This window comes from Phodopus roborovskii, unplaced genomic scaffold (genome assembly GCF_943737965.1).
Source record: "Phodopus roborovskii unplaced genomic scaffold, PHOROB, whole genome shotgun sequence".
Taxonomy (NCBI): Eukaryota; Metazoa; Chordata; class Mammalia; order Rodentia; family Cricetidae; genus Phodopus; species Phodopus roborovskii.
This window is the reverse complement of record NW_026126482.1, coordinates 8,968,595-9,039,992: the sequence shown is the minus strand read 5'-3', so window position 1 is coordinate 9,039,992 and position 71,398 is coordinate 8,968,595. Positions and strand designations below refer to the sequence as shown.

At 46.1% G+C, this 71,398-nt stretch overlaps 2 protein-coding genes across 3 annotated transcripts; one reads left to right on the top strand and one right to left on the bottom strand.

Annotated features, from left to right (window-relative positions):
• Nucleotides 1–17,492: 17,492 nt before the first annotated feature.
• Sfxn1 (sideroflexin 1) lies at nt 17,493–58,795 on the top strand. Of its 2 annotated transcripts, none has more exons than XM_051194267.1 (11): nt 17,493–17,665; nt 34,011–34,185; nt 37,764–37,934; nt 39,847–39,945; nt 41,876–41,951; nt 42,459–42,544; nt 43,371–43,498; nt 45,301–45,350; nt 55,553–55,602; nt 56,047–56,094; nt 56,767–58,795. In XM_051194267.1, the coding sequence occupies exons 2-11, from the start codon at nt 34,022–34,024 to the stop codon at nt 56,861–56,863; spliced, it is 969 nt and encodes a 322-aa protein (XP_051050224.1). In that variant the 5' UTR covers nt 17,493–17,665; nt 34,011–34,021; the 3' UTR covers nt 56,864–58,795. The 2 variants fall into 2 exon arrangements, with proteins under 2 accessions (XP_051050224.1, XP_051050225.1); XM_051194268.1 differs by lacking the exon at nt 17,493–17,665 and adding an exon at nt 25,540–25,561.
• Nucleotides 40,699–41,503, bottom strand: LOC127229223 (40S ribosomal protein S3-like). Its single transcript, XM_051194269.1, has one exon. The coding sequence runs from the start codon at nt 41,501–41,503 to the stop codon at nt 40,766–40,768; it is 738 nt and encodes a 245-aa protein (XP_051050226.1). The 3' UTR covers nt 40,699–40,765.
• Nucleotides 58,796–71,398: the final 12,603 nt, after the last annotated feature.

The window sequence follows — 71,398 nt, the reverse complement described above, 5'->3', positions numbered from 1 at the left end:
ACCAGATACGGACCCTGTCAGCCCCCTCCATAGGCAAAAATCACTGAGAGATTTATTTTTTTAAAGTAGTCTTTTTCTCCATGAGAACCATACACCACAGTGAAAGCCAAGGTTTTCTCTAAATAACCTAAATAGCAATCCTGATTAGCCAGAAGAAATCTGATCTTGGTTTTGGGTGCAATACTCATACGATGGACACAGATGCTCCTCCACTCAGACTCATAGCTCTGTCCTCCCACCGATAACCTTACTGTCACACACCAGATCCCGCAGACTAGTGACCAGACATATGCCCCAAGATCTGCACGCCTTTAGAGCAGCAGTTCTCAGCCTGTAGACACCACAGGGGCAGGTTTGGCACTTCTGGAGATGAGAGTGAGGAGTGAGGATAATTTCAGGGTAAACTCCCTCGAATGCAGCCTTTCAGAGGTGTCCTCAAGCCAACAACCCTGGAAATGACCACTGCTCTTTAAATCAAAAGTAGGTGACAACCATACCAAGTCTATCTCAGGCAGCATAGCATTGCCTGCAATGCCTGTCCTGGCAAAAGGATCCATGTGGACTGGGGGAAAGGTTGACTACGGGGCACTGGACAACCTTGCTTCCTTTCAACACTGACAGCTACTCTGAGAGATCTCTGATTAAAATGTCTCTAACTTATTAAAACCCGAGTCAGGTGTCACTTTGCTCATAATATTTCCTTACCACAAGAAAATGTCAGCCGTTTTTGGTGTCAAAGCATAAAGTTGTCTTCTTTCCCCTATCAAAGCCAGCGAATAGAAGATGCTCCAGAAGAGCCAAGAAGGCAGAAAAGAAGCAATGTGCTCCTGACGGGTTAATGTGTTTCTCATCTGCAGGAAACAAGACTGTTAGATTATTTCTCTATAGATCTGTGATTCAGAAGCTTTCCTGCCAGCGTAGCTCACTGGCATGTGGATGTAGCCACTAGGAGAACAGGGAAGAATAAAGGATAGCTTGAATCTCAGGATTTCACCGTGCACGTGTGAAGGCCAGAGGATCCCAAAGTTTGGCTAGAGATTTGGGGTTTGGCTTTGTTTTGTTTTGTTTTATTCCTCCCTCTCCTTTTGGAGTCAGGGTGATGCAAAACCTTCCATTTTGTTCTTTAAAAATCTCCCCACAAACAGTAAGAACATGAATATAAATGTGCATAGATATTAGCATTCGATCTTGCTGGGAATGCAGACACAAACACAAAAGCATCTTTGTTTCCCAAATCAGCATGTCTTTGAAGCTATACAGTGATTTATGCATGGTGAGGAGGTAGAGGTTAAAAAGACATTTGCAGTAACTTTTATTTGGGGGTTGTAAAAGTCAATGACTATAGAAGGCACTGTCAGGCAACCACACTGTCAAATATTCTCAAATGATGTATACACGCAGCTTCGGAGTTATTAAAGTGACTTTATACCTAAAATGATTGCTTACAATATTAGTGAGGGGAGTAGATAGCTTGGTCTTCCACAAGTAACTCGAATGCTTGCTAAATGCAATTACATCGAAATCCCTGACCCCATGTCCTGGTTTCCTCTTCCATGACCATCACACAATTTTAAATGTCCCTTTGGGTAGGTCTTGACAGCTGGAGTGTGTACTGTGTTTTGCATGGTACTCTGTTCTTTTTTTCTCTTTTAGAGGTTTAGCTCATGTTTGGTTTGAGTTTTTAGTGTGCTAGGGACTGAACCTAAGACTTCTCACACACTAGGCAAACACACTACCACTGAGCCACATTCCAGACCTTGAGTCATTTTATAGTGTCAGGACATCTATCTCCTTTATCATTTTCTTTCTTTATTAACCCATTGTCATGTTCGTGATTCCTTCTGAGTTTGTATCATAGAGACACAGAAATCTATCTTTTCACAGCCTACCTCCAAGTGATAGATTAGCACATACATAAAAAGGACATTATACTGGCATTCTTCCAGCTCTCCTCAAACATTTATACCTCAAAAGTTGGACATTTTTTAACTTCCAGGGTCTTATAGAGTTATCCAAAAACAGTTTGATCTTTTTTCAGATCTTGCCTTGACTATTTATTGAGTAGAACAGGACAATTGTTGGCCCAAGGCTATTGGACTTTAACAGGAGACTGTCCTTCTGCATCTCTCTGCCAACGGGTACTATCCATGGGCTTTTGTGAGAGTCCATCAAATTCTCATTTACATTTCCTCATTTCTATGCAGTGGCTAGTTCTCTGATGAACTCAAAAGAGGTTCTCTGAAGATATAGACACCCTCTCTCTCCCTTTCTCTCTCCCTCCCTCCCTCTCCCTCCCTCCCTCCTGACCCCTCTTTTTCTTTCTTCCTCCCCTCCCTCCCTCTCTCTTTCTCCCTACCTCTCTCCCTCCCTCCCTCCTTTCCTCTCTCTCTCTTCCCCTCCCTTCCTCCCTCCTCCTCCCTCTTCCTTCCTCTTGCAATTTCTAGCTATTTTGCTCTTGATTCCCCCCCCCAGACTGCACCATGGATGGGAACTCCTCTTGAAGCAGGAAGTGGATGTACCTACCTGTCCATTTCATCTCCCTGGTCTCCCATCTTGGGGAAATCACTCTCCTCCATGGATTCCTACCTGGAGGAACTTAATGTCCTTTGTTATTTGATGTCAAGAAGTCAGAAAAGATCTCAGCTTTTACATTTTATTCTTGACAATTTTCTATTTTAAACCTAAAAAGGCAAAAAATTCTTGGCAAGCAGCGGCAACTGGATTTGGAGAGTGGATTTTTTTTTAATAACAACTTGTTTTACATTTATATATCCGTGTGTATTTGTACAGTCACTCATGTGCCTGCCAGAGCACACCTGTGGAGATCAGAGGACGACACCCCTTGCACAGTGAGCATCCTGGGGATTAAACTCGGTCTGTCTGACTGAGCAGCCAGTGCCTTTATCCACTAAGCCATCTTGCTGTCCTGTCCCATAGGTTTTCTCTTTCTACTCACACATGTGTATCATCTCATGATCCAGGCATGCTATGACACAGGTTCTAGCCCTGACCCCACCTGTGGTAACGACACCCACATTCTCTGTCTCTCATCTTAACCCCTTAGTTTTGAGAGATGGAGAATCTTGTTTGTCCTAGACTGGCTTTGGGAGGTCAGGAGCATAGTCAATTCTTTGATAAGAGATGCATCAATTTGCAAATGTCAGTTTGTAGTCTACCAGCGTCTTTGAGTGTTTGTTACTGGCCAGCTGCTAGTCCATGCGCTAAGACCACAGCCATAAGAAAGCAAACATCTCTGTGATCACCCAGTTTGTACCTTTTGTACACACAGTACAGTGCCATTCTTTCTTTGTTTGTTTCTTTCCCTTGTTTTAAAAAGCAAATAATGTTACTAAAAAGAAAGAGAAGGAAGAATAAAGGTAGAATAAATGTTAATTCACAAAAATTATGTATAGTGTGTTCAGAAACTATTTCAGTCACTACAGAGAACTTTTTTAAACCACTTAACGGACAATATGGTGCCTAACAGGAGTCTTTGCAAACATTGCTGAATTGACAGCTCTGTGCAGAAACTAAAGCTACAAGAGTTTCCACTGGGCCCAGAAGGTATGTGACAGTCCCCAGAGGAACCCTTCAGTTGGGGAAACAGTTCTTGCACCAAGGCCTTTCCCACGGTTCCTCTGGGAGTTGAGGGACATTAGGGGGTGGAGTTTTGATGCAGGCAGTAGGTCATTAGGGGTGGGCCTTGAGGCCTTGAAAACCATTTCTGCGTCAGGTCTGCTCACTGCTTCTGGTCCCTGAGAGGCAAGCAAACAGTTCACTTGTGTTCCCACTGCTATGCAATGGCAGCTGGCATGCCTTCCCTCCAGGGTGAACTATGTCCCCTCATACCATTGGCCAAAATAAACCTCTTATTCCTCACATTACTTCTCCCTGGGAATTTGATCACAATGAGGAGAGAGTAAGCAGAGCATGGACTTGTCGTGGAAGGGCAGACCTGGGGTTGAAAACCAATATGTTAATACTGCTATGAGAACCAGGTCTCTCCCTTCTGGCTTCCTTTATCTATACCCGAAAATGCTATTGACCACACAAGACCATGAAGACAAATGAAGTCCTCTATGGAACAGCAAGGAAGCGGACAGATCTGGAAATGTCACTTTCTATCACCTTGTCCTAGCAAAGGCCGCCTTTCAAGCACGCATTTGTTGGGTTTTAGCAGCTGCCTGCTCTTTACTGAGTTCATTCTTCTGATATGACAAAGCAGCCTGCTTACCCTCGCTTTGGGGTAGATTTGTGGCCTGAGGGAGGGTAACCAGGTGCTTCCCCCATGAGAAAGACAGGAAAGACAGGAAAATTTGCTCGAATGAGAAGCCATGTGTCCCACAATGTCACCTTGACCAGACTGTTTCTGCTACAAGAAGACTCTGCCTGTAACTTTTGGTGATGGGCACCCTGCACTCTGAGGGCTTTGCTTCCTGTCCGTTTCCAAGCCATCCGGTCCACCCAGTGTAATCATCCAGCAAAGTTCCTTGTGCTTAGCATAGCCATGCTCAATTTCTGTGGCTCACACCCAGAAGGCAGCCTCTGATCAGAAGGAGGAAGAAGAAGGGCATATTTCATGCTTTGCTTTTATTTAAATGAGCTTCAGCCACCTTTTCCATTTGCCTGAGCAGCAAAGAGAAAAATCGAGTACTAAGAATCCCAGGATTTTCCCGACAGTTTGCCCTACAGCAATTTGCAAAGTAACAGGTCCTCCCAGTCTCATTATAAACTTCCGTTCTTGACAATAAACATATGCAACAGATTAAACGATCAAGCAATGTGTCCTTTCCTTCCCTGTCTCCCCCCACCCACCCACCCACAGGACACAGCTACTGTGGTGGAAAGAAAGTTCTCATTAATGGAGTTTCTGTGGTGGCTGGTGATGAGCCCACCACAATGAGAATGTGCTTTGTACAGCAGAAGCATGCTTCGAGCGATTAACACGGTAAATTTCTCGTTATTTTATCACAATAGAAAAAAAAGGGTGTCAGATCTGGACCAGCAACGGTGTCTCCAGAGTGAGATCCCTGGTAGGCGTTGCTGCTGCAACACGGCCACCCTCCACCCCACCCCCAGGGAGTTCCTGCTAGTTTGTAAGGCCTGGTGGATCAGAGCTCCTTCAGGCTGTGAACTCCACCAGCACAATGAAACCCTCTTGGGGCCTGAGTCATCCAGAGTAGGCTCATTTTTGCCGAAGAACATCAACCAAAACACTGGCTGCTACAAGATGTGGCAGAATCTACCAAGCAAGGAGCATCCTTAATTCACTCTCAACAACAAACAACAGCCCCCATACGCTCCACACTCCTCCCAGGTTCTGTTTGCACAATGTCTGGCACCTCACTCCAGGTCACCCTGTCTGTTCAGCCACTCCACATGTAAGATTTGTTGGGTTTCACAATTACAGTTTTGTTCGGGTTTCTCTGTTCATGGGTGCCATGTGTGTATCACAGCCCAGGAATAAGTCAAAACCAAGATCAGGTTTTGTTGTCAAACAAAGCTCTAACTCTCTCACAGTCCTGGGAACTCAGGAGCATGGGGTGCTTGTCTGCTTGGCTCTGGGGAGGGGCTTCTGGTTCCATCACAATGGGACCGGTGTGAAGGTGAGGGTGTGTGCAAGAAAGAAATGTCACTGTCACGTGATGAAACAGGAAGTGACTGGGCTGAGATCCAGGCTTTCTCGTTTCCACAGCTGACTTTTGCAGAGCTAACTGGGCCTCTCTGAGAGCCATCTCAACCCTCTCCAGGGTGAAGACCTAATGCCCACTGACCTCCCACTCGGCTTCATCTAAAGGCTCTAGCATCTCAGCATGCCACACTGGAGGTTTCTAAGGCATAAACATTTGTGAACACAATCAAGCTAGATCTACAGCAATCCTTGACTATAACAGAGCAACTGTTCTATCAAGCACTAGAGAGTCGAAGCCAACTCCTCAAACACAAGATTCAGACAAGGGATCAACACTATTTCTTAATTATAATTTTTTGACTGCTTGGAAGTGTGAAAAACAAATTCATAAATTGAAACAAAACAATCTTCATTCATATCAGTACATATTATTCTTAAAGCCAGGTTGAGCATATAATTAGTGTATAAGACTCAATGGCAGGGCAAGCGGTCACTAACTTACAAATTATAGGATTAATTAGATGCATGAAAGTACATCAAAGCAAAGCCAGCTCCCAAAAGATGGGGGTTCTGAATCAAAGCCAGTATAAAAATGTTCTATTTTCACGCCAGTGTGATAAATGCCGCCATTACTGCCCATATTTGTTAAAACACAATCGAAATACAAAACTAAAAAAGCAACAGTAGGAAGGAAATATCAACCCATTAGTGCCCTCTATGGACCAACTCTGATACATGTTTTCTCGGCCTATTTCAAACATGAAGACAATACAACAATACTATTTATCAACTTGCCCGAGATCACTCTCAACTAATAAGAGGCAGGACTCATTCAGAAACTTTCTCTATAATCCTTCATTGATCTACACACACACACACACACACACACCATCTCCAAGTAAATCTAGATATTTATAACTTGTGATTGTAATTGCTATGAATTTCACACCCCCTTTCCCCCCACTCAAGACAGGGTTTCTCTGTGTAACAGCCCTGTATGTTCTGGAACTCACTCTGTAGACCAGCCTGGCCCAGAGCTCACAAAGATCTGCCTGCCTGCCTGCCTCTGTCACCCAGCCACCCCCCCACCCCCCACCCCACCCTCAGTACCGGGATTAAAGGCGTGTACTGCCACACCCTTTCCTTAAAAGGAAATAGAAGAAAACAGACTAGAAATACCTTTTGATAAGAGAAAAGTTTCAAAGACCCCCATACCTGTAACAGAATCTGTAGGCAAAGTAGCAAACAGGCTCACACTTACACTTTGAAGTTCTGGCTTATGCATGCAGGGTAACATTGATGCTATGGTCTCACCTCTGCCACAGGCATAATAGAATTACAACAGGCACTGAACATACTCATTCCAAGCCTCTCCGGAATAGAGAGTCTCAAAGCACGTTTCCCAGATTCCTTTGCAGTAGAGCTACAGATGAGTGACTAGTTCCAGCTTGTCTTATCCATCACTAAACTACAACCCTGAGCAAAACAATGAGAAGCTATTGGTGGATGCGGGCTACCCAGCTCACTTGTGTAGATGACACACCAGCTGCATGGTACTCAGTGGTAATCGCTTCATTGTTTCCATTAGGGCCAGTTTTGCTACAACTGCCTGTGTCTCTCAACTGTATGTATGTGGTTCTTAATCATTATACAGGCTTGCAAGTTACTTCTGTCCATTATATCTGCTGTTGCAATAGAAAACTCTGCGGGAAGGTATCATCACTATTGTTCAGGGAGCACACTGAACAAAACGGATGGATCTGTGTGTCAAAATTAAACGGCAGATCACTAGGACACTTCCGTGAGGCCCTTCACATTCTAGCCTCTGCAGCCTGGTAACACAGGTGGGGGAGGGGCACATATACACCTGGCAAGCAGGATTCGGGTGAAAAGGATTTCCAGCTTTCAGATCTACCTAGAAGTAGCCTTGAAAGAGTCAGACTCTTTCCCCTGTTGACATATAGATTAACCCTCTGCTTTTCAATGAAGCAAACGACTTTGAGTACATTAAATCCAACCGAAGGAAGTCTGAATGATATTTGACACCTTTAAGGCACACACCTTTAATCCCAGCACTCAGGAGGCAGAGACAGGCAGATCTCTGTGAGTTCAAAGCCAGACTGATCTACAAAGCGAGTTCCAGAACAGGCTCCAAAGCTACAGAGAAATGCTGTATTGAAAAACAAAAACAAACAAAAAGAAAGAAAGAGAAGGAAAGAGAGAAAGGAAAAGAAAAATGGAAAAAAGAAATTTGAGCTCCTTTAGCCCCCTCCCCCTGCTTTGGAAGTAGGGCCACCTAGATGTCACTTGATAGTTGTGTCTTCCTTTCTCCTTATCTGTGAGCCCAAAGCAAGCCCAGCTCCTCAGGAGAGTTCTCTGTGCAGCGGGAAGATGGAGGAGTGACCGACCCTTCAGGCTCCGCTGGACCACTTGAAACCCTCTGCTACTTGTGGAGCTGCAGTCGGGCCAGGAAGGACTCGAGGACCTAAAGTCACATGCTGGCAGAGAGAAACCTGGGCCAGAGTCCCGGCTCTGCTACTGAAGGTGAGTGACTTAGAGTGTTCCTGTCCCCTCCTTAGGCCTCTGTTCTCCACCCTTTTGCAACCTGCAATGAGGTCACCATTAGGACTGGACTGGACAAGTGAGATGCTGCAAGCTGAGCAGAGACAGCCTAGAGGCCGTGGGAGAGGGAAGGGGACCTCAGGGGCCACCTCTCTACCAACAGGTACAGTCCCTGAAGAAAATCCCCACACCCTTTTTCTCTCAGAGAGGACCACTCTGAAAGTGACCCCTGCTCCTTCGCCTGGTGCAGGTCATGAATCTCTTCCACTCGTCTGTGTCTTGGCTGCCCTGACTTAGGCATGCTACCCATTGCTACCCATTGCGTTTGGTGACAGGATGACTGGATTGAATCTAAACAGCAAGCAGTAGGGCATTCTCCGAAGCGTTAAGGAAGCAGAAACGGTGCTTAACCAGAGATGAAGAAAGCCGAAGTATGTTTTTATCTCAATTCTACCCAACTACATTAAGATTAATTTGATTGGGCTGGCAAGATGACTCAGCAGATACAGGCAGTTGCTGCCAAGCCTGATGACCTGAGTTCAGTTCCATGCAGCTACATGGCAAAAGGAGAGAATCAAATCCTCTCCCAAGTTATCCTCTAACCTCCTCCACACATGTCCTGTGGTATATGCACATGCTAATGTGGGCGCATACACACTCACTCACTCTCTCTCTCTCTCTCTCTCTCACACACACACACACACACACACACACACACACACACACACACACACACACACACACACACACACACCATGCTTTTTAGAGACCAGTTTGACTTCAGAGCCTACAGTGGGGCAGCTCTGGTTCCTCAGCAAAGTTGCCACCATCTTTGGCCTCTGACCTACTTAAAAGACATAATTGGCTAACAACTGCTATTTAAATTCTCCTGACGCTTTTGCTTTCAGAGACAGGGCCTCGCTGTTTAGTCCTGTTTGGCCTTTAACTTATGCTTATCATAACCTCCTGCCTATGCCTCCCGAATGCTAGATGAAGGGCCCATGCCTCCGTGCTGGTATGGAAGCACTTGATCTTTAAAAAAGATCCACTGTACGGTGTGTTCTGTGGGAACTCCTCACGGGAGATCTGCTAGACATTTTTACTCGAACATGAGAATGTGTGCCAGATGGTTGTGTGTTTGGCAATCCAATGGCTGAAGACCTCTATTTGCTGGCCTGTCTCCAGTACCACCAACCAGCAAACTGCCGGTCCATGTGGCAGTTACCGCCAAGATGGCGCAGAAACTCAAGTTTCACAATTCTGAGGGGATGGTTCCATCTTTAGTGTCTGCTCCTTCATTTCAGAGCACTCAGAAGCTTGAAGAGTCCAGATTGTGTGATCTCTATTTGGAGGGGAAACGGAATTTCTCAAAGTTTCCTAGTTGACTCCAGTATGGAGCTAGCTAGAGCCTGTGCATCTGACAATGGAGTCCACTGCCCACTCTTCCCGGAGAATGGCCTGCTTGCACGTCTGCATTTTGCCCTGTCCTGGCGCTAGCCATGGCTCCATCCTTCCCCACCTGTGTCAGTGAAGGAGCTCGTGCTGGTACTCTGCCCCTCTTGAAGGCAGAATTCCTACATGTCCTCTACACCTGTCTCTCCCGGACATCCAGGTCCCCCTCACACCCAACATTCCCAACAGCTGCAGCTTCCCTCCAACATCTGACTGGTTGGAGCTTCAGGCAGACACCCACGCTGGTCCCTTCCCATACCTCTTCTCCCAACTTATCCTTTGACCCTCAGTTAATCTGTCTCCTATTCTCAGAATCCTCCCCAGTACACACCCAGGATGGACTACACCTGTCTTCTGCTGAGATCTCCTGCTTCTAGTCTGGGTTTTAATCTCTTCCTCCTTCAGTCTGAATGTTTTGATTTAGGGAGTGCATCTAACTCACCCCAATGTTCCCAACATGCTGAACTCAGCCTCGCCTAAGATAAATACCTGAGAATCTCATGATTGACATGGGAACTGGAAGTCTGGGGCTTGGGGTACAGGCTGATCTGCATTATAGCTACCTATTTCCATAATTTTTGTACTTGCTCTTTCAAAGTACAATTTATCAGGATGCATATTCTATGCAGCAAAGCTCTATGTGCAAGGCACAAATTACTGCCCAGAGTCACAAGCCTGATGTGTGACAACTTTGGGCTATCGACCTTAATAATAACTTAGTTGCTAACATTCAAAACATTAGGAAACTTTGCATTGAAAATCCTGAGTAATGGCTTCTGTTGGAGCAAATCAGAAAAGGTGGCCATACAATCCTTTATTCCCATGGCGACACTGCACACTCAGCCCTTGGGTGGTAGGTGTGCCATCTTCACTTGGCCCAGAACCATGTCCTGTGTGGATCTCATTATCATGACCTGCTCAGCCTCTGAGCCTTTGACCTCCAATCTGTGATACTGATTAACTTCATGTGTGCTAGTTAGTATGAGATCTAGATGAACTTTTAAAATTTCACTACAGGTAGACCAACCTTCTAAGAAAGTCAAATTGCTTTAATAAGGAACATTTAAAAATTTCTCATGAACAACATTTTCGTTACTATTGACCTAACTTCATATAAATCTCTCTTATAAGATTTGCTTTTATGAGCTCTCTATATATACTTTAGACAAATTAAGGGTAGCATTGTTAGACATAAATATATATATTTTTAAAGAACATCTCAAAACTATATAAAAAAAAAGTAACATTTCTAGTGAGTTTTTATCATGTTGCATCTGTCAAAGACTTGACTTTGTTGGGGACCACCACCATCCTCACAACCTCAGGTTTCTGAGATAGAAAATTACTGCCTCTTGAGAAATAAACAGAATGTTCAGCAGAACATCCCAAGGTACAAGCTTGTGGTTTCACAGCCAGCTAAAGAATAGCTTAGGGCCATCTTCCTGCTGCAATTTACCGCCAATTACAGGTTAGCTAAACAACTTAGGGCATTCCTTCTACTGACCTTCTCACTCTGCCTACGTGCCAGCGCCCATGCCCTGGCTACGGGCAAACCCGCTCACATCCTGCCCACGGTCCTATGTAAGCCTCCCCTGAGAAAATAAAATTTGTCAGCTTGATCAAATCCTGTCTTGCTGTCCTTTTTTGTATCCCCTTGCTCTTCATTCCTTCCTAGGTGTTTCCTGGTTAGTGCTGACTGCCCCACTGGTCTGGGAGGAGAGTATATTGTAGTAATATTAAGTCTGATAGTCAGTGGACATAGAGACTCTAAATTTAACAATTTTTGTCATATTTTTATGAAAAATACTGGTTTTATCTTAATAATTTCATAGTATATATGCATAAAATATCTAACCCATAACATCATTTATATCAACACGCATAATCTACTAGCACTGGAATAACACGAGTGACAGCTTTATCATTCCTAGAGCAAAAATAGCCTATCTCAACATCAACAAAGCATGCATATATTTCCTGTGGAGAAAAGCCCAGAAGCAGTGTAAAGTCAACTTCTATGAATAGACCAGTTCCTCAGCTTTTTACCTTGATGAATGGTCATGTTATAATTAGAGGAAATTGCTCATCACAGTACGTGCCCAGCTCATGGTGGGCATCCAATTGCTGCCAGTCTCCTCCTACCTTCAAGTCTCTGCTGAATTGCTCGACCCATTATTTGAGGGGAAACAACCAATCAACAAAGCAAACACACAATCAGTTTGTGCTGACATTTTGTTTATAATCTAACCAATAAAGCTTGCCAGAAGATCAGAGAACAAAGCTAGTCACACTAGTTAGCCATAGAGGCCAGTCAGTGGTGGTGCATGCCTTTAATCCCAGCACTCAGGAGACAGAGGCAGATGAATCTCTGTTAGTTCAAGGTCACCCTGAGTTGTACAGAATTGATCCAGTCTAAAAGAGAAACAGAACTCACACAAAGATGATCCCTGCACTTGGAGTAACACACCTTTAATCCCGGCACTAAGGAGGTAGAGACAGAAAGGTAAATGGCTGGGCAGAGAGAGGACTATAACGTGGGAGGAGACAGAAGCTGAGGCAGTTGGAGCAGCAGTCGGTCTAAAGCAATCTGAGGACAGGATCATCCCTTCTTTCTGAGATAGAGGTAAAAGCTAGTGGTTGCTTTGCTTCTATGATCTTTTAGCTCACTCCCCCCAATATCTGACCCTGGGTTTTTTATTATTAAGACCTAATAGAACCCATTGCATTCACTACAGCTCTTCACGTGACGACAGGCACCTTCCCCACAGGATCACCTGCACAGTTCCTGTCACCTCTCCCTTTTTTACCTGTTGATAACGTTTGCTCCCATCTCACTCACTGTACATCTCACTTACTTTGTGTATATAGCCTGTCTTTACTTCCAAACCTTGAAGACACAGGTTCTTAAATCCAGTCCCTCCAGGGCAGATTCTCCAGCACTTGGAAGAAGCATCTTGGGAGGATGTGTTTGCCATGAGCATGTTCATATTCATGAGAATAAATCATGAATGAATGGTGAAGAATAATGTTAAACTCAGACCGTAAAGAAAGGAGAGCAGAAAACATAGGTGTATGCCTAACATTGTATTTCATAAGCACATGTCTAATCCAATGAAAGCCCTGTTTGACAGTAGGGTTATAAAGCTGGATGAAGAAACTAAGCCTCTTGTTTTAAAGGGATTTTACAGATCCCAACTATAGTTTACCAGGGGAGCACTTGCCTACCCTGTGTGAGGGACTAAGTTCTGTTCAATTCCAGTGCTTTAAAATTTCTAACACAAAAACTTGGATTAATCCTCACTCCCTGGAGCTGGGTGCCCTGCTATCTTCAATGTCCACAACTTTGGTAATCTTCTTCACACTAGGCTCTGAAGTCAGATACACACTTTAACTCACCCTAGGGCTGCAAACACCAAGGCATGGATTGGTTAAGTAGCAATTTGTCTGGGTTTCATTAACATCAAAGCAGAGAGGTGGCCTGCCTGCAAGGTTGGCATGCTGAAGGCAATTCAGTTACTTAGTTACTTTACTTAAGGGAGACAGGGTTTACTTGGGGTTACTGTTCCAGAGGGAGACATTCTATCACAGCAGGGAAGGCATAGTAGCAAAAGCCTGGCTGGTTACATTGTATCCAACCTCCAGAAACAAAAAAGAACAGGAAATAGAATAGGAAATAAAGCCTCCAGGCCAGTCCCCAGTGGCTCATTTCCTCCAGCAAGTCTCTACCTCCTGAAATTTGCATAACCTTCCAAAACAGCACCACTTACTGGGGACCAAGCATTCAAACACTCCCTGCCTATCTAAAGGGGGTGTTTCACATTTGAACCGCGACAGGCACCATGCATATGTATGGTCATGATAGTCTAGAGGTGATATCCGGACAGAGTAAACAGAAGTTAGAAGGGATAGAAAAGGAAATATTGCAAGGAAGTGTAATAAAAAAGAAAAGAAAAGAAAACAAAAACAAAAAACACTGTTCTCAGGCAAGGGGGATGGCTCAGCTGTTAAGAATGTATTGTTCTTGCAGAGGACCTGAATTTGGTTCCCAGCATCCGCACTGAGCAGCTCACAACTACCTTTAACTCCAACTCCAGGGAAGCTGATGCCCTCTCCTGACCTCTGCAAGCACTGCATTCACATGATGCACATAAATTTGCAGAGGCTCGCACCAGCACACACACACACACACTCATACAACACACACTCACAGAGATACACACACAGACACACATACACACACAGTCAGAAACACACACCACAGATACACACACACATTTTAAACTAACTAATCTTTTTAAGTATAGGCCTTAGCTCAAAGGAAACAAGAGGTAACTCATTTTTGAACCAAATACAAGCAACCATGGCCCAGAAACATAGACTCAGTTTGCCCCAAATAACATGTGCAATGTGGAGACTGTATCAAAATTTTCTGACAATTACAGAACAAAAGAAAGTCACAAAACACAGCATTTTTCAAACACATTGGTAGAAACATCAGTTAGATGGTCACAGCAAAGTAGGGAAGTCCCTGCTATAGGCTTCAGCATTCTTATCTTTGCATTCGGAAAGCTTTTTCTTTCATGTGGGAGGGTCCCACCCACCGTGGGTGGGGGCAGCCCTGGACTAGTGGTTCTGTAAGAAAAGGAATGCTGGAAACACAGGGGACCCGGCTCTCTCTTCTGATGTCTCCTCTCGTTTCCCCTCCTTTACCCATCTATGCCTTCTACTTTTTCAAATTCAGTTCCATTCACCTCGGACTTTTGTCTTGAATCCCTAGCCAATTAGGGTTGGATATACAACTCAAAAGACATACAGGGGGTGGAGAAGGGACAGACTTCTTGTCCCTATAACCAGAAGCCGAGGGACCGACCTAGCTTCAGGAGCAGCTAGGCCCAAGGTTTGACATGCCCTCTGATCTCTCTCTCTCTCTATCTTGCAGCATGCTCACTTCTAATGGCAAAAGGGGTAATGTGTCTCCCTTGATTCAAGTCCTCTTAGATTTGAACCCTCAGTCTGTGCTCTTGTGTGGCAGAGTCACTGGAAAGGAGTGATGTGTCTCTCCCAGTGTGTAACACAAACTGGGGCCAACAGTCTGTTCGACCCAGTGTGGGTCATGTACCTGCAGCTGAGGACGGTCTGAGAAGAGAAAGCCCCATAAGTGGTCACCTGACCAGATCAAATGGAAGGAGAGAGAGGGTCTATTCCCAGAAGCATCAAGGGGCTGAGAGGTGAGAGGGCAAAGAGGTATAGACAGTATGGAGGGGACACCCAATTCTTCACCTGCATGATGTTGCTTGGCAGGGATGTGATCTTTTTCTCCTGAATGGGTGATTATTATGTTGCTTGCTTGGACCCCATAGACTGCAGCAGACGTTCAAGAGTGCATGTTCTAAGTCTTGGCCTCTACTGTCTTCCCTCCCATCTGGTCCTTTGCTGTGCAAACATGCCCAGTACCACCCATGCAAGATTAAAAAAAAAAAAAAGCAGAGCAAAGTCAGCCATTGCTCTAGCTAAGGCCTCACAAAAACTGCCAGCCATCTAGGGGTAAATGAGTAAGCTGACAGAGAGCAGCTCAAAGAAACAGAAATGAATAGCCAAGTACAGACTTAGGAATAGAACACACTGTTACTGTTGTACAGCATGAGGCTATGGAGTGAAGATAGGTGGTTACTTTAGCAACAGAAAACCGGTGGGGTTGTATCTACTATGCCTTCTGCTTTACAGCCAGCCTGGTGGCCCCTATCTGGCTTGAAGAGCACTTAGTTACTGATATTGTTGCAAAGATGTCAAGTTAGAAATTCTACTGTTGCAAGTTTTACACTGGGTTAGTACCATTTATCTTAGACACTTGCTTACAATCTCTCTGTTAGCCCATTAGCTCTTTGTAAGGGTGTGTGTGTGTGTGTGTGTGTGTGTTGTGCTTTGTTGGGTGTCTTAGTTAGGGTTATTGCAGCTGTGATGATGCACCTTGTTCAATGCAACTTCGGAATGAAAGTGTCGATTTGGCTTATACTTCCATATCACTATTCATCATCAAAGAAGGCAGGAACCTGGAGGCAGGGCTGAAGCAGAGGCCATGGAGGGGCTGCATTTACTGGCTTCCTCTTCATGGCTTACTCAGCCTGCTTTCTTATAGAACCCAGGACCACAGGCCCAGGGGCGGTACCACCCACAGTGGGTGGTGCCCTCCCACATCAGTCACTAAGAATGTGTTCCACAGGCTTGCCTACAGCCTGATCTTATAGGGGTATTTTCTCAACTGAGGCTACCTTTGATGACTGTAGCTTGTGTCAACTTGACACAAAACCAGTCAGGACACTGAATCTTTGCTTCCTTCTCAATCCTGTTTCTAGGCCATCTTATAATCAGATTAAGGATAGACAGGAGTTCTGAAAATAATGAATATCATTCCAAATGTCTGTGAAATATTGCTCAGAGTTCTATTTTCCATTTTGGATTATGAATTTGCCTGCGATTGAGTAAGTTCTATGTTGTCTAAGGCAGAAATTCCATTGATCACGGAATGTTGAGTAAATACGTACCTGCTCTTTTCCACCTGCCTTGTGACACAGTATGTTGAAGAGCCACATCTTATGGCGGGGGATTGGTGGGCAGTAAAAGAATTCACACAAACCAGTACTAAGTAGGAAGGGACATTTGAATGAGTGCGGTACAGTCAGCCATGTAGTAACAGACAAACTATCTTCTTGACATAGACCAGATTTTAATGTGGGAACTATCTTGGTTTCTTTTTCTGTTGTTGTGATAAACATTCTGACAAAAGCAACCCAGGGGAGAAAGGGTTTATATTAGGACACAGTTCGAAAGCACCGACCATCACACTGGGGAAGTCAAGGCAGCGAGAGCTTGAAGAGGTGGGTCACATGACTTTCAGCAGGCTCGGAGGTAACAGCTCTTTAATGCCCACTGGTAGCTAACTTGATCGGTGGACTTTGTCACATCATCCCTCGCCACATTCACAAGGAACACTGCTTTTCTTTACAGTGGTAGCAGGGGCTTCTGGACAAGCCTTGCAAGCAGAAGCTCCTGCCAGCAGTGTGATCTCTTTCCCATCTCTCCATGGTGACCTTCTTTCCACAGGGTCTGGCATGTCTGTTTGGCTGAATGGAGCTCCTTGTTGGTCCTGGTGCAAACACACTTCCTCCCTTCTTTCCCATTGCTCTGTGCCAAATTTTGTAACTGGAGGACAATCCACTCCTTCAAAATGGTTTGGCTGTTTCAGGCTCTTTATTTTCTCATATACACTTAACAGTCACCTTGCTGGGTTAGAAACACACACACACACACACACACACAGAGAGAGAGAGAGAGAGAGAGAGAGAGAGAGAGAGAGAGAGAGTTAGTTCTGCCTATGCACGTAATGTAATTGTCATTTTCCAGATTGTGCTGGCCTTCAAAATGCATCCAGGATTCAACACATCCTTACACCTCGTCCCAGGTGGTCTGCCACCGACATTTCCTTCTGGCTAAGCTCAGTGGAAAAGGCCATGCCTCCTATGGTCGGGTCTCATTCCAGCAGCCAGTGACTCTTTTGAAGGTATAAATGTGGTGGTGGCTGCACGTGTATCATCTAAGTTTCCTTACAAGGACGGTTGGGCCAAACGCCACATGTTAAGAAACACTATCCAAATGAATGGAGGAGCGGGGAGCTGGATAAAGTGGATAAAGCAATGATGAAGAGTGGTCTCCAAAGGGAAACCAAACTGAACTACAGTGGTAGTGACCCTGGCCGCATAGCGCGGCGAGGATGAACTTGGGCGTTCCTAGTAGGGCCAGAAGCAGAAGGGCGGGCACCAGGGGCGTGCACAGACCGCGGAGCTCCCTGCCGAAGCAGCGAGTGACGCGGAGGCAGAGGCAGGAGCCTCTGGGCGGGGCCGCGCGTCGTGAGTGCGCATCAGGGCCGCGCTCCTGGGGGCGGCGCGCGGGACAGCGGCGCTTCCGGCAGCGGGAGGTGGCGCCGAGCGGGACCGAGCAGTGCGGGTAGCGGCCAGGGAGGCGGTGAGTGGCTCAGGGCTGCGGGGCGCGCGGGCTGGTTCGGTCTCGGGTTCCGCGGAGGACCCAGCGGGGTGCGCTGTGCCCGCTGGGGATACCTGGGATGGGTGCCTGCGCCCGGAGACCTCGTGGGTTCTCAGATCCCGCCAGGGGCTAGGGAGGGCCCCGCGTGGAGCTGATCTCGCTCCCCCGGTGGGAGGGGGCATTACGCATCCTGCCACGCGTCCCTAACCACCGCGTGACGAAACTTGCTGGGTGCACGCAGCCAAGATGGCTGCCGGGGGAATGGTCTCCACGAGGATGGACGCGCTCAATTGCCAGGTGACCAGGTGGCTCCTAGAAGCTGGGACCCGGAGGTCGGCGAGGAGACCACCTGGTGGCCGCCGTCCGGCTCATAATCTCTTCGGGGGTCCGAAGTGCCCCAGGTAGACCTGCACCCTCAGCCCCTACATCATATTACAGAGCATCGCAGATCCTACAGCCCCAAAATGACTATGATCACGTTAAAGTCTGTGCCTGCTGGATTAGATCTGACTTTTGAGTTAGTTTATCCAGTGCTGCCAAAGTCCTTGATATTCTCTCCATAATCCAGATTTGAAAATTGAGGCTCAGGAGTTGAGTAACCCGCCTAAAGTGTCACAGCTGTCCATGGGGGAGAGCAAGGCAATCCGAGGATATATATTGCTTTCACCACTATGCTCTCAGTGAAGATTGCTTGAGAGACCTCATGGCAAAGCCCAGCTCTGCTGGGCCCTTTATACTTTTCTCAGACTCCCGATTCCTCTTTTGCTGCACCCATTTTGAATGCATTTAATCAGTGGTTCTCAACCTGTGGGTCGCACAAGGGGCTATTTATGATTCATAACAGCAAGATTACAGTTATGAAGTGGGGGTGAAGTAATTTTATGGTTGGGGGGATCACCATATAAACTGTGTGAAAAGGTCAGAGCATTAAGAGAGCTGAGAACCACTGCCTAGATGTTTATCTCTGTCCTTTTTCCAGGCAGAGGCAGGAGGAGGGGACCTGCACAGGTAAACAAGGGGACTTTGTGGCTCCTACAATGTAGGACACAGGCTTGAGAGCTGTTTGGAGGACAGATGGAAGTTTCACAGGAAGTCCTAGGAACTCAGATGCCCCTTCCTTTCCTTCAGGACTGCAGTCCACCGTACTGGCAGAAATGACAGCGCTTGAGAGAGTTTGTCAGTTCCCACCCAGCTCTGATAAGGAATTGCTTCATCTGTGTATTCAAAGGTTAGGTGTGGAGTGCAGCCAAAGGTCTTCAAACTGTAGAGAGTGCATTTAGCTTTCTGAAAAGTTTGGAGAAAAGCCCCATAATATGCAACAAACGTTGCAAGCTAAGAGGGAACATTCCCCTTGTCCCTCCTAACTTCTTGCAAAGAAAGCTGTGAAGATAGCCAGGCCATAATGAGTCATAAAGCTGTGTGTGTGTGTGTGTGTGTGTGTGTGTGTGTGTGTGTGTGTGTGTGTGTGAGAGAGAGAGAGAGAGAGAGAGAGAAAGAGAGAGAGAGAGAGAGAGAGAGAGTAGTTCACGTGTGTAAGTGCTCTCAGAGACCAAAAGACAGCATTGGATCCCCTGGAATTGGAGTTGCCCACCTTTGCAAACTGCCAGGTGTGCAAGATAGGAACCAAACCCATGGCTTCTGAAAGCATAGCAAGTGTTGATGACTTGGCTATCTTTCCAGCCAGTACCTTGTGATTGTTGCTTTCTGATGCCTGAGAATGAAACAAAGTATCTGACTATCTCTGCAGAAATGGCAGCTTCAGCTGTGTGAACAAGGTGCCTTTAGCTGTGGATAGGGTTTGGAGGTCAAGGTAAGAAGTCCATAACAGTATGCTTTGTTCTTTTTTTGTAACTATTCATTAGAAAGTAAAAATTCATTGTTAGGAATCTTACCAGTGTATGAAGTTTGTATATCACTTAAAGAGTGTGAATGTGTGTGCCCAGGTACTTCATGTACAAAGTTCAAATTTATTGTTTAGTTGATACTATTAATTTGTTACCACTTCAGACTTTGGTATATATAATCTGTGAATTGACCCCTTCCCCTCCCAGGGCGGAGGACCAAATCCAGGGCCTTGTCCTTGCTAAACAAGCACTCCACCACTGAGTTAAACTCACTCCCAACCCCAAGTTGATTCTTTCTGAGTGGTAAATCATTTGGCTGAATATGTCTAAAATATTCTTTTAATTGTGTAGTGCCACCATCTCTAGTTGAAATCAATATTTTTTTTTTTTAATTGGATATGATTTCACGCTATTCTGGGTGTCTGCTTAAACAGCCCAGGCTCAGAGTTGATCTTGGGGACTGGAACATAGACAAGGTTGTCTTGTCACCTGAGTGCTAATATATGGATTTGCAGAGGGGGTGGGGGCAGAGAAGCAGGGCCCACCCACATCTGTATCCAGCACCATCCTTGAAAAGTGAGGAGTTTGCAGAGCGAATCCATTTCAACTGGGCATGCTCTTATTAAAAGGTATTATTTATTTTATGTATGTGTGTCTGTGGCTGCATGAGAGTATGTGTAACCTGCAGTCAGCTATGATCCCTCTGATGTGGGTGGGTGCTGAGAATTGAACCCAGGTCCTCTGGAAGAACAGTAAGTGCTCTTAACCAGTGTGTCATCTCACCATACTCTTTGAACTAGTAATTCTTTTCACAAAAAAATCTAACTTTCTTACCTATGGTTTAATCTCCTGAATGACCATGACCATAAGAAAGGGCCACTGTGGGGCAGGTGACTGGCTAAAGACCAAACAGAAATTAGTAAATAGTTGCTATTGATTTAGCATGATTGTCCATTGCACCCAAAACTGTGGTAAGGACGGAACTGTCCAGGCTGTCCCCTTGAACATGGGAAGATATCTCAGGAGGCCATGAGGATTTAGCAGTCTGATGCTGCATGGACAGCCCCATGCCTGAACCTGAGGAACCCCAAACCATGGACCACAGCAGCTCTATTAGGCTATTTCACACCTGCCAGGCCCCAAAGGAGCCAACTGAACAGTAAGCCCCACCTCCATCTCCCGTGCTGGGAATGGAGCCAGGCAAGTGCTCAGCCATTGAGCTATGTCCCCAGCCCTGGACCTTTGCTTAACTTCCCCAAAGAGCAGCAGTTTTAACCTGCTTTCCCATTTAATAATATGATCACCATTGTTAATCTTTAGCCAGGGTTAAAGGTTTGTCACTGATTCTCCGAGGAAGTTCACTCCCTGTTTATTTTCTATGAAATTTCAGAGAAATTTAAAAAAAAAAACATCTACAAGTTTGAAGTTTGGTATTTTTGTTGGTGTTTGTTTGTTTGTTTGTTTTTATCTAAGTTTCTTTTGCTGAGATGCTTGTGAGGATCTTTGGGAAGCTAGAGCAGCCATGCTCCATCCTTCACCAGCAGCCACCAGTGAGGGCAGCAGCTTCTTTCTCTCCAGCATGGCTTGCCCTGTGGCCTCTATCTTTGGTGCTTTCTGTTTATGAGGCCCCTGCTTGATGAGCCTTCCAACTCTGTGGACGAGACTGGTCCTCCAGTTTCTTCATCAGAAAAATGAGATTTAAGGTGAAAAGTAATCCCCACTCTGGGGTTAAAGAATCCATACTCCAATCCAAGTTATGTTTGCTTGGTCCAGTTCCCATTCTGCAAGTTGTCAGGGTCAATTCAATCCTTAGGGTAGATCATAACTGTCCTCCCTGAGCAGGAACCAGCCTGGAAAAACAGATCAGTAACAGCAGGTACACGCTAGGCATCACTGAAATATTTAGAATGCTCTAGCTCAGGCCTAAATGTCTTCCTTAACCCTGGCTCATTTGGGTTTGATTTTTTTTTTTTTTTTCTAACCATGTTTCCCAACTGGCCTTAGGATATTCCCAGTGTACCTCTGACAAACTAGGTTTACCTCCACTCTGCCCCTCCAGAGTCTAAGATGATGCAGTCCCCGGTCACAGGCAGTTCTCAAGGGACTAGAGAGCCTGGCAGCAAGTGACTTGGGTTCACATTTGGACACTGCTGAATTAGTGAACTGCCTTACTGTGCCGAAGGAGGTAATGGCTCCAAGGCATCGATGGGGTGGGGGGCCCCCGCTGTGAGTACAGCTTTTAGAGTAAAGTTGTAATAAGATGCTTTTTCTCTTTTGGGGGTCTCAATACCCAGCTCCCATATGACTCAGACACAGAGGCTTATTTTTGCTTATGAATGTCTGGCCTTAGCTTGGCTTGTTTCTAGCCAGCTTTTCTTACCTTAAGTTAGCCCATCTACCTTTTGCCTCTGGGCTTTTTCTGTTCTCTTCTGTAGGTCTTATTCTTACCCCATGGATTGCTGGGTGGCTGGCCCCTGACATCTTCCTCTCCATCTCTTGCTCCTCCTATTTATCCTCCCTGCCTGCCAGCCCCACGACTGGCCCTTCATTTCTTTAATTAGACCATCAGGTGTTTTAGACAAACGAAGAATCACAGCTTCACAGAGTTAAACAAAAAGCAACATAAACAAAAGTCACACGCCTAAAAATAGTATTCTACCACATTTCCCTTTTTTATCTCAATAGAAAGGTTTTAACTTTAACATAGTGCAACTAACTATGTACAACAAGAAGTTATCAAGTAAGAATTAATTTACAATATTCTGTCCATTTGTAGTTAGCATATTCAGATAAAATAATGCTTTATGGAATCCAAAGTTTTATATCTAACTTTCTATCATATCTAAGGTAAACCACATCTATAACTATCTAGTCTTCAACTCCAGCAAATCCACCAGAAGGATATATTGTGTAAGTAAACAAAAAGTGCATTGCAAATGACTTCCAAACTCTAGAACTGACAGACATCTGAATGCCAGGACAGTCACCCAAAGATCCTCTGCATCGTTGAGGAATCCATCCTCAGCCTATAGGTTCACAGTATCTGGCAAACTTTTCAAATGAAGCAGGAATTTGCAAGACTGTCCTGCCTATATTGACAGTTTGTCAGTCACTGTGTTGTGTGTCCTGCAGAGTGTTTTGCAGTTTCTTCTGTGAAGCAGGAACCCTGAAGGACCATCTCACCTTGTTTCTGACAAAGTTCAGCAGTCACTTCCCTGTGGGCCCTGTGTGTCCAGTGTGCTGTAAATAGCCAAAGGGAAGAGCAATTCCTTTGCCCAGTAGCTAGCCTTGCCACATGAGAGCACACTCCATGAGGAGTTTCCTCGATGCCCATCATCTCTGAAGTAGATTGGTGCTGCCAGGAGCAGATGTGTCTCATTGTCATGAAAAGCCCTAAATTAACAAAACATTTTAAACACCATATTCTGTAGGTCTTTGAAAGGCTCGAAGACCATCTATCTGTCTAAACTATATCTCTATATGATGTGGAAAGCATGACTAACATATCTACAAATTTGATTGTTGTAGATGACAAACTACTGACATGTGTTTCTTGATTATCCCAAATAGTTCATAATAATAGCTTTCAGAACCTAGAATTTTACCCATATTTCCAAATGAAAAGCATGGGCACAATACTTCAAACAAAAATGGAAACATACACAGTGTGTTGTAACAAAAATAATCTTAACTGGCATCAATATACAAAAATCCTTTAAACAGAGTAGAAACAAATATAATGTTGTAACAAAACTTACATTTGTGTCAATATATAAAAGTCCTTTAATTAAGAGCAAAAACATACAGTGTAACAAAGTTGACTTTGAATTTGTATCCATATACCAAAAATCCATGCAAAAACATACTTCGCCAAGGTGAAGTATCTGAGATTAATAATTTCTCCTCTGTTCCCATAAATTATAACAGACATCCATGAGTCACAAAATAACTAAAAGCCTCCCACAATCGGGCTCTTGGGAATGTGGGCATAGTACTCTCTAGACTGCTTCCTGCTAATTGTGAGTGGAAAATCTTTAGGGGTCCCAGAGAGAAAATTTTGAGATAATGACCAAGTCCTGGAAAGACCAGCTGTAACCTCTGTTGATAGATGTCACCTGTCAAGATTCAGGTGGTCTCCCCTGTTCAAACCAGATCCCTATCAGCCTGGAAGGGATCCACGGCCTTGTGTTTCCCGTGGAAACAAAAGCAAAACCATTTCTCCAAAGCATTTTTGATTCCATTTGACAAATACAATTTTTTACTTTCTTTTAAAGTTAAAGCATTCTTGACATGTCTAGGCTGTTTATTTCCTTCCACAGCCCCTCTTTCAATGCCAGGTCTCTCTGCAGCTGTCCTTTGATTTTCAGCAATCAAAAACTTCACAATCAGCACAATAGCATACAGGACCCAGACTCCCTGTGTATTTCCCCTCTTTATGTGGCTTATTCTTTATTACTCTTCCTCTCTCTTTAAAGACTTTATTCTTTTTGAACTCTTTAAGCCTACGCACATTATAAAACACACTGGAACCTGTTTAGAGGGGCTTTTTTCCATCTGGAACTCTTACTGTGTATCTCTAGCCTTTTCTAGCTGCAGGAGCAAACTTTAAATGGATAAGCTACACCTAGATACTCTGCATGGCTCTCAGCTGGTTCTGCCCACTTCTCAGTTCCTGAGAGCCAAGCCTAAAGCCCGAGCCTCAGTCGGAGGTTCCTCTCACCAGGAACTGCATTCAACCTTCCTAGAGTTCTAGAATGCCAGTGCTTGCAATATGGCAGACATTTTTACTTCTCTTTTTGTTAATGTGCTAGGTGTACAAGAGCTCACTGACTAACAGAAACTGTCTGGACAAAACTCTTAAAGGAGCCGTATCCCCCACCCCACCCCCTTGTTTAAAAGCTTTCCCAGGTCCTATGGAAATATAAGTGCCATGTTAGTACGCCGCTATGTAATGAAATGTTTTTCCTCTTTTGGGTGGCCTGCTTCCCAGCTCCTATCTGAATCATGAATAATCAGAGGCTTATTCTTACTTACGAATGTCTGGCCCTGGCTTGGCTTGTTTCTAGCAGCTTTTCTTATCTACCTTTTGCCTCTGGGCTTTTCCATTCTCTTAACTTCTCTAATCTTACTCCTGCTCCATGGGGCTGACCCCTAACATCATCTCCTACTCCTCATATTTATCCTCTCTGCCTGCCAACCCCACCTATCCGTGCTCCGGCCTCACTCTTGGCCGCTCATCTCTTTAGTTAGACCATCAGGTGTTAAGACGGGCAAAGAATCACAGCTTCACAGAGTTAAACAAATACAGCATAAACAGAAGTCACACACCTTAAAATAGTGTTCTACCACATAAAGTGATTATTAGCCAATGTTAGTACATATTGGTAGGCAGAAGTCCATGTTTATAAAGATTTTGGAAGTGTTGAATAGCATGTATCCATTCTCCGGGTAGTTGACCGAGCTGAAATTTGAACTCAGACTGGTTATGCCCCCAAGCAGAAGTTTCTGTTTTCAGCCTTGGAGGAGGTCTCATACATACCCCACCCCCCCCCCCTCCTCCATCTAGGACTAAAGTTACACAACAGCTGGCAGAGATGGGGAGTGTGTGGCACAGAGCTGAGTTTAAGTCTGAGTTAAGTTGACGGTGCCCTGTCTTAGCAAACTTACCCTGGAGGCATGGAGGTAGACTTGAAGGAAGTGCCCCAGGGCCTGGCTGCCGCCGAGGGCTGCTCCTTGCCTTGCCCAGGTGTATGCTGCCAGGATGGTGTCAGGCAGGGTGCTTGCCTAAAGGGAGGCAGTGGTGTTCTCACAGGACTGCTCGCCATGATTGGGACATGTACTGTTGTAAGCATGAGGATCCGGTTCCCCTGTTACCCAGTGAAGCTAAGAACAGGAGAAACAGTGGCAGAGGCAGATGAACTTCACGGGTAGCAAGCTGGTGAGCTGGAAGGTGGAGGACGGACAGACTCCTCCTGCCAGGGCTGCAAATTCAAAACTTACTTGGCATTTCTAAGGGATCTAATTTTAGAGCCAGGTGAGTGCCCAAGTGGCCACTAATTCTTGCAGTAACAAGTTCTCCTGATGTGGTTTCTGTAATTGTCCACTAGTTGAGATGCTTGGGGGTGAGGGGCATAACATCTAAAGAAACATCGTGATCGGGTTGGATGAGGAGTGGTGTTCTTTGGTATTTTCTCCTTGTCAAATAAGTATAATTTTATTGGTTGGTTATAATTCTTTGGCTAGAGTAGCCAGACAGAAATGATGAAAAACGGGTTTCTTAGTGCCAGGAGCAAGTTAACTCACTCATTGTTTGAGTTTCTGCTGGCTGATGCTGGGAGGGAGCTGACCCAGCCATCGGCCTTGACGTATAATGTGTGAGGATGTTGTCATCTTTGTGCTCATCATTCGGGATTGCGTGTGACTTGGCTGCTGTGAATTTTAAAATCAGCGTGAGCCCATGGCCATGAACATATTTCGGAGCAGTGTGAATGGATTCAACCAGGAGTCAACGCTAGTCCAGCCTCTGGGTCTCTTAGCCAAGTTTCCTGGGTCCACAGTTTCCTGGTTAGCAGTCTGGTAGTGCCTTTTCAGCAGGCTTGGGTGAGGCCCGGGCATAGTGAGCTTGCTGTGTGCAGGGTCTCTGCGTGCACATTTGATGAGATTAATGTAAGATATGTTCCATTATAATGTGTTTGCTTTTCAACTTGATGTTTTGCATGTGAAAAACTTTGGAAATGAGCCCAGGCCAGTGAAAAACCTTAGTGGACACTGGCTGCGTTTGTTAATTGTGTTCGTTAATGAATTCCAAGAACCTTAGCTAAGAGATTAAACTTTAGCACACACGAAGAAAGTTCCTGCCACCTTTGAAAGCTGTTTTTGAGGTCTGGCACAGTGACTCAACAGGTATCTAGTGTTTAGCCTGAGTTAGATCCCCAGGATCTCTGCCTTCAGGAGAACCAACACGTGCAAATTAACTCAGTCCCATGTGCACAATAAAACTTAAGGCATGACTACATAGAAATTCTTTGTGAAGTGCATGTGACATCTTCCATAAGGATGAGTGCTATACTGGGCTGAGCTCCTGGAGTTCATTTGAAGAGAGGGAGGAGAGATCATGTGAGCAAGTGGGTCATGATGGGGAAGATCATGATGGGGAAACCCACTGAGACAACTGACCCAAGCTAGCTGTAGCTCATGGACTCCAGACCGATACCTGGAGACCCTGCACGGGACCCTCTGAGTGTGGATGACAGTTATGTGGCTTGATCTGTTGGGGCTGGGTGGGGCGGCTTGCAGTGGAACCAGGATGTATCCCAGGTAATGAACTAGCTTTCTAGGGCCTATATCCTGTGGTGGGATACCTTGCCCAGCCTGATTTAGCAGGGAGGAGCTTGGTCCTGCCTCCCCTTGGTATCTCAGACTTTGATGACTCTCCAAGAGAGGCCTTATCCCCTCTGAGGAGTAGCTTGGGGGGGGGGAGTGGGGGAGGTGGAGAGGCCAGAGAAGGGGAAGGAGGGGGAATGGGGTTGGAATGGAAAGATGGTTTAAAAAGAAAAGAAAAAAAGTTGAGTGCTATAGATTGACTGCATTTGACATCTTAAGGGTCTGAGGAAGGATTTGGTGTGGTCTTGGTCATACAGATAGTGCAAAGGTCACCAGGCTATAAACCACCTCCACTCCTAGCCTTTTGGGCAGACAACAGATTATGTGGCTCTTTGAAGAGCAGACACTGCATGTTTAACATGGCTGGTTCCCTTCTGCTTATATGTGAGCGCAAGGTGCCTCCTACAACCTATTGCTCTTACAGAGGACCCAGGTTCAATTCCCAGCAGCCTCCATGGCAGCTCACAACCATCTATAATTCTAGTTCTAAAAGCAGCATAATGCTATAATTATTAATGGTCTTGGTTGCTGACAACCTAAATTGTCTGACTGAAAGTGAATGATTAGTAAAAGTTAATGGTTATTCACATGCAAGTGGCTTCAAATTCCTTTGCTTCTTAGTGAACTACAGGAAAAAGTTTTAAATCACACGTTTTGTCCCTTATAAAAACAGGTGTTTTAAAAAGCCAAAGTGCTAAATCTAAGGGTTAAAATCACTCATAAAAAAAAAGATCCTTTAGTAAGAATTAATACCGTCGGAATCATGCATGACTCAAGTCACAATTGACCGAAAATCCAGAAGTCACAATCCAGCCTTTGAAGTACATGCACAGTGAGACCTGTTGCCCCAAGTCGTTCTTCTGGGGTGTCTGCTGCAGGCCAGCTAGCTTGGTGGCATCACTGGTTCCCTGTCCCAGGATTTCTTCAGACTGTGACACAGGAGAAATTCACCCACATGGCATGTGAACCCCGGCACCTGTGTTCACCATCTTTAGCCGGCAATGCCTTGGGTGCCCCCTGCCTGCTCTATTGAGCGCCACAGGCGAGGAGTGTGGTCCTTTCCCTAATGTTCCTGTATTCTCTCCGGTTGTCTAGAGTGATTCATTTTTAACAGTCTGAGGAACTGTCAGAACCTCAGGTAGATGTGGCAAAGACAATGTACTCCCAGCCCATTGTCTCCTGTCTCTCTGGGGCACCTTTCTCTTGACTCTAGTATATCAAAGCTGAGATGTCCTTGAACATTCTCTGGAATTGTATACAATCTGTTCTTTTGAGGTATGGTATTTTTTGTTATCTCTGCCTCCATCTGCAGTTTGGAGAGTGTGTATCCCCTCCAACAACTCTGCCACTGAGGTCAGGCAGCGGCCTCCCCCAGTTGACTCCTCCGTTGGAGAACCAGTACCACTGACCATCCTGGCTCAAGATACTTCTCTGCCCAGTTTCTGCCCAGTCTCAGCCTTCAGGGCAAGTGTATGACTGTTGGACAGCTGGGCATGATAGCCCAGTGTTCAGGAATCCAAGTCCATCCTGCTACCTCACCCACCCCACCCCATATCCTGCTCCCCCTGCTCACTTCTTCTCCAAAGATGTTCCTGGGGCAATCCCAGTCAGGCTGACCAGTCAGGATCAAGCATGCACGGTGGGTACCCCTGCAGCCCATCTCCATGTCATTCAGGCCACAAACCCAGGAAGTACCACCACCCAGCTGGTGGTTATTTATGCTGTGGTGGTCTGACCAAATGGGCAGGAGGAAGGAGGCATGCCCACAATCCCACGCAGCAGCCCCCGTCCTTAGCCCGCTCGTGACCCAGAGTGAAGCTGGCCCAGGCAGCATCCCAGCTTTGCCCCTCCTCCATCTGACTCACACGTTGCTCTTGGGTACCAAGTGCGAGAGCAGCTCCTGTTCCTGCCCATGGCTGACCCAGGTGGACCTGGGAGTCAGCAGCGGGTGGGAGAAGAGGCAGGAAGGCTGGTGATAAAAACCGACCAATTCCTGGAGAAAATGAAAGTGAAGAAAGTGAAAGCTATGCTTGGAGGTGGAAATTCATACTCATGAGGAAGTTTGTGTAATTGAGCATAGTAAATAATTAAATCTTATCTGGCTTGTTATCAGCCTTGTCTGTCAGGACACTGATGCGTTGCTGAGTAGCCTGGTGGCCTTTCTTTTTCTGGGAGTGGGAAGCACAGGTTACTGCAAGCGGTCTATGCCAGCAGAGAGCTACTTGGACTCATAGTGAGGGAATGGAGCTCTGGTTATTCCCTTTGCCACACTAGCAAACCACACACTTTTTTTTTTTTTTTTTCTTCTCAGTGTGCTGGAGGTCAGCTGCCTGACTGGGTCAGCCTTCCATCCAGAGGCACTGGGAAGAGCCCTTTGCCTTTCTAGCCTCCCTTCAACTCCCATGTTCCTTTATCCAGCTCCTTTTGTGACTTGGACCTCCTCAGATAGTCACAGTCCTCTCCTCTCATCATGACCAGGGCTGACACCCTCAGCAAAGCCCCAGAACCATGGATGCAGCATTTGTCAGTCCCTGGAGACCAGGCTGCACACATCTTAGGAGGCCGCTCTTCTGCACAAAAGGATAAAGCCATCCATGGGGCTTTGTGGGTTCTGAGGTTTGGCAGGGGTTTTTGTTTTGTTTTGTTTGTTTGTTTGCATGTTTTGGTTTTTTGAGACAGGGTTTCTCTGTATTGTTTTGGAGCCTGTCCCGGAACTAGCTCTGTAGACCAGGCTGGACTCGAACTCACAGAGATCTGCCTGCCTCTGTCTCCTGAGTGCTGGGATTAAAGGTGTGTGCCACCAATGCCTGGCTAGGTTTGGCAGTTTAACTTGGAGTATGAAAGTCACTGAGCAGGAGAAGCTGCTCTGATTCCTCCCTTCCTCTGTGGATTGGGAGTGGCCTCTTGGAATCTTCCATCTGTTAATATGTCTGTACCGCATGAAAAGGACACAGCTGTTCAAGGAAATGAGTTGCACTCCAGCCCTGGCCTGAGGGGAGAGCATGTGTTCTTAAAATATCCAGTTATCCCTGTGTTTAATGGAAACAAAAATGTTCACTTCCTGGCCCATCTGTGTTTCTCAGACGGGACACTTGGTGAGGCCTCTGCAGTGAGGCTCTGGTGTTGGAGGACTTCTAGTACTGTGGACAAGGACAAAGGCGACCTCGGAGACAGCAGTGCTCTGTAGACATTAACTGATTTTAGCCTTTAAAAAAGCTAGAGACTGGTGAGAAAAAATGATGTTGCTGGCCTGGGGTCCTTCTCACCTTCAGCCATTTGACCTGACATTTGACTGGCTTTCCTTGAGTCTGTTTCCCTATCTGGATGGTGAACTTCTGACTCCCGTGTAAGAGTCTGTATGGTTCTTTGCAATACTGCCACAAAGTATCCATTCTGTTACTGTGCCATCATGTTGGTGACAATTTAGCCAAAATGTTGCTTGTACCTAACACATTGCACAGAGTTTGTTGTTCAGGGCTGCACTTCTGTGAAATCTACATTTCAATTTTTCCTGGTTATTTGTATTAAGCATAAAAGAGAAAGAACCCTACAGAGAATAACAGGGTCTCCTGTGGCCCCCAGGGGACATCACAATTCACTCTAACCTGGGGATTTCACAGGGAGGGCAGGTAGGAAGCGTCAGCAGAACAGTCTCGTGTAGACCATGGCTGGTGCCTGCCCACCAAGCTGGAGGTTTGTGTCCAGAGCACCCTTGGAGTCACATGTCCAGCCAGCCTTGTCCAGATCTGGAGTGTGCACATTTCTAGAAAGCCTGTGTGCATGGTGTATCCTGTGGTGATATCTTACTTGTACAAATAAAGCCTGTCGAGGGTCAGAGAATGGAGTTTACACAGCTAACCACAGAGGTCTGGTGGTTTAGAGGCTCTGCCTTTGCTGGTACCTTTGATGTGTTGCGCCATTTTGCTTTTGAGAGTATCTGGACTTTGTGAACCATCTCTTCCATCTTCAGCTTGTCATCTCTTACAGTAGTTACCAGCTTTATTATTAATTATCGTTTGTCTAAGGTGAGATCCCTTAATATCCATCATCCCCAAACACAGACACTGAAGGCGGGTCAGATGGGCTAGAGGTGCCCTTCTGACTGCCTTCGGAGGCCCACGTTCCTGACTCCCCTCCTTCACAGCAGTTGCTGAAATACCTTGGCTGATCTCTGTGGGCAAGTCTGGAAGCTTCCCTACATAAAAATGGAGCCTTTATGCTACTGTTTGTGGGTTATGTAAATAATCCGTGTTTCCACACAGTGACATGGTCTTTGATGCTCACCAGTCCATTTATCTGTTAGCAATCCATGATTGACTATGCATGGTCCAAAAATATTGAATGGAGTATTTCAAAGACAATAAGATAATTTGAGAGTGAACCTATGCACATACCTTATTGTCATGCATATTGTTCCATTGTTAGGTAATATTAGCTTTTTGTTAATTTAATAATTAGCCTTATTCAAAGTATATGTGTATAGAAAAAGCATTATCTACAGAGTCCATATTATCTGTGGTTTCAGATATCCACTGTGAGGACTTGCACCCCCTCAGATTGGAGGGGCTATATAGTATATTTCTCTGTCCCTGGATTTAACATGCACAACAGTATATTTGTTCTAATTTATACTTTGGGCCTGTTCTGTATTATAACCTTGTCAGGCAAAGGCCAGCAGGTACAGAGCTACTGTCCAATGGAAGATGTACTTCCTGGCTTGCTGTGGTAAGGAAGATCACAACCAGAGGAGTTGTGTGGGGTCTACTGGGCAAGCAGGAAAATGACAGCTACCATAGCATTACGGAGAACAGTGGAGTTTAATGCTGCAGCATTAAGTTGGGCACAAACCATGACCGGGGGAATAAGTTTGCACTGTGAAGTGGACTTGTACCCCTGTTTCCTTGAAAATCACAGAGGAGCTTTAGGATGCTGAGTCCAGAATGCCTCTAATGTGAAGCCCTGTGATGGTCTGGGAGCTCAATGACCCCTGTGCCAGAGGAGAGAGGGACTCTTTGTTCTTGCTTTTCAAATAGCAAAGTTTCTGCGCATCTGTGATTATGCAAAGCAAGCCTGCCAGCTAGGAAGTGGGGTCACCCAGGCATGGAGCTGTTGGTAGCTGGGAGCAAAGTGGTGGCTTTACACTTATTGTGTCTGGGTCTGCTGTTGCAGCCGTTTTATCAATAGCTAGATTTTACTCTCTTACTCCCACTGCCCAGTCACTTCAGACTTGGGTGCCCGACTGTCATGTCAGTTTTGGTCCAGTGGTCAGTGATATGTTATTTGGGGGTTTTGACAAAGGACAGATTACAGGGTGGCCTAGCGTTTGCATCTGATATCTTAAATGGTCCTAAGAATTCATGTAACACTAAAGAAAGCTGTGGTTAGGCGAAAAAGAAACAGGTATAAGAAAATTAATTACGTGAAGCCTCTGTGGTGACCCGACACTTTGATTCACCAACACCAGAGATTCCATCTAAGAAAATCACCAGGTATGGGGGAAGAGGCCCCAGACAAAGGCATAGTGTCCTGGGTAATGCTGAGAACTGACACAGAACAGCCCTCAAGGGTTATTATGGGTCCAGAATGGAGGCCTGATGCCGCTGGAGGGACTTCATGCTTCATGAAGCAAGTGTAAATGAACATCCAGGAACAGGGTGGACAGATTGTAAGAACCAGGGGGTGGAGGTGGACCTACTGAGCATGCCCATCAGCTGCTGAAGGAGGAATCAGTTTTCTTCACGGTGAAACATACGATAGGGATAGGTTGTCCGTGCCCATGTGCATACGGGTAACAGTGATTGGACTTAGTATGTTTGTATGTCACATACTATATATACATGTAACTGTAGAAGAACAGGTCATAAGTATGAGAGGGGGGTGTAGAAGGGGACACAGGAGAAACTGGAGGAATGGATATATTTATGTTTGAAATTCTAAAGCCTACCAAATTATTTTTATACTTGCAAATCTTTTCAACAAAGGAATTTTCTGAAGACAGTAATAATTATTAGAGAGGCTGGATTGTAGAAATTTTATTTCTTTGTCATTTGCATAATAAGCTTGTGGTTTTCAGCATACCATAAGCAAGTAGTAAAACATTACAGTGCAGTTCTGAGGTCACAGTATAACTCAGAAAGAAGTTAGCAAACCCTGGGCAAAGTAATGGCCACACACCAGAACGCAGGCACTCTCTGAAGGAAGGGAAGCGCCGAGTTTGCTCTGTGGGGCAGTCAGGGCATGTTGCTTGTCTCTGTGTTTCTGCTAAGTTGAAGATGATGATTTTTAATGTTTGATTAGTGGTTTATGTGCTGAACAGGCTGAAAGGATCTGCCTTCTTCAGTTTTATAACCACTAGCATTAGTTATTATTTTTAGACTTACGATCTTGTGCATCGTCGAGTACTTCCAGTAGGAATGACATTTGTTGGACCAGAATACAGCAGTGTTGACGTTCACTGCTTCTTCATTCAAAGGCACATGCAGATGGAGGCCGGGGCTGACCTCAGGTGGCTTCCTCTGTCACTCTGCATCCCTTTCTGAGCCTGGACCAAACAGGTTTGGCTAGACAGACTGACAGCAGGCAGTTTACTGACAGAGCCACCCCTCCAGCCATTGTTACTTTAAAACTTTGTGTTTCTATCTTAACTAGAATAATTTTGGCTTTCCTACAGGAAAGGGACGAGAGAAATGTGGCAAATTCTTGAAATTTGGTTGAGATGCACTGAGGTTTATGAACAGCTCATTCTGGTTTACGGGGGTTCCAGCTTGCAGCTTGCGGGGTGCATGCACCCCACGATAGCTATGAATGTGACCAAACACAAAGTCAAAACTTACTTAAATATTATGACATAGTTTTTTGTGTGTGGTTTACGGGGATACTGGTAAGCACATTGGGTGGCACTACTGGGAAGGTCCTAGGATAAGTTCGTGGGGTCGATTCTCCTACCTTTGATGTAGGTTCCAGGAGCAGAGCGCAGGTCACCATGCAGGTGTGTCAAAGCTTTACCCACTGAGCTATCTTTACACACAGGTCGAGTGTGACTGCCAAATCCTTGCTTGTGTAACAGTGTTACCTCACTTGACTAGTCTTTCCCTTTTCAGGATCTGAGACAATGTCTGGGGAACTGCCACCCAACATTAACATCAAAGAGCCTCGATGGGACCAAAGCACGTTTGTTGGCCGAGCCAATCACTTCTTCACGGTCACAGATCCGAGGAACATCCTTCTAACAAACGAACAACTGGAGAATGCAAGGAAAGTGGTGCATGATTACAGGTAACATGATGCTGTGCTTGTGGCTTGCCATGTAGTTGTCTTTAAAGGGCTTCGTGGTTTCTCAGTAAACAAATGCGGGCTGAGGAAGACTTCTAGATGAGTACTCAGATGGGAGGGACTCTGATGGGGTTCAGGGATGTCCTGCATCAGCTGAGAGGCACACATGAGATAAGAAGATGCCACCTATGTGGGGACAGTCGGTCTTCCACGATCACCCCACTTTGCTTTCAGTTTCCAAAATATTTAGGAATTGAGGTTCTAGGACTCTTTAATCCATTTAATCCAAACTTGAACATAGGCCTTCCTTTCTCCCTGTGACCTCTATTCATGACTAAGGCAACACATTCAGAAAAGTGTGCACCCCTTGGCATCGAGGGCAAGAGCAAGTCCAGGGCACCTTAATCTTCACTGTTCAAAAACACTTTGGAACTAAGTATTAAAAAGATGAAGCAATTGCATTTTGCAACTGATAATATCCTATCAACTTGAAACCTATAACAAATCAATATGATGAGAGGGTCTGCTTTTAATCGACATAAAGTGTCCACATGTGACCGAGGTTCGCAGCAGAGAAGATGGCTCAGAGGTTAGAGTGCATACTGCCCTTGCAGAAGACTGAAGTTCAGTACCCAGCACCCACCTCGGGCAGCTCACAAACACCTATTAACTCCAATGCCTCTACCCTCTGCACTCATCATGTGCACATACCCACACACAGACACTGCTACATAATTTACATTTTAGTGTTGGGGGGGATGGGGGACTGGGAACACTCTTACTGAGAAGTGTGTGACAGTTAAAATAACCTGGGTAATGAGAGATGCAGACGGGCTAGAAAGGAAGTCTTCACACTGCTACAATTCTCTCCTGTTAACAGCTTCCATTAGTACAGTTGTGATCACCTATAAGACCTAGAGAATAACTGTAAGGTTTTCCTGGGAAAATAGTGACTGTAACTAAGGCGTAAGAAGAGTAATAGGGGACAACACTTATCCCGCCAGCAGTTAAGAAGGGCTGTCGTTAAAGTGGTCCTCACTCTGTAGGTAAGGAGAGACACACCTTCTCACGCCTCAGCTGATAGAAACCAGCCAAGAGGAGGTAAAGCTGAGCAAATTTCCATCCTGTACTGGCTGGTTTTGTGTGTGAATCAGACACAAGTTAGAGTCATCAGAGAGGAAGGAGCCTTAGCTGAAGAAATGTCTCCATGAGATCCAGCTGTAAATCATTTTCTCAATTAGTGGTTGATGGGGAGGGACTCAGCCAATTGTCGGTGGTGCCATCCCTGGGCTGGTGGTCCTGGGTTCTATAAGAAAGCAGGCTGAGCAAGCCATGTAAAGCAAGCCAGCAAGCATCACTCCTCTATGACCTCTGCATCAGCTCCTGCCCCTAGTAGGTTCCTGCCCTGTTTGAGTTCCTGTCCTGACTCCTTTCAGTGATGAATGTCGATGATGAAGTGTAATTACAGCCACATAAACCCTTTCCTCCCCAACTTGCTTTTTGGCCCTGGTGTTTTGTCGCAGCAATAGAAACCCTGACTAAGACACATGCCTTATGATAAATTCCTGCTGCTGTTTAAGACAAACTCAGACTCAAAAGCAAAAGGCAAAAGGCATAGTTTTTGTGTCCACAACCTACAGCTTGGTTTCTGGAACCCTGACTAGGGGCAAGAAGGGAAGGGAGAAAGGGCAGACACACATACAGGGAAGCTGGGATCAGGTGGTGGTGTGGGTGGTGATGGAGGGCACCTACCAGGCAACCCCCAACCTCGGGTGTTTATTGGAGGAGGGGCTGTGTTACAGGATTTCCCGCCCAGTTCTGCATCGCCTTGCCCCAAATGAACACTCAGAGACTTATATTAATTAATACTTTTGGCTGGTAGCTTGGGCTTCTTATTGGCTAGCTCTGACTTAATCATTAACCCAAAAGTACTAATCTACATGGTCTTATCTTACCAGAGAACGCCTGGCTCGAGTCCCCTCTTCCCTGACTCCTCTCTGCCTACACTTCCCGGAACTCTCTTCCTCTGGTAGCCCCACCTGTCTCCCTGCCTGGCCACTAGCCAAACCGTGCTGTATTCATCAACCAGTAAGACAATCATAATAGAGAAAGACAACTCCCGTCATGGTTGGCTGTTCTAGGGAGGGGTCTCTGTGGATGCGCACTCTGAGGCTTTAAACACCCTGGAGGAGGAAGTTGCACTTGTTAATCCTTGCACTCGCTGATTACTCATACTTGGACCCTTTGCCATCCCTCCCGAACCTGGCACATATGGGGATCCGGCTTTGCCAATTGCTTTGGTGTCTGTCATTTACATCTTCTCGGGGCTCCCTCCACTTCCTACAAACTCGGACTCAAAGGATGAAAGTCATGAAACCGGTTCATGTTTTACATGGCTGTCACTTTAGCAAATTTACTCATTTATTTGTAATCTTGGCTGTGGGGAAGATTTCTAAATATGAAGCCCCACATTTACAAATGGAAAAAATGGAAGAATTAAAATCCCAAACTAAAATTGAAACCCCATCTAAAACTCACGTTGTGGAATGTCTGTAGTGAGTGTTTAGAGGGTGATGGTCTGCCCCCTTCCCGTATGGCGGCTGTAAGTCTGAGTCATGGCACAGAAGGGTCACACTCCATCTGAAGGCTTTCAAGGAGGATCCCCTTGCCGTTCCCTGGGTGCTGGTGGCTCTGGGAATTGTTGGTGTCCCTTGTTATAGGGACATCCTTAGATTTGGTGACCATTCATCCAATAGGACTTTACTTTGGCTAATTACATCTATGAAGCCACAACCCTGTTCTTCTATGTGGACATGCATTTACGAATTACCATTCAAGCCAATGTAGATGGTTTAGAAGAATGTTATATAAACAAGCGAAAAACCATTCAGAGTATCGTTGAATAAAACCCTGGTTAGGGAACCTCTGGTGTGGGGTCATACCTTAAGCACCTTGGAAAAATTGAAAAAGTATTTGCCCAGGTGTTACCAGTGGCAACAGTGGATAGATAGGCCCAGGGTACCACTAAATTTCTCTATTTTCTAAATCTCAGACAGTGAGTATTTCTTTGATGAGAAAATCTGAAAATTGCACACCACGCCCTTTATTTGCACCAAAGGGTCCCAAACCTGAATCTGCCAACTGCAGGTTTAAAATGAAGTTACGACCTTGAGTGCCATAACTTTGGTCCAGTTGGTTAAAAATAGTCGTTCATGGTTTGCCAAGTTCAGACTACAATTTTAATATGTCACTTAAAATAATAATTTCAAGTTGAATACGTCTTAATATGCATATTACTTTCTATTATTTTCCATATACATGGGTCTGAAGTTCACTGTAACGGTGTTTTTGTTCTTGTGCTATAGACTGCCAGAAAGACCAGAGATAGAGCCCACACTGTGTATGTGAGGCTCTGGGTTCAACCCCCCAGCACCCAATAAATAATTTAAAAACAATAATTACCACCAGCGCTCTAACAGACCTGCCAGGCCCCGTAGGCACAATGAGGCTTCACAAGCCATGAAGCTCATGGCAAAATACCTGAGTAAGCAGTTGCTGGGACTTCTGTTGTCATTTTCTAGACAAGGAATCATTCCTGCCGGCCTCACGGAAAATGAATTGTGGAGAGCGAAGTACGTGTATGATTCAGCTTTCCATCCAGACACGGGGGAGAAGATGACCCTGATAGGAAGGATGTCGGCTCAGGTTCCAATGAACATGACCATCACCGGCTGCATGATGACCTTTTACAGGTAAGTTTCAGATGCCTGGGAGCTCTTGGCTACTTTGCTATTGAAATAGTTTGAAGAATAATATGAATTTTGCTGAAACAAATGTCACAGTGATTATGTTAACAAGAATGATCAGTTCATTCTACAGTGTGTCAAAACATGTTGTACCCCGTAAATATATCTAGTAAAAAAAAAATAATGATACTAATTAATGTAGGGCTGGAGAGATGGCTCAGTGAGTAAAGGCCCTTGCTGCCAAACCTGAACACACAGTTCGATTCGGGAAGCACTTTGTGGCTAGGGAGAGCCCAATTATTGCAGGTCATCCTCTGATCACCACATGCATGAACATGCACACAAAATAAAAATAAATTTAAATTAAATTACAACCGCTGAAAATAAGATGGAAGTGGTGTAGTGAGCTCACCTGTAACCGCAGCTCTTGGGAGCCTAAGAGGGTTTCGGGTGTGAGGCCAGCCTGGCTGTGCAGCTAACACCTGTCTCAATCTGACAATAACAACAGCCAAAGTAAATAATAAAATGAGGTACTGTTGCTTTAAAATTAAAGAAGTCATTTCATCTTTAGTTCCACCCCGAGTAGATGTTGCGAGTAGATGTTGCCGCTCTCCTCAGCAGCATCTGGCATGATTCGCAAAAATAAACCCTATTTTAGCTGGGCATGGAGTCTTTTGCCTGGAATCCTAGCATGCAGGAGACAAAATAAAGCAAACAACTAAAGTAATAATAATAAATAAGTAAGTAAACCTCCATTTAATTTAAAGGTGTGTTTTGCCTCTGATGATAGTAAATCGTGGGCCGTAGAGGTGGCTCAGTGGTTAAGAGCACTCACTGGCTGCTCCTGCAGAGGACCCCAGTTCAGTTCCCAGCTCACAACTGTCTGTAATTCAGTCCCAGGGGATTCAGCACCTGGCAGGCACTGTCCACGCATCGCACATGCATGGAGGCAAAGCGCTCATACGCATAAGATAAAAATAAATAAAGCTTTTGTTAAGGATACTACATAATGCCTGTGCTTAGAAAGAAGTTGACATTTCCCCCGTCTGAGGCCTTAAAGAAAATGAGATAGGAAAAATAAAAAAAGAGTCCAGAAACAAATTCTCTTTTCTTTCTGTAGACGCAGGTGTGTTTGGATGTCCGAATAGACATAGACATGGCATAAGAAGGGCCAAGCCTGCATCACTTGCAAATTTGTTTTGTTTGCCCAAGAGAAGGGATCTTCTCAGTCTACTCTGTGCTAGGCTTTTTATAAACATACTTCTTTATGGTAGAAGCTGTCCCTGGCTAGTTTTCTCCCCTCCCAACTTGACACAAGCTAGAGTTATTTGGGAAGGGAGACTTCAATCATAAAGCTGGCCTGTAGGCAAGACTGCCAGGCATTTTCTCAACTGATGATTGGTGGGAGAGGGCCCAGCCCATGGGGGGTGGTGTCATCTCTGGGCTGGTGGTCCTGGTTTTATAAGAAAGCAGCTGAGCAAGCTGTGAGAAGCAAGGGTAAGCAGCTCCCCTCTGCGGACCTCCACATGAGGTTCCTGCCTTGAGTTCCTGCCCTGAGTTCCAGCTGTGACTTCCTTCCATGATGGACAGTGATGTGGAAGTGAAGCCAAGTCAACCCTTTCCTGTCTGAGTTTATTTTATTCACGATGTTTATCACAGCAATAAAAACCCAAAGACAGAAGCCCTGCGAGCTTGGTGATAAGGACACTGGGTGTCAAAGTAGACAGTCTGTGGCTTCAGAGGTCCCACATCTGCAGCCTGGGCTTCCTCCCTGCCTGGTCCGCTTCCTTGGAGCCTGCCTCTGCCTCCTGAGTGCTGGGATTAAAGGCCTGCAACACCACCGCCTGGCTAGTATTTTCTTTCTATCGAGGGAGGCTCCTTGGTGCTAGAGGGTATGTGACAGCTTCCTCTGTTTCAGGACCACACCAGCTGTGCTTTTCTGGCAGTGGATAAACCAGTCCTTCAATGCTGTTGTCAACTACACTAATAGAAGTGGAGATGCCCCCCTCACTGTAAAGTAAGGCTGTGGGACTGACTGTCCTCCATGAGTCTGTTCCTTAAGTAGTGATGCATTTAAATGCATGGCTCGCTCTGTGCAGTTTCTCCTTCTCCTTCTGTGTCGGGATAACTTTCTGCTTTTCTCTTGCCTTCTCTGATGTCATCTGTGCTATTAGTGGGGTGGTACCATCTCTCTTGTAAGAGGAGAGGGAGGGGGCTGCAGCGTGCCTGCCAGGCAGCCCTCAGGCCTGATCTCTTTTAAATAACTCCCCTCAGGGATGCATGAGTCAAAGCCACCAGCCTCAAAGCAGAAGGGGCTTCGCAGTGGTGTGGCCTTTGTAGTCACTTTAGTGTAAAAAGAAAAGCACCTCATTCATTGCTGGAGTCCAAAGAAAGGAACAAACTTATGCATTTGTCTCCTGTTTTAGAGTGAGAGTGTGTGTGTAGTATATATGTGTGTATATAGATACATATAATGTGTATGTGTGTGTGTATTTGCCAAGCCAAGATTAACTAAGACTATAGATATAATTTACACAACACTTGAACAGAAGTTAATTTCCTGTTTATTTTTGAAAATGGCCTTGGATGCCCAGTATTCTGCTCTCATCAAATAGAGCACGGGATGCCAAAACCTGTCCCCCATTCTGGCTCTGGCTTAGCTGGACTGTTGGACTGTTTTTGTTTTTTTGTTTTGTTTTTTTTGGGGGGGTGTTTTGTTTTTTTGTTTTTTTTTTGTTTGTTTGTTTTTTTGGTTGTTTTTTTGTCTTTGTGCAAGATTTTATTAAATGTCTGTACAGGACAACATCCAGTCTCCAGATACAGCTGCCAAGACCCTGTTACGCTGTAGGCACTGGCTGGGGCATGGCAGGTGGTTCTGGCTTCCCATCCTTCTGCTCAGAGATGGGGGTGGGGGTGGTGGGCAAGATTTCCTCTTTAGGTTCCACAATGCTCACATGATCAGGCAGAGGCTTCTTGGGGCCGATCTTACCACTTGGGTCCCAGGGCAGCATGATTTTCACTTTGATGCCCAGCACACCCTGCCTGAGGAATACATGGCAGACGGCAGTGTCAACATAGTAGTTAACAGGGTCTCCACTGTGGATCATCAGCCCATCCACAAACTTCATGGACTTGGCTCTCTGTCCTCGTAGCTTCCCAGACACCACGACTTCGCAGCCCTTGGCCCCGCTTTCCATAATGAATCGAAGCACACCATAACAGGTCCTTCGCACAGCAAGTCCTCCTAGGAGTTTGTAATGTAGAGACTCTGCCTGAGCGATGGCACACAGACCTCTTGTGGTCACCTTTTCTACATAAAGCTCTACACTGCCCTCAGGGAAGCCAAACCTCTTCTGAACCACAGCAGTTAACTCTCTGATCCGACGACCCTTCTCACCAAGAACATTCTGTGTTCTAGTGGCTAAAATAATGATTTCTGTTCTGGTTGGTGTAACCCAGACTTCAACACTAGAGTAGCCGTCTTCAGCCAGTTCCCACGTGAGAAACTCATTCAGTTCAGCTTTGAGAATTCCATCCGCCACAAACTTCCTTTTCTTGGAAATCTGCACCGCCATTTTGCCCAGCTGGACTGTTTTTATACAGTGACATAACCTCTGAGATGACCCTGCTGCCCTCTGCTTCCTGTGCATACATTAATATTTGACATGATAGTTTTAGTTTATGCAAATGTCCCGAGGCTTTGCTCTGTCCCGAGCTTTCCCCATACTCGCAGTCCCGCTCCTGCATGTCTGTCTATTTGGAGCTGCAGCCCCTTTTTAGGGATGTGTTTGCTTTCCCTCTGGATTCCCATACTGATGCAGTGACCCCAGACCCCAGTCTGCCCTGCAGACTCTCCATTGCTGTACACTTCTGCCTCCTCTGTTTCTTCAGATCATATATTCCCTGGCGTACACCCATCGTTCATGGGGTGCCTTTATTCTTTTCAGTGAGCTGGGTACGGCGTATGTCTCTGCAACAACCGGCGCTGTAGCGACAGCCCTAGGACTCAATGCCTTAACCAAGGTAATTAGTTTTATTTCCATGGCAGAGCATCTTATTGTTCTCGCCTGTCACTCTGTTTCTTCTCAAAAGGGTTGCAGCCACTTGGCTTTCCTGTAGCCATCTTTAACTGCATATTTTAATTTTATCTTCTAGTTGGTTGGGGAAGGGTTGTAACTAATAGCATCAGCTAAGACTGATCTGTTCCTGGCTCTACATAATTACCTTCTAAAAGACCCCTGAGATTTGGGGAGGGGGTGTGCCTTCAAGAGGTAGAAGGGTTGGCTCTGAAATCAAAGTTCTGGGACATGGGGACGTGCTTCCAGCCACACGATCCAAGCTATCAAAGTGTCTTAGATGGGTGCATTGTCTCAGTATGTCCTTGCCAGAGATTTAGCAATACCTCTAGGCGACAAGTTTGGGGCCCCTGGACCTGGCTCTGTATGGCCTGGGCTGCGCTATTTTAGGAGGATGTGAGGCTCTCCATTCAGCTGTCAGGGAAAAATGAGATGATGCTTCTCTTTTCTACAGCATGTCTCACCACTCATAGGGCGTTTTGTCCCCTTTGCTGCCGTGGCTGCTGCTAACTGCATTAATATCCCGCTGATGAGGCAAAGGTAAGATCAGCACACACACTATGTGGGGCCTTGCACCTGACAGGGGAGTGTCTCGTGGTGTCGATGAAATGATATGAAATCTGAGATTTGCTTCAACATACTGTAGGGTGGGGTGGTGAGGGCAAGCCCATTGGGTTCCTACGCCTCAGAATGAATAGTCTTCCTACTTCAAAGGTGTGTCTCTGGCCTACACCACTTACACAGAAAAAAATTCGGTAAGATTGGGACCAGAGATGGAGAAAGCCAAGAGCTTCTTGGTTTTCCCTTGGAATTTTCTTATGGGGCTTAAACTGATTTTAATACTTCCCTTTAGAAATACTTTTTAGAATTGACAGAAATTAAAGAGAAGAAAGAATAAGTGCTTTGGACAGATAACAAAAGGGCAGGGCAGTAGCAGGAGTTGGGCTCCTAGCTTTGGGAATCGTGTATAGCTAATGAATGTCTCCCAAGGCTATGTTGCAATGACCGTTGATACAGGCAGTACTCAATAACACTGTATCTGTTTCTGATTTAGAAGGTTGTTCAGGTTTGTGCATGAGCACTGAAATTAACCTCACCCTTGAGCTAGCATATCCACCCCTCAATTCATATCGTTATGGAAAGGTACATCCTTCTAAAAAGGAGTCCTCTGTTATTTTCCCTCTGTGTCTGTCACAGGAGGCTTGAACCTGTTCATGGTATTTAAAAATAGACTTATCAGTGCCAAAAATGACACTTGAGTAGGAAAGTGGATGAAGGAGGCACTTGATCTTTCTCAACAGAGTCCTCCTTCAGGATGCTGCCTGGAGCGATCTGTGAACCCCTCTGCCTGTGTTCTGCCCTTCAGGGAACTCAAAGTTGGCATTCCTGTCACTGATGAAAATGGCACCCGCTTGGGAGAGTCGACCAAAGCTGCAAAGCAAGCCATCACACAGGTGGTCATCTCCAGGATCCTCATGGCAGCCCCGGGCATGGGTGAGTGAGCTTGGAGGGCCTGCCGTGTGGTTCATGGCAAGCCTTTATGTATAGGTAAACAAAAACAGCACACGGCACTCCCCTTTGCGAAAACTACCTTCTGATGGTGGAGCGAGCAGCTGGACAAGTAGATACTCCATGCCTACAAGCGGAACATCCTCTACCCTAATGCTTGGGGCTTCTAGAAGTGTCCCAGGTTTAGGATTTTTTTGGATTTTAGAACATTTACATAAATATAAGATGAGCTACCTCTCAGGAGGCCTGAAGTTAAATTTGAAGTTTAATTATGTTTCACATGTATCTTGTACACGTGGCCTAAGAGCAATGTTATGCAATGTTGCTAATGATTTCATACATGCAACAAACATCGCATATGGTAGATGTACATCCTGGCTCACGCATAGGCCAGGCAAGGGGCTGGGTAGAGATATGGATGGGAGGGGCCCCTTTGCGGGGCTGAATCTGAGGTAGAGTGGGTATCAGCAGAGGGCAAGAGCTTCCTTTTGTGAGGGAGGCATTCTGCAAAGGAGGAGGGGCAGAAAGGACTTCATGGGGCCTCAAAGACTGGAGTCGGCTACTTGGGCATCCCACGCTCTGACTTCCAGTCTGTGGCATAAAACACTACAAACAGTTTTGAACATGGTAATTATGAGATTAAAGGGATGTGGCAGTGGTGAGCAGAGACGGCTCAGGGCTCTCTGGGGACCGCAGGCAGCAAGCTGTGGCTGGTTGGACCAGAGTGATGTAGTGGAGGTGATGCGAGTGGGTACAGTAGGGAAGATGATTCTAAGTCCATGGCGATGAGAACTGAAGCTCCCCCTGCAACACGGGGCAGAGGTAATGCTGAGGACCGCTAACAGAAAATGTGCATCTGGCAGCTACTCTGTTATTTATGTAGTGTGTGCTCAGCATGAGCAGAGAGAACATCTGTGTTATATTATGACCCTTTGAGAATCTCCTGTCTACCCACCGGGCTGCTCGGGGGACCTGGAAAAGGCTCTTAGACACTCAGAAACCAAAGGGCCTGCGAGTGACTGCAGTTTTTGTAGGGAAAACAAGGAAAGAAATCCGGCAACTCATGTTCTTGAATTTCTTCACCTAAGCTGTGTGTAACAGCACGTGGCTATGACAAGGTGTTCTCTAATGAAGCATGTCTGTCAGCTGCTATTGGCCATTGCCACCTGATGCTCTGAACTGGCGAGTAGCTTGAACAAGCAACAGAAGTTGAAGAAAGGTGCACAGAGGAAAACTGAGGAACATTCATGCTGCAGTTGACCCTGTGTGTGGGCAGCTTGGCATCCAGAGCCAACCAGCCATCAAAAAAGATACCTGTATTAAACACATTCAGGCTTTCTTCTTGTTATTCCCTCCACAACAGGGTGTAACTATCTGTACATCGTTTGTATCTCATTATTAGCTACAATTCACCTAGAGTTGACAGCAACTCTGAAGGGGGCAGCTAACTAGCATTAACCTGACTGACCTGAGGGAACATTCTATACTCTGGTTGGAGGCCACCGTGGTCTGTGAAGGTATCTAGGGACCAGCATGCTTGTCATTCCAAAGAGAAGGCTATGGAGCCCCCAACTCATCTGAGCCCTGATTTCCAGACTGCCCAAAAATAGGGTTGCACCCCAGTGTCCCCTCAGCTCCAGTCCTACATTTGCTCTGGTTTGAGTCTTTTGCTTTGCCAGAATAGAGATAGCCTAAAAATGACACAGCTTTCTATCAGCCCGTTAGGGGAAAACTCAGCTGAAAACAGGCGTTAGGTGGAGATTTAAGTGACCCTGTCTTTCTTACAGCCATCCCTCCATTCATCATGAACACGCTGGAAAAGAAAGCCTTTCTGAAGGTAAGACCATTCCGTTGTCATTTTGGGAGTCCTTTTCTTTCTTTTTTGAGACAGGGTTTTTCTACATAGTCCTCATTGTCCTGGAACTCACTCTGAGAGCCACCTGCCTCTGCCTGGCAGAGTGCTGGGGTTAAAGGTGTGTGGCACCACACCTGGCTGTGAATCATCTTCACTGCTGTTTAGACTTCACATTAGTGAGCGACAGCCCTAAGGTCAGTTTCCCTCCGTCACTTCCATAAATACGGAGATGTTTCTGAAAACATCTATCTCTCCACTCTCCGATATTTGAGAAGGCTTTTTCACACGAATCTTCCGCTGTGGCTGTCCACCCAGACACCTGTGGGTACCCAGCTAGGTCAAAGTGAGAAGATGGCAATGACTGTGGAATGTGGGACGCTGTCTATAATATCGGGAATGAGAAGATCTAGGATGGTAGCTTCGTGCAGCACTAAATTTAGTATTTCTCTTCGGTAGCCGCATCTAAAAGTTGATTAATCCATCAGCTGTCTCCCCCGGAGGCCTGGGAATACCCCGTAAGGAAGTGTGTGCTGCTGTGTGCCGTCTCTGTACTCCCCAGATTGTGTTTTGTATGCTCCGGGATTAACCCAGTGGGATAAGGTGGCTCTTTTGCATCATGTGAAGTGTGAAGCAGAGGCCCCGGACCCCTGGAGCAGCAGCTGTACTGTGAACATGGCAGATCTATTGGAGTCGTGTAAGGACATTCCCCCCATCAGGGTTGACCATGTCAGTCTTAAAAACAGAACTGTAGGAGCAAGGGAGGGTTGTACAAAAAAAAGGATGCTGCCAGAGACCAGTTAATTCTGGGTTGAGATGATGGTGTGTACTCATAGATCCATGTGCTCCATGTGGGCCCCAGTAGGAAAAGGAAAGCCGAATGCTGAGTGGACATGTCATACACACTGTATAAGCCAAGAAAATATGCTCCGAATAAACTGTGAACACCTCTCTGGGCCCCTGTAAGGGACAGGAAGTCCTGGCCATGCCCTCGGAACTTCCGAGGACACAGAGAAGTATACTTCCTGAAGCATCCAGGCTCTGTCACTCTAATGTGGCACTGTGCATTAGTGTCGCTATGTAGTGACAAAATGTCTCTTTGCTCTTGGAGCATCGTCAGAGGAAATCCAGAGACCTCACACTGGAGGCCTCTAAGAGCCTCAGCCACAAGTTAGCAAAAGGCAGGAACAGTAGCTGATATTCGCCTGCGACATGGCAGTGGATCGCTTAGGTCTTGGTTACCTAGGTCACCCACAGTCCACAAATGTTAAATGGAAAATCCCATACGCCAGCGACACGTATGTTTTCAATTGTGAGCCTTCCTGAACTGTGCTCTCCCCCCGTGTCTGGATCGTGAGTCAGCCTTTGTCCAGGCTGTCCACACTGTTCGCATTATCGGCCTGTCAGTCACTCGGCAGCCACCCCATTTATCACGTCAGCTGCCGTAGTTTCTTAGTACCTGCCTCTAAGTATCCCTTATTTCATGTAATAATGGCCCCAACGGGCAGGTAGTGACACTGGCAGTTTCGTTATATCGTACAGTAATAATTCTTATAACTAATAATTGTGTTATCAGTGACTGTCAGTTCTGAAGTGCCTCTGATTTACGTTAAACATGGTCATAGGAAGGTATGTGTAAGCAGAGCAGAGTGCACGCCAGGCTTGGTACTGTCCAAGGTTCCAGGCGGGGTTCTTGGATAAGGGGAGGCTGCACCTGGAACACAATGAAATTGTGTCCTCTCTTGACATTTAACCCACTGCAATTGTTATTTTGAAGATATGTGAAAAGATTTTACTGGAGTCTTTTTCTAATGCAGAGTTTAGGAAATGTTACCTTTGATGGTTTATATATAACGGACTTCCATCTATAAACTGCTAGTTTATAGACAGAAATTGTGGAAACCATATGCACAATCTCTGTGGGTTTTGGGTAATCTGAAAACTAACCAGTGTACCCTCTCTGTCAGCCTCTGCTTGACTTATGGGAACAGATTTAGACCCTGAGGGGGGAAACCTACAGCATGAATTGAGCTCAGGGACATAGGTCTTGGGAACAGTGGGGTAGTGAGGGGCCCTTCTGAGGGATCTGCACAGCAGATACCAAGTTAGCATCCTGAGCTGTGGTCACGAGCTGTTGTCAGCCTTCTCTCGGGCCGGCAAGCGCCAGATCTCTGTTATCTGCACTCAGGGCATAGACTGACCCGTTCCACTTTTCACCTGCTTGGTCCCCTCTTAAGGCCCTGGCATAGATAACTGAAAATAACAGAATTGAAGAACATATTAAATAATGATCCCCTCCTACCAAGGCCAGCAATATCAGCCCTTTAAAAGCAAGACCGAGGCTGAGGAGGTGGCTTGCTGAGGGCCCACATCCCTCTCCCGTCCTGCAACTCCAGCTCCAGGAGATACAGTGCCCTCTTCTGACATCCTGCATCTTCTGTACCCAAGTACATATACACCCATACACACACACACACACACACACACACACACACACACACACACACGCTCACATACATCATTAAAAATAACAAAATAAGTTTTTTTTTTTTTAAGTGAGGCTAGATTTCTAGTTTTGAATATTATCATCTTCTGTGTTCATTTTCTGGCATAAAAGTAACAACTTTTGCAAAAAATAATAGTGTCAGTCCTTTGACCCACAGATTGTGGTCCTCAAGATTTTGCAGGTTACTATGGAAACAGTTTGCAGACCACCTTCAGTAGCAGCATCACTCCATGCAAGCTTTCCTGGTGTCGCCCCCCCCCCCACCCAGTTAGCAGTAAACCGCCTGGTGCTTCAGTGATGTAGGATCACCCACGGCCCAAACATACTAAGTAGAAGATGCCACAAACGAACAGTGCACAGTGCAGCTTGATGGTGTCGTAGGGCGGAGAATGTTATCATTTTAGGAAGGACATCATTCAGAAGACACTGTCTCCAGCCTTGTGGACACAGGGCACACTCTAGCTGCATCTTGAACATGGCTTGGAACTACATCAGTTCTGTAAGAAAGTTTGCATCTCATTGATGGGAGACAAATGGCCATGGGGAGAAAGAACCTGAGACACGGAGTCAGTTCCTTAGTATTCTGATTCTCATGCCTTTGAACTCCTGGGGTCTCAGTGTTGGAATGGTTACTACGGTAACTTTCACCTCGCCATGGCAGATACTGGACAGAAGACCTAGTTAACCATAGTGCACATTTTTCCAGCTGTCATAGCTGTGTGTATATCCTGGCATTTTCTTACATGAAAGAGACTAGATGAAGCAAGCATTCTGGTCGCCATGGCCACGTTGTCCTAGATTTCTACATCCTTAAAAAGACATACATGTCATGGGCTTATTCCACCCCATCTTTTTTCAACTTTTAAAGAACTGTTATTATTGTGTATGTGTATGTATGGGGAGTGAACACATTGCCACAGCACACATGTGGAAGTCAGAAGACAACTTTTTGGAGTTGCTTCTCTTCCATCTTTCTGCGGGTATCTGGGGTTGAACTCAGCTTGCCAGGCTTACTACACAGCAAGCATTGTCACTCCCTGACCCTCACTGCTTTCTACCCGTCTTAATTTACGGTTTGCAGCATGGCTCGTTTCCACTTTGGAGGAATGCCACCTCACATTCTCTTTGCTCAGAAGTCCTCCATCAAAACCCCCAAAGGGGCCACTGGCTTTGGAACCCTGGTGGCGAGGTGGGAAGACGTGGCCAGAACAGTTCAGGCTCATTCCCAGAGCCTCCCTAGCTACAGGGAGTAACTGCATTCCTTCTCATTTCAAGGAACATGTTGCTTTGGAACAGGCAAGGCTAAATGTTCTTGAAGGACCCATATGTACTCACACTCCCAAGTTCAAGGGTTAAGTTCCACTTATATGTTATCTTTGTACTTGGGGCTTGTTTGATAGTGTGTAACATAAAAAATAAATGGCCCAGAGACTGATATTGGGATTAAGCTTCAAGCTGAAGGTCAGTAAAGCAAAGCAGCCGGCCGCTAGCTCTCGCCTCCAGCTCAGGCTAAAAGTTCTGATCCACACACGAGCTCTTTACCAGGTCTCAAACTGCTGCCTCTCCTCAGTGTGGCTGGAGAGCGAATGCCTCATACTGATTACTTGTCCCTGTCTTTTATACCCACCTGGTGCTGAATTAAAGACGTGAGCTATAATTCTCTTTTAGACTGATTCACTCTTGTGTAGATCTGGGTGGCCTTGGACTCACAGAGATCTGTCTAGCTCTTAATCCTGAGTCCAAGGATTAAAGGTGTGTGCCTGTGAAGCTTGTCTTTGCTTGACTGATTCCTCAGGCAAGCTTTAGTGAATTATAAATAATATATCACTACTATAGCGTGGCCATCATTCAAACATACACTGGGGGAGAATGTATCCATGTTCTTATTTGGAACTTGAAGTGTTTTCTCATAGTTTTTGGAAATGCAGATTTTTCTGTGATAACCCAACTCCTCTACAAACACGAAACCAACTGAACATTTTCAGCTTTTAAACAACAGCACTTGCGGAACATTCAACATGACTCATCCTCCCCCGCATCTTATCTTTTTCCAAGTGGAGGGCTGGGAAAACACACCAGCTATGGGCAGGTGACTCATGAAAATCCCTACAGCTAACTGAAAGTTCACTGCCTAAAATACAGTGTGTCCTTGAACAGTTGCCTTGAAAAGTAGGCCTCATACTCTTCAAACTGCCTGCACTTTCGTTGGGACTAAAACTGGTAGATTTAGGCCCTTAGTCTTGGGACTTTTTAATTCTGGATCTTTCCTGTTCCTCCAATAACAGGCTTCAGTGTGTACTTGGTAGCTGTTCGGGGTTGTTTGCTAATGGGTATGAATGTGACAGCCCTCACTTATTCACAGACACTGTGTACTCCTGAGCCCTTTGCTGGATGCCTGTGATAAGCAGTGTTCAGTACCGCAGTCACTGAAGTAGGGACACGAGCCTTGCTCTCAGGGTGGAAGACTGAGGCTCAGAGTCAGTGGCCACAGCCCAAGGTGATTTCAGCTTGGGGCCGTGGAGAAAGCCGAGGAGCTGCAGTTGTCACGGACTCGCAGAGAACCGGCCTGTAGCACATGTTCTGTGGAAGCATTGTAAGAACAGAGAGGGGCCTGTCGGGGACTTGTGGGTAGTTGGATTGCACATAGGGAACTGATTCTACCCTCTATACAAATTAACTCTCTGTGGTTCATGAAAGCTAAATCTAAAAACACAAATATAAAAAAGAAGTATCATTGAACACAGAGTTTGGTGCAAAGATGTCTTGGATACAAGACCAAAGAAAAAAAATGAAAACTTAGACTACTTCAAAACATTTTTAAATTCTGGCTTTCAAAAACTAGACAGGGAATGGAAGACAGGAAACCAACTAGGTGAGGCAAGTGGCAAAGCAAAGCCGTTTTGGTAAGAAAATGAATCGAGAATTTGTTTAAAAACCCCCACAAGAAAACGGCAGTGCAAAAGTGGGCAAAAGGGTTCAGCAGACGCATTCAGTGTGTGCAAATGGGACACAGAAAATGCGTGGAAGCTTACAGTCACTGGAGGACTAAAATCAACCACTGCTAGTCACCTGTTGGGCTGGCTACAGTTAAAATTCGACCGTAACAAGTGTTGTCCGGTCTGTGTAGGAGCCGGAACTCTCACAACCTACTGGTAAAATTCCTCAACCATTTATACAGACATATGCTACGGTGTAAGCCAGCCATCTCTAAGTATTTTCCTAAAAGAAATGGAAGCGAACATCCATTACAGATAGTCACAGCTTTGTTTACATTAGCATCAAACTGGAAATGGCCCCAAAGCCAACTGGAAAGGGTATTAACCCATTTAATGGAATAAGTAGTCTTGTCCAGTGAAAAGCGGTTAATTCCTGATGCGTGCAGCAGCATGAATTCCCGAAGTAACAACACAAAAAAGTAGATACTGTATATATAACCCAAGATTCAGACCTGGTGATGCCTATAATGCCAGCAATTGGGAGGTGGGGATATGGGGGGGTCAGGAGTTCAAGGTCATTCTTGGCTCTGCAGTAAGTTTGTTTTGGCCAGCCTGGGCTACATGAGACTCTACAAAAAAAAAAAAAAAAAAAAAAAAAAAAAGCAAACTCAAAACTTAGGAAACATTAGTTAATACATAGTGAATGAAATCAGAGCTGCAACTTTGGCAGAATCCCAAATGGGCTCATTGCCTTTATTGTGGTAACAGTATCATAACTGTGCACACAGGTCACAAATTGCCTTGTCTGCATTAAGATGTATAGCTGATTGTACGTCAATAAATTTAATGGAAAAGGAGTCATTAGGAGAAAAGAATTGAGACTCATTAACCTTGAGTTACGCATCCATGTCACTATGTATCTCAAGCCACATTGGTCTGGAGATATATATATCTTCTAAACTTGGAATGTTGTTTTCAATTCATCTGAAGTTTTTACCTGTCCCTACCCTGAGAGACCAAATTCTCTCTGAAGAATAGGCAGGATGAGGTAGTGAAGACAGTCAAGAATGGGGCTGGTGATGGGTTGGGTTTTGAAGCAAGTCAGATTTCTCCAGAGTCCTTGACATTATGAAGAACCCTCAACCAAAGCTAGCCTTTAGCTTGTGTGTGTCCATCCCAAGGTGACACACAAGTGCACTCTGGATACGGCTGCCTCTGGACACTTAGGAAACAAGGCCAATAGAGATGAGAGGGCTGGTATTACTGGCTCAAGTTCATCTACCCACACCAGATCATTCAACGGTTAGCCCGCTGTCCCATCCCTAAGGCTGTGTGCCATCCTCGGTGTCTCATGTCGAGGAGGATCTTGGGTGAGAATTTATCATCTCCTGCCAAGAGACCAGCCCTCAAGCAGGTCAGGAAATGAAGAGAGGGCATGGAGTCGGAGCAACAGCGCACACACAAGAAACTTTTTGAAGGTCCACACATAGTTCATTTTGTTTTTCTTTCTGCCATTCCTGCTCTGTTCTTTCTCTGTTCTGTCCTTCTACACGGTTGTTGTCCTATCTCTTGCCAGTTCTCCTCCTGCATCTCCCCTGATGTTCTCCTCCTGCATCTCCCCTGATGCTCTCCTCCTGCATCTCTCCTGATGCTCTCCTCCTGCATCTCCCCTGATGCTCTCCTCCTGCATCTCCCCTGATGCCCTCCTCCTGCATCTCCCCTGATGCCCTCCTCCTGCATCTCCCCTGATGCCCTCCTCCTGCATCTCCCCTGATGCCCTCCTCCTGCATCTCCCCTGATGCTCTCCTCCTGCATCTCCCCTGATGCTCTCCTCCTGCATCTCCCCTGAAGCTCTCCTCCTGCATCTCCCCTGATGTTCTCCTCCTGCATCTCCCCTGATGTTCTCTCCTGCATCTCCCTTGATGTTCTCTCCTGCATCTCCCCTGATGCTCTCCTCCTGCATCTCCCTTGATGTTCTCTCCTGCATCTCCCCTGATGCCCTCCTCCTGCATCTCCCCTGATGCTCTCCTCCTGCATCTCCCCTGATGCCCTCCTGCATCTCCCCTGATGCTCTCCTCCTGCATCTCCCTTGATGTTCTCTCCTGCATCTCCCCTGATGCTCTCCTTCTGCATCTCCCCAATGCTCTCCTCCTGCATCTCCCCTGATGCTCTCCTGCATCTCCCTTGATGTTCTCTCCTGCATCTCCCCTGATGCTCTCCTCCTGCATCTCCCCTGATGCTCTCCTCCTGCATCTCCCCTGATGCTCTCCTCCTGCATCTCCCCTGATGCTCTCCTCCTGCATCTCCCCTGATGCTCTCCTCCTGCATCTCCCCTGATGCTCTCCTCCTGCATCTCCCCTGATGCTCTCCTCCTGCATCTCCCCTGATGCTCTCCTCCTGCATCTCCCCTGATGCTCTCCTCCTGCATCTCCCCTGATGCTCTCCTCCTGCATCTCCCCTGATGCTCTCCTCCTGCATCTCCCCTGATGCTCTCCTCCTGCATCTCCCCTGATGCTCTCCTCCTGCATCTCCCCTCACGTTTTCTTTTACATCTTTCCTTCTTTTTCTCTTACTTTCTCTTGTCCCTTCTATACCTCCCAAGACAAAAATTTCTACTCCAGAAAAGATTACCTCACAACCACAAGTTACATACTTTCCAAAAACAAAATCTTTACACAGGAAGAAATCACATTGTAGTCACAAGTTGTGTGTTTTTCTTAGAAGTCCACAAGTAGTTAAACATTTTTTTCTTTGTATTAATTTTCCCACCATAATATCTTCATCCCAAAGCAATGATTCTTTTACAATTGATTAACAAAGTTTTAAACAAGCCACCTATAGTTCAATCAGTTTGCGGATTAAACAAGTGGTCGGCTAGCCATCTATTTTCTTTACACACAATAGCGTCATTTAACCTCCTAGCACAGTTTTTTTTTCAAGGTGCATACTGGGACTTGTGATTAGTTCTGTAAGTTACATGACCAAGGAACTCAGACCTAACTTTGGATGTAGGAACATAATTGCTTTCTTTAATCGTCAGCCTGTCTTTCCACAGGCAGAATTCATGGGTCTATAAGGCACAAAACTCCCTCATTCTTATTTTCTGTATTCCAAAAATCTCACATCTAACAAGAGGGAAGGTGACCTTTAGCCTATTTTTGCCTTTTCTGTGTCCCTTATTGGAACAATTGGCAGAATAACCTAAACCGGGACTTTAACCATCTTTACTAGCTGTCCTAACCACCTGTATCTATTAGGCTAACTCAGGAAATCCAATTAAATCATAGATGTAACTAATCATCATTGCTCTTATTAAAATGTCTTCATTACAATCTGCAAGTAAATTGCCCAGTGAGGAGTAGGATTTTCCCCAAGAAACAATCACACTATCCTGGATATAGTGGGACCCTTTCATATAGTATTCACACCGTGCCAAATGCAGCAGGAACAGGGCAGCAGCAAGCAGCAGAAAGCACAGCAGAAGCAACGGGCATCCCGGAGCCGATCCTCCCAGGGCTTTGCCTCCCCGGGATGTACCCAGCGTGGCTTTGCTGTCCGCTGGGCTGTATTCCATAAGCTACACTGCTGACTGTGGCTCCTCTGACGTGGCCACCGGCAGTCTCCCTGCGAAAATCCCTCGCTAAACAGTTATGTGTGTAGAGGCGAGGGAGTATATGTATTGAAATCATGTAGCCCAGTGAGCTGAATTTAGAATGGACACTAGTGGGTACTCAGACAGCCTGGCCCAAGGATGCATTTCCAGAATATATCCTGTCGTCAAGTGGCACATGACAATAGCTTCCTCTTTCAGTCTTTTAGGTTAAGCCCCTGCCCCAGCATAGCCTCTGTGGGTTGGTTTCATTTTGATGATGTTTTCCTTTCCTCTTCGCTCCCCCTTTCCCTCCCTCTATGTTGACCCCCCCGATGACCCCTTTCGGCAAAGAAGTCACCTTGGGCACCAGGGTATGCCTTCTCTGCATGCTATCTTGCCACAGCTTGTGTGACTCAGAACTCTGGTGGCTGATTACATCCCAACCAACTCACAACTGTGGGCTTACTGAGATAACCCTGTGCCTTATGTTGTGTATTTTCCTTTGTTAAAAACTACAATCCGACAACGTTTGTTTTCTCAAAGACCAAACTACTGGTTCATGACTAACGAAGATATCTTATTCTGGAAATAGTTTTAATCTACTGACAGCAACTGAATCCACGAAAGCATGTGCAAGCAGGTGGAGGCTGGTGTCTGTTAGGCTCCTCCCACTCCGCTAGGCTCCTCCCACTCCACTAGGCTCCTCCCACTCCCGGATTCCTGGCTTGTCTTCATCCTTACCCTTAGAGGGACTGCTCATTTTGCCTCCTAACAAAGCCTGGGCTCTGCCTGCTTTTCCCGCACAGATATCCAATGTTGATGAGGGAAATTTAGTGCAAGGTCATGTGTCTTCCAGCTTGTGTGTCGAGCTCTTCTTCCTCCCTAACAGCAGATAAACCATAATTAAATGCTAGCTGGCTAGTCCCCTATCTCATGTACACAGGCAGATAACACTTGGGGGAGCGGTGGCTGCTGCTTGGTCATTCATAGCTCAGGGCCATGAAGTCAAGACTAACTGGTGTGGCCGTATGGCCCACCATCTCACTAACCCTACTGCATTGGGGCTTCTACCATGGGGGTGATGTTAGTCAGGAGGACATGGTCCTGGAGAGCCACTTGAGAAGTATTCACACTTGTGTATTCCTCAATGCAGAGGTTCCCGTGGATGAGTGCACCGATTCAAGTCACCTTGGTTGGCTTTTGGTAAGTGGAAATGAACCTTTAAAAAACAGCTGCTAGTTTTACTGGTGTGCATGTATTTATTCAACAGGTGTTATCATGTGTTGTCACAGTAGTCAACACAGAAATCACACTTATAAGTCATTTTTGATTCCTGTGGAAGATTGGGTGGCACAAGAGAAAAGTTTTGAAAATGACACCAACCCAGAATGCCTGAATTTGTGTTCCCAATAATTAAAAAGATGGAAACTGCCTGTCTACACAGGAGCCTCTGCATTTAGGGCTTTTTGGGAGTTCTCATGTGAACTACAGTTACCCTTTTGTTCCTGGGGCTTTTATCATTCTGGCAATTGAACAGTACATATTTGTAAGGCAATTAGAGGTTGTCATTAGAATACATAGAGAAAAGAGGAAACCAAGACGTGACCGCTTCAGCCTCCTGACCTGCTGTTCTGTTTGTTTTTTAAGTTTGGTCTTCGCCACCCCCCTGTGCTGTGCTCTGTTCCCTCAGAAGAGGTAAGTGGTGTATCTTTTTTCCAGAGTCATTGTGAACTTTGATCCTAAAAATGAACTGGAGACACAAGTGCAGATATTTGATTTCAGTAGCAAGAAGTCAGGTCTCTAATGGGCCAAGGAAGCCTCTATAGGGAAGAGACCGGGCAGACAAGCTCTGATGTGTGGGACCTCAACACTCGCTCTACCAGCTCTCTTCTGCCCCCTACTGTTTCATTTGAGAATGTTTTAGCCTTTGTGAGAGTCAGTTTGCCTGGTGCACATTTTGCTTCTATAACCTTTAACATGACTCATTTTACTGGAGCCACAGACGAGCACACCTGTAGTGTTTGTCTACTAAAATGGGTTCCCTGACCACAGCTTTTTCCTTAGCTTGGGTAGCTCTCAGTCGCACAGGTCTGTGCATGTCATTGCCATGTGCTCTTACAGCAATGAGCCATTTTCAGCTTGAAATAAGAGGTAAATAGGCTTAGCAATCGGCTTCTCCTGGTTAGTTCTTTGTATGACAGTTGTTTTTCTAGAGGGCACAGGATGCTCGTATTGTAGCCTTGTGCAGCCTTTCCGCTGTGTTCATGTACCAGCCCCGAGTTTCTGAGCCGGTGTTCTCTCCCTGCTCTTCCTAGTTCAGGTCCCCTTTACTCATGTGATAACCTTGTTCCCTCTGCCTTGTCCCAGTTCCATGCCTGTGACAAGCTTGGAGGATGAGTTGCAAGCCAGCATCCAAAGGAGTCATCCTGAATTACGGCACGTGTACTTTAACAAGGGCCTGTGAAGCCAAGATCAAGCCCTGGAGGCTCCGCCTGCCATCTGTGACCCTCCAGAAGCCACAGCAGTGAGGAAATCCAGTGTGACGGGGCACTGCCAGTTACAAAAGCCTCTAGAGATCTGCATTAGAGTCAAGCTGCCCCCTGGCACAGCACCCAGTGCCAGTCAGGGGCCTGACATTTGAATCATGTTGTAATTTACAAGCATCCCCTCCTGGTAGACTTTAATGACACCATTTTCTCAAAGCCCTTACCTGGAGCTTTCAAAAGCACTGGGAGGCATAGCATAGGTGCTCCAGTTACCAGCTCAGTAAACATTGGTTATCAATCGTTAGAAGGTTACCTGTTCAAATGCCAATTGCATTTCTACGTCTGTCCCACAGAGGTCTGGACCATAAACTGGGAAGACACAAAAGATCTAAGACTAAATATGCAAGTGTAGATACTAAGGAGACTTTGTTTCCAGCTTGGCAATGGACCAGGCCAAAGTAGAGGGCAACAAAATTGATGTTCAGAAGATACACGCTCCATACACCTTCCCAAAGTCAGCTACAGGGCAGGTGTGAAGCCGCCTCTGTAGTTAGCATGTGTCCATGGTAGTGCATTCTCTTGGTAACTTTTCAATTTGTCTAGTGTTCTTATAAAATCACTAGTCTGACCTCAAAGATACTTTATAATCATGAATTTTCGCCAAACAATTGGCTGAAATGCACAAATGCCAGATTTAGGAGTATATTCAGTACAGTCTAGTGTGACTGGGTGAGTCTGGTTTGTTGGGTGTTTTTTGTTGTTTTATTTTTTGTTTTGTTTTGTTTTTGTTTTAGAACTGTGAAAACAATTCCCAGTCCCTATCTGCTTCCCCCCCCCCACCTTGGCTTTCAGAAACATACAAAGACAATACATGAACAAGTTAGCAGCAACAGTGACTCTTGTGTTGCAGTCTCCCCTGTTTAAAGGCCATGGAATTACATGGCATGTCTGCATCTCTACAGTGATTTTACATGTTATATGTTCAGTGTAGCCGAGGTCATGTTGGAAGTCTGTAGATGTCCCATGTCATAGACAAGCCACTTGTTACACTGAGTGTAAATCATTGTAATTCAGAGATTTGTACGTGGGGGGAAAAATCAGAAACTATCTAGTTTCTCTAGACCCTTTTTCCTGATAGCGTGTCCAGATTGAATTTCCTCATAAAGAGAAACCGGTGTGCCTTGTTTCTGTTGTCTCTAAAAGGCTGTATGGATCTGAAGCTCTCAGCCCTCCCCCATGCTGCTGGAATCTTCTGTACAGTTGAATGCCAATCCGCTTGAAATGCAGTGGCTTCCTGTGACATTCTGGCCTTGGACAAGCCTTGTTGGCATCAGTGCTTCTGTGTAAATGGTGGTAAGCCTGGAGTACAAGGCAGGGCTCCACAGAGCCTAAAGGACATTGCCATGGGAAGCCAAAGGCCTCAAGGTCCTCCCCCACCCAGCTCTTGGCTGAGCCCTTGAGCCAATGCATGTTAAGCTCTAAGAGTGCGAAAAACTCAGAAGCTAATTTGGAGGCTGACAGACTCACCAAAGTGTCAGCCCGGGCACAGTGAGAATTACATAGGAGATAAGGAGCTGGGCTCTTAATTTTTTTTAAGTTTGGGTCTCTTAATGCTTTTGTATAGGAATATTCACTGCGTGGTTTAATCATGATTTATTAAAAAAAAAAAAAGAACAAATGAACAAAACTTGGCAATCTTTGCTGATCTTTTAAAAGCACCTTCTTTCTGAAGACAAAGCCACATGAACTGCAATGAGGTTGTGAGCTCTGTTTCTCTAACAGAGGAACAGGTGTGTGTGTGACCAGCAGCTATCAGTATTAGTGAGGTGTCTTGCCAATCAATGTGAGAGCCAATGTGTCATTTCAGTTTAACTGGACAAAATGTCAAATAAATGCAGAATGAAAGTAAACTGTCTCTCTTATTCATGGGTGAAGCTTGCGGTTTGAGTGTTATGAGCTGTGCCGCATTTCATCTGAGCTTCATCAGTTACCCCTGGTGCCACATCTGTGGTGCAGCATGCGGTTGCCAGTCTAATACCCTCGTAACCCCCACAGGGGCACTGCCTCTGTATTCACAGCCAGCATGCTCAGAGACTCCCAAAGGAGACCTGAAACAGTGGCGAGATTTCATTGATGGGTTAGGCACAAGTCTGTCAGTGATAGCTAGCAATAAAGCTAGATGAACTATAACAGTACTATAAGTTATTTAAAAACTCATGGTTTGGTTTGTCAAGATGGGGTTTCTCTGCAGCTTTGGAGCCTGTCCTGTAGACCAGTGAGTTCCAAGGAGCTTTTGGGTTTGGAGACTACCAAAGGATGCCCACCCTCACTGCTCAACCCCAGGACGTCCAGTGGGATGATAGATGCTAGTCTTCAGTCTCTGGCACAGGCTAGGAAATGGACAGTGCCAGGTCTAAACCCAAAAGTCACCCCTGGGATGTTTGCTGAAAATTTTATCCAAACTGAGGCTGTCTCACCATGGGCCCAGTCCTGTGGTCTGGCCGCAGTACACGCTAGATAAACAGTTTAAATGGCCACCAGAGGGCACTCTTGACTTTAACATCTGTCAGCTCCCTCATGTCCCGGGGTGGGGGGGTGGTTTGGGATCCTGTACCAACAACCCTCCCTCTGCGCCTCTGCGGCCCGTGCTGCACAGGGCACATCTTGTCCCGGATGCCCTCTCATCTGGTGACTTGAACTCTGAGCCCTTTTCCGCCCTGATGAAGCCACCTGAGTCACTGGCACACCTGCCCCTCCCCCCAGTCCTGCCTGCCTGCCCCTTGTCCTCCTACATGGCTACATGCTCCACCTAGTGGCCACCCTGCCCCTCCCTCCCCATCCAGGACAACTTCCTCCCCCCATGCCCACCTCCCTCGCTTCCTCTCCCTCCTCCCCCGCCCTTCCTTCTTTATTACCACAGGCCCTGCTTCCCCCTCCCCCCCTCTACAATGCTACAGCCTGCACTCTGGTCCCGGTCCACACACTGGCCTACTCCCCCTGAATCCTCCCCGTGGTTTCAGCAGCCCCTGCCCTCCTCTGCCCCCTCTGAGAAGTGACCAGAGTCAAGGGAACCATTCAAATCCACACTCCTTTCCCCCATCAGGACCTCTCCCAGATGGAAAAGTGGTTAGGCTTCTGCTAATCCTTCTGCCTGTATCAAGGAGTGTGTTGTCTTTCCTGAGCCTATGACCTGACCTGGCATGACCTTTATGTCATCCAGATCCCCACTCTCACTCCCAAGGAGCTTGGATGGGTTCAGGTGGTGCCTAGACCAGACCCACCTAGTGAGCAATATGATCCCTGTGGGTGACATGGCAGGGCCAGCTATGGAACCCAAATGGGACTACCAACCAGGTCAAATGGCTGCCAGGGGAGGGACCTCAAGGCCCACTGCCCTCTTTAGGGTGTGGAGATGGTCTCAAACAAAGTTGTTAACGTTGACAAGCTCCACGAGATTGCATAGCCAGCTGATGAAAGTCGGGAACATTGTCCTCAAATGACTGCAGAGACCATGATTCAGTATACTCGCCTTGACCCAGCCTCCCCAGCAGAGCAGTGGTCCTGGCTACCCATTTCATTTCCCTGTCATTAGAAAGAAACTAAAAAGGCTGAAGATGGTCCCCATGCAGGAATTGGTGAAAATGGCTTTGAAGTTCATTTTAATGCCTGAGAGGAGGTGTGACTGCGCCATGGGTCGGCTGCAACAGTAGGCTACACTCCGAACTCAAGTTTAGCAGCTGCGCTGAAGCCAGTGGCGGTCCTGCAGAGAGAACAAGGGAAGTCCACAAGGTCCCATCCCGCCAGGGATTAGCCAAAGTCAACTTAGCTACTCTGTCCTACTGTTGTGTATTTGGGCATTCAACTCAGCCAGTGGTCTAAGCCCCTCACCCCTGACCAAGTCCAAGCCCTGCGGGACTTACGGCCCCTGACCACACGGTAGACCACATTCTCACATTTTGGGGCCTGAAGAGATTCTTCTGTCACTTTATCCCTAACTTTCCATCACAGCCAAGCCTCTGTACCAGGCGTCCAAAGAGACCCCCTCACTCTCCCAGCTACCTTTACTGAGGGATGCCCTCCTAACAGCCCCTGCCCTGGCTCTCCTGGACCCACCACCCCACCACCTCATTACAGCCAAAAAGGCAGGAGTGGTCACAGGGGTCCTAGCCCAACCCTGGGACTGGGCGTTTGCTTTCCTGTCCAAACAGCTAGATCCCACCGGGTAGGACGGCAGCCGAGTTTGAGAGCCCTAGCAGTGGTGGCCGAAGTCACCCAGGAGCCGTCATGATCACCCTGTTTCCTCCAGTCCCTGTGTACTCCACTCATCTTCTCTCAGACCTCCTGAATCTTTCCTTCTTTTCCTCCTTGGGCCCTTATGGGTCCAGGTCTTTCATTTACTGTTTCTAGAAAATCCCCAAATCACCTCAGCCTCCAGCCCCACCCTAAGCCCTGCAACCCTCCTCCCTGTCCCTCCCTCCTCTGATACCTCCTCTCACTCCTGCCCAGAGGCTGTGGAGGCCTTATGCTCACCCAAGCCTGGTCTTTTAGACCAACCCCTCAGACCCCAACGCACCTTTGTTGATGGAAGCTCTCCCTTACACAGATCAGGAAACTGCCAGGCGGCCTATGCGGTGGTCACCTCCACTAAAATGGTTGAAGGGACCCTCCGGGGAACAGCTGAGAAGGTGTATTATCCCTGGGGCTCTGGGGAGGGGCTGCAGGATCATCACATTGGTCCACATGCATCCTCTTCTGGATCGGGATAGAGTTGGATGGAGGTGATCTGCGTGCTCTGTCTAACTCTGGACCACGTACACTGCTTTCCAGAGATGTGAAACCGAGCAGTGGGTCAGCGGGTACTCTGGCTGGGTTTCTGTCAACTTGATGCAAGCTAGAGTCGTCAGAGAGCGAGAAGCCTCAGCTGAGGAAATGTCGCCATGAGACCCAGCTGTAAGGCATTTTCCCAATCAGCATCAATAGGGGAGGCCCCAGCCCGAGGTGGGTGGTGCTATCCCTGGGTCTTGGGTTCTAAAGAAAGCAGGCTGAGCAAGCCACGAGGACCAAGCCAGTAAGCAGTCCCCTCCATGGCCTCTGATCAGCTCCTGCCTTCTGGTTCCTGCCCTGCTTGTGTTCCTGTCCTGACTTCCTTTGATGCTGAACAGCAATGTGGAAGTGTGAGCTGAGTAAATCCTTTCCTCCCCAACTTGCTTTTTGGTCGTGGTGCTTCGCTTCGGCAGTAGAAACCCTAACAAGACAGTATGTCTATCGCCACTTGGTCACTGAGCCTCTATCTTGACCCAAGGCTGCCTAACTCCAAGGTGCTTTGCATCGTCTCAGCCTCCCCATCTGTAGTTAAAATGTAAAGTGGCCATGGTACAGCACTATGCAGTCTCCACAGTAACTCCCCCAAAGGTTCCTATGAGCACTGTCTCCATTAAATGTAAGAATCGTCATAAGGAAATGATAACAACAACAATAACAAAAATGAAACAAGAAAAGATCCCAAGACTAGGGAGATGGCTCAGTCAGCCAAGTCCCTACAACACAACCATAAGGACCTGAGTTCTACAGAAAAAGCAGGGGAGGTAGGCCATGCCTATAGCCCCAGTGCTGAGGAGGCAGCCAGTCGGACAGGTCCTTGAATCTCATTGGCTGACCAGCCTATCCTAATCAATGAGCTTTAGAGTCAGAGAAAGACCCTGTCTCAAAGAATAAAGGTGGAGAGCAACCAATGGAAGATATTCCAGGTCCCCCTCTGGCCTCCATATGCACAGACATACATGCGCACATATACACACACCACAGTAACAAGTACATCCAGCACATAACATGCCAAAAATGGGAAACAAGATCACCACAGATCCTACCTGAAACATTTGCAAGACCTTGAAGGGTCTGTTCATATGGACACAGGGTTTGTAACACAGTGTTTCCATGCCCACCCAGTCAAAGCTGAAGTTTAGCGTGGCCATGGCCCTTGGTGGAGTACTAGGATCCATGGTCGTCAGCGTGTGGTCCATCTCTGGAGACTGACAAACTGACAATTCTCAAGCCCACTCTATGCTTCCTGACTCAGATAGTGTCGGTGGACCCAAACAGCGTCTCACCCACCCACCCCACCCTCACCCCCCTCCCCCGAGGCTTTTGACAGATGCAGCCCTGAGAACCACCAGCTGAGGGAATTCAGGCTGTGGCTGGACACTCCGGCTAGGCTCCTTCAATTGCGGCAGGCTGAGCTCTTTAAGTCACAGTTCCCAGAGCTGTGCTTCCTTCCCTGGGTGTCAACAAGGGCTCCCACAGCACACGGCTGGCATGCTGCATGTTCAGTACTCTGAAGTAGAGTTTCACAACGTTTTGTCTGCAGCCCTACTTGGAAAATGGGCTGTTTTCCAAGTGCAAGGTTTGACAATTTTTCTGCGAGGGTTTGACAGCACCTGTCAAAATTTATAAAACTAGCATGCCTCATTTTTAACTATTTCAGGCCTACAAAGCAATCTCACAGAAATGCACCCTCACATTCTTGGTAGAATGTGGCTTTCCCCATGGGAGCCGTATGAACTGAACATGTTGGGAGATGTTTCCAGAAGATGGTGAGATATTTCCTAGCAAAATAATAATAATAATAATAATAATAATAATAATAATAATAATAGGTATGTACTGCTATGAGTTTACTCAAAGATGCTAATAGATAAATAGGTACTTTACTATTGACAGTCACAAATGAAAGCTAAGCTGGGAAGAAATGCTGCCACTGGGCCTTGGGCTTGGCTGTGGCCTGAGCTGTTGTTTGTTTTCCTCTGTTTTCTATTTCTTGAACTCAGGACTTATTTGTTGCTACTTAAAAATGAGGTTATAGTAGGGCACAGTAGTGCATATCTTTGTTCTTAGCACTTGGGAGACAGAAGCAGGTGGATCTCTGTGAGTCTGAGGTTGAAGAGACAAAGTGTCTTGAAGCCATGGGACCTGAGTTCCATCTCCAGTACCCACATAAAAAGCCAGGTGTGATGACTGGTAATCACTTGTAAACCCAAACTGTAGAGACGGAAACCAGCAGATCTCTAGGACTTACTGGCAGCCAGCCTGATCTAACTGGGGAGTCCCAGGTCAATAAGAGCCTATGGATCAGAAAGCAAGTTAGATGGCTCCAGGAACAAAGCCAAGGTTCGGCTCTGGCCTCCAGGTGTATACACACACACACATATATACACACACACCACACACACACACATACATGCATATAGACTTACACACACACACATGCATATAGACTTAAACACACACATACATGCTTACAGACTTACACACACACATGCATACAGACTTACACATACATGCATACAGACTTACACACACACATGCATACAGACTTACACACATACATTCATAAACAATTCTCCTCTGTATATTCTAAACCCAATTGTAATAAATGCATAAATAGATTCAAAAGACAGATACCCCCATAGGTTTATAGATAATCTTTATTCCTTTTCAGTTTCTCCTTCTCAGACTTTTCTAGAAGGCACAGATATTCAGGTTCAGGATTCTGCGCAACCTCCTAGCTTGAGTCTGCATCCAAATCTTTGGTCCTTCTGAAGAGACCCCAGCTTGGGCTGGCTTGGGGCAGCCCTGAAGAGAGGTTCTGGGCTCCCCTAGTCAGTCCCTGGAGCTGCTGAGCCAATCACAGCTCCCCCTCCAGCTATCCACAAGCGAGTACAGAAGCCCCATCTACCTCAGAGCTTCCTTGCAGGCCTGACTGAGGTTTTGCTGTCCATGATGCAGGCCAGAAGGGAACAACAGTACCGGAAGAGGACACCAGAGGGCAGCATTGCCCACAGGATCTCATTGCTGGTGCTGGGTGCTTCCAGGAGCTGTCTGCCTGTGGCCAGGGGCAGTAGGCTAACCCCAAGTATGGACCCTAGCATTTGCAAGCCTAGTGGGCAGGTGGATGCTTGGGAAAAGATGTGATTCCTGCAGCAGGAGCTATTGGAAAGATGTCCTGGCTTGGGGTCCATAGCAGAATAGACTTGTCCTCCCTGTGAGCATTTCTTTGGGGTACATTGTAAAAAGGGTCTCAGTAGTCCTAGTCCCTACTTCAAATGACTTGACAGATTTACATAGCCCCACCTGGATGGCATTGCCCTACGTGTAGAATTGGGGTGGGGGATGGAGGAGAGGGTAGTCAGGGTGCATGTGAGGGGGCAGAGAGGTTAAGAGGGAGGGAGGGAGAGAGGAAGAGGGAATTGGGATCGACATGTAAAATAAATAAATAGGGGGTCTCAGTAGAGATAGGAGAAAGGCATTGTCACACCCAGGACTGGATGGTCTAGGCCGTTCCTTGCCCTCTGTGTTATCCGTGCTGACAGGAAGTGAGTGCTAACCTGGGGAAGGAGACAGGGAGTGGGTGTGACACACACACACACACACACACACACACACACCGTGTACTCGCGTTGTCACTAATGAATCATCCCCAGTGGGAGCAGAAACCGGCGGGAAGAGAAAGGCAGCATTGGGCAAAGGCCTGAGAACACAGCATCATCATGGTACTTCGGGAAGAGCCACTTCGGGAAGAGTCCCTGGATCCCGGTCCAGTGGCTCTGGGCGCCGGCCACCACACAGCAGACTTCACCTCAGCTCTGGGCTGCCTTCATGATCTGGCACTGTCCCTGCCTTCGTGATATGAGACATCACAACCTGGCTCTCAGGGTCTGTCCCCAAGCAGCAGTCTGGGAGTTAAGAGTTCACGGGAACTGTGGGCCAGCGTCCTGTCCATGTCCCTCCTCTGCCCTTGTCCTTTTTTTTTTTTTTTTTTTTTTTTTTTTTTTCCTGTAACAACATCCGAATGGAAAAGCACCCCGTGCTGCTTGTGGAGCTTCATGCTCTGGAGCATCACCCAGCTGCTTCCCCAGATCCCACAGAGCTGACAGCAGCCAAGAGCCGAGCCCTGCTGCCTTCCATTTTTATAGTAGATTGTGCTCTCCTCTGACAATGAAAGTGCTGACTGCAGAAACAGCATCTCCGAGAAAGACGGTAGCATGGGAGAACGGCGTTTTAAAACTAAAAATAGAGAGGAAAATGCCAGTTCTATTGAAGTAAGAAAAGGCCCGACCCTGTGGTACGAAACCCTGAATAATAACTGCAGACTAGGAAGGAGAGGCTGGGGATCCTCTTTCAGAGAGGAGGCCACAGTGAGGAGGGGTGGGGTGAGAGGGTTTCGTCGGGGCAGTGTGGGTGAGAACCGAGCAGGCAGCATGGCCCAGGAGACATCAAGGAAGATGGAAGGGGCGGGTGGGGGGAGCTGGCGCTGGTGGCTCTGATGGAGGAGGAGGAGGGGGAGAAAGGAAACGCTGTGCTACAAAGAGAAGCAGAGTGTTGTGAACTTAGCTTGAGGAACAAAGGAAGCCCCAGGCGCTTAAGCAGAGCTTCCCAGCAAAAACTGGAAGGAGGCGGCAGATCGGGAAGAGAGCCAGAGAGGGAGGGTCTGGAGGGATGAGGGCAGAGTGGTAGCAATGGGCACATCATCAAAAAGTGGCTGAGCATTAGAGCACCTGGTGTCCACTCCAGGTTTATCCGAGAGGGGATTAAAGGGGTCTAGTACTCCATCCCCTTCCAAACCTGTCTGCAGGAGGAAGGGCTGAGGACCAGGATTTTAAGCTCTGGGGGCCGATTTTAAGGTGCATCTCTGGCTGAGAACTTACAGTGAAAGGAATACATACCAGAAGTCTTTCGGGGACTTTGGTCAATGCTCCAAAGCAGATTAAGGCCCCCACACAGTAACACTTGGTCCAGCACTGAGCTGAACTTATTGATATGTATTCTCTTACATGGTCTAAATAATAAAAATCCAGAGTCAGATTATAGAGGAAAATGCTGAGGGATCAGAAAGAAGGAGCAATCCACAGCTTGTAGAACTAAGCGTGAGTTTCTCCTATAGAGTAGATCTTCACATGCAACAGGAAAGCAACTGCAACCGTAACTGTCACTACTGCATCATCAGACGCAGCATCTTGCCTCGCATGTTGGCAATGTAGCGTACGGAATCCATAACTGGGAAGGATTGTCAATGGCAATTCTTCCCCAGCAGACTTTGTAGCGCTATGCCAAAATGCAGTGTCTTCAGTAATAGGGACTTACCATGTAGTTCCAAGAGGCACCCAACACCAGTGCTGATGGCTAAGAACTCACAGGGAGGGAGCTCACCTCTGGCACTGAAACTTTCACCCAGAAGTCTATGGCTACTGGGCCTGTTTTTTGTTTTACCCACCGTGTGGTCCTTTTGTCCAGGCTCTTCAGTAAGTAATCTTATTAATTGTCTAGATGCTTTACTGAGCCTATAAAACATTCCAGGGGTAGCATTGTGTAATGAATGCTTTGTTGAGAGGATGGGCAAGATCTCTGATGGCATCCACTTCTTAGCCTCTCTGCAGGAGGAAATGCTTCCATCTGGGGAGAGTGGCTATGTATTAGTCCCCGGTAAAGCCAAGGCCTGACTAAGACTAGATTCCAAAGCCTGGGTGCTTTTACTCCACCTCCATGCCCTTTAATTGGGGTGGAATCTAAACATCCATTCATTTCAGATATTCTGTGCTGGTTCTGCTTCTAGAAGCTCAGGGCCTAGAAAAACTCTGCGTTCGACACAGACACAGAGCAACATGTTCACACACACCGTGAAATTGTCACATCATACACCCTGAATGTATTCCATCCTTGTGTGTTTACTGTACTTTTGCAGGGCTGGAGATTAGGTGCGGAGCCTTATGCCTCAATTAAACTTTTTTTTTTTTTTTAAATATGAGCTCCTGGCCTGATGCTTATACAGGCTTCTATACACTGGTGCACTGTGGGTCAGCACTTTGACCCTACCTCTGATTTAAGTTCTGGTTTTGACACTAGTTGGATGCCTGACCTACTAGGCAAATCCTAGGCTGCTCACCTGTAATTAATAAATAAATAGAGCAAGAGCCCAACTTGCACAGCTGCGGGGAGAACAAGACGATGACATACCGGAGACAGTTTGGCCCAGTGCCTGGCACACAGGAAGCGATGGGTAAAAATGTGCCGCATGATTTCTTTTCTTTGTGGGAACCACAGGTCTGTCTGGTCCTGGATGATAAAGTTAGTGTTAATGAAAGGAAGGATGTTGGTTTTGCTTTCAGCTTGGGCAGGAACAATAATTGAAAAGAGAATTTCCCCTGGGAAGCAACTGAGGTTATGTGGGAGACAGCTAGTTGGCTTCTGAGGAGAAGGGACTAGAGAAATTTTGTGCCTTTATTTCTGCATCGGTGCTTCATTTATCCTAAGAGTTTTTATTTAATTATGCATGGAAGGTAGACTCAATGGGACTCTATTTGCATAATAAAAGGGGTGATTGAATTCAGTGCTGTGGTGCTTTTACCTTTCAGGGTGCCCAGGACACTCTTTGTCTCCTTCCTAATCATTTCTGGCATTTTCTAAAGGGTAAAAAAAAATGTGGCATAAGGAGATATCAATTCAGGGAGAGGGGTGCTATGGGAACCAAAGGGGTTAATTTGACCTATGGGTGGGAAATTTTTCTTCTACTTTTCCTGTGAAAGGCTAGAGAGGAAAGCAGCTCAATTCTCAGTTGGTCAGTCTGTCTGTCCGTCTTTCTCCTCATGCCCATTGGGAACACACATCCAATTTTAAAACAAAAGTAACTGTGGATATGCCTTTATTCAACAAATGCAAGCAAAATACCTAAAATGAATTTAAGTTTCAATGTTGCGGCCAGTTGGGAGACACAGAGATTCACTAGCTAAGTACCTCGCAGAGACTATAATTTTCTCAAGTCTTTGGTACTGTGAACCGAAGATTCGGGGCAGGGGAGACAGAGAGGAGGAGAATCATACCTACAAGGGTGGTAGAGTGGAGAGTTGAAAACTTACAGGTCCGGGATCTAATTATACCGGGCTACCTTCGGTCCCCTTAGAGCCCATTCATTGCACATCCCTGGGTCTAACCTTTCAACCATCAGTTAAGCCTGAAGACTGTGCTAACTTTGCAGATCACTGGCTTCTGCCAGCCAGCCAGTTACAAACTTGTCATCAGATAGCACTAAAACTTCACTGTCTCTACTGCTTTGCTAGACTCTGCTTGTCCTGTTACAGTAGCTTTGATCAAAGCTTTGCTGACTCTCATTAAGGAAAAGCTACTTCCCTCTGGCCTCAGCTGGAGACCTAACGTTCAGAGCTACTCAGAATGTACAAGTTAATCAAGTTAGGCTGTCCATCACCTGGTTAAGACCACCCCTCAAGAAGGTGGACTCACCCAATGCTGTAAGATAATGCCTTTTGTGGTAAGATGCATTTCTTGCAGTCAACAGATAGATGAGCCTTATCTTTTAATGCAATCTGCTAATGTGTGTCCTTTGATGAGGGACTTAACCCCTTATCTTAGGGTTTCTGTTGCTGTGAAGAGACGCCATGACCTTGGCAACTTTTATAAAGGAAAACATTTCATTGGGGCTGGCTCACAGTTTTAGGGGTTCAGTCCATTATTGTCGTGGTGGGATCACGGCAGCTTGCAGGCAGACAGGGCGCTACAGGAGAAGCTGAGCGTTCTACATCTGGGCAGGCAGGCAGCAGAAAGAGAGGGACACTAGGCCTGTAACATGAAACTGAAAGACCCAGAGACTGATACCGGGTTCAAGCTTCATTCTGAAGATCAGAAGCAAGGCAGTCAGCCACCAGCTATCACCTCTAGCTCAGGCTGAAAGGGCTGATCCATGAGCTTTTCTGCTGCCTCTCCTCAGCGTGGCTGGAGAATCCTGAGACTTTTGTGTGTGTGGTCTGCTTTTGAGAAGGTTCCATGAGGTGCTGAGAGGGTATATCCTTTTGTGTTTAGGTGAAATGTCCTGTAGATGTTTGTTAAATCCATTTGAGTCATTAACACTTGTTATCCCTCTATTTCTCTGTTAAGTTTCTGTCTAGCAGACCCATCCATTTGTGAGACTGAGGTATTGAAGTCTCCTATTATTAATGTGTGGGGTTTGATATGTGATTTAAGCTTTAGTAAGGTTTCTTTTACAAATGTGGGTTCCTTTGTATTAAGGGTATAAATGTTCAGAATTGAGGCTTCATCTTGATGGATTTTTTTTCCTGTGATGAATATGAAATGTCCTTCCCCATCTCTTTTGACTATTTTAGTTTGAAGTCTGTTTTGTTAGATATTAGGATAGCCACACCAGCTTTCTCCTCAGTTCCATTTGATTGGAATTTTTTTTTCCCCCAATCCTTTGTTCTGAGGTAATGCCTGTCTTTGAAGTTGAGGTGTGTTTCTTATATGCAACAGTGTGTTTCTTGTATGAATTCTATTTTCATGTTCATTCTGTTAGCCTGTCTTTTTATAGTGAATTGAGTTTGTTGATATTAAAGGATATTAATGACCAGTAATTGTTAATTCCTGCTGTTTTTTGTTTTTTGTGGTAGTGGTGGTGATGGTGGTAGTGTGTGTGTGATGTTTTCCTTTGAGTTTTGCTGGTGTGACATTAATTATTGCCTTTGTTCTCATAGGTACAGCTAACTTCTTTGGGTTGGAGTTTTACTTCTAGTACTTTCTATAGGATGGATTTGTGGATAGGTATTGTTTAAATCTGATTTTGTCATGAACTATCTTGCTTTCTCAGTCTATGGTGATTGAAGGTTTCCCTGGATATAGTAGTCTGGGCTGGCATCTGTGGTCTCTTAGAGTCTGTAAAACATCTGCCCAGAACCTTCTGGCTTTTAGAGTAACCATTGAAAAGTTGGGTGTAATTCTGATAGGTCTGCCTTTATATGTTACTTGGCCTTTTTCATTTGCACCTCTTAAAATTCTTTCTTTATTCTGTATGTTTGGGGTTTTGATTATTATGTGGCTAGGGAACTTTTTTCCTGGTCCAGTCTATTTGGTGTTCTGTAAACTTCTTGTACCTTCATAGGCATGGCCTTCTTTAGGTTGGGAAAGTTTTCTTCTATGATTTTGTTGAATATATTTTCTGTGCCTTTATCTCTCCCTCCTATTCTTAGGTTTGGTCTTTTCATGGTGTCCCAGATTTCCTTCATGCTTTGTGTTGAGAATGTTTTGGATTTAACATTTTCTTTGACTGATGAATCTATTTCCTCTATTGTATCTTCAAAGCTTGAGCTTCTCTCTCAATCTTCTGTATCCTGCCTGAGATGCTTGCATCTATAGTTCCTGTTCGCTTACAGCGTTTCCATTTTCAGAATTTTTTTTTTTTTTTTGTTTTTGTTTTTGTTTTATTGCCTCTATTTCAGTTTTCAAGTCTTGAACAGTCTCCTTCACCTGTTTGTCTTTCTTGGCTTTCTTTAAGGGATTTTTTGATTTCTTCCACTTTTTTGTTTGTCTTTTCCTAAATTTCTTTAGGAGAGTTTTTCATTTCTTTAAGGGTCTCTATTATCTTCATAAAGCTGTTTTTGAGGTCATTTTCTTCTACTTCGTCTGCATTAGGACATTCAGGTCTTGCTGTTGTAGGACCACCGGGTTATGGTGATACC

What these genes read in the sequence shown, in the direction of transcription:
- LOC127229223 (XM_051194269.1), bottom strand. Translation starts at nt 41,503, where the DNA reads ATGGCGGTGCAGATTTCCAAGAAAAGGAAGTTTGTGGCGGATGGAATT.
- Sfxn1 (XM_051194267.1), top strand. Translation starts at nt 34,022, where the DNA reads ATGTCTGGGGAACTGCCACCCAACATTAACATCAAAGAGCCTCGATGG. An exon ending in TGCATGATGACCTTTTACAG is followed by an intron (nt 37,935 to 39,846) that starts GTAAGTTTCAGA and finishes CCTCTGTTTCAG; the next exon opens with GACCACACCAGCTGTGCTTT. An exon ending in GACTCAATGCCTTAACCAAG is followed by an intron (nt 41,952 to 42,458) that starts GTAATTAGTTTT and finishes TCTTTTCTACAG; the next exon opens with CATGTCTCACCACTCATAGG.